Genomic DNA, 72,089 nt, shown 5'->3' with positions numbered 1-72,089 from the left:
CCTAGAACATCCAACACCTCCGGAAGTTCTACCCATGAAGAAAGGCCCAGCGCCTGTGGAGAAGGCCCAGTGCTTGTGAAGGTCTCCGCTCGTGACACTCTCACATAATAATGAGTGGGGCTATACATGCCACGGAGTCTCAGGAGTGCCGCCCTCGGGCCTCGGGGGCTCCCTCCCATGTCTTAGTGGCAGCACTTAGCTCCGCGCTGGTGAGAAGACTTGAAGACTAGACTAGGTGCCGGACGTGGCTTTTCATTTGCTTTCCGCGGTTGGCTCGCCCCTCTTTAATTGGAGTTTGCTTCTGGTGTTCTCGGCTAATTTGGTTCCGTTGCCTTCTGCCTCTGTTTCCGTTTTCGGCTTGGCCTGTACTCTGTCTCGCATTCCTCGCGAGGGGGCTGGACAGGTGCCCTCTTGAGCGCTTTCCTTCCCTCGTGAGCGTTTTTTCTTGTTCTGCCTTTTGTCTGCTTTTCGCGAGGCACCCTCGTTCGAGCCCACAAGCTGGTGCACCTCTTCTAATCCGTGCCCCACGGGTATCGCGATACAAAGCGCAGGGTCAAGGCTAGCGGCGCCTGCGACCAAGGCTCGGGAAAACGTTAAGCCTCTTAACGAGTTTTTTCTGCAGTTTCTAAGCACCTACCGGGCCAAGGGGGCCTCGACGCGCACCAGGAAGCGAGCACCTCGTGGAGAGGAGACTGCTCCAAACACGTCAAGCTAAGTTATCCTTACATAAAACAACGATGTTGCGACACAGCACATGGACGATGAACATAGCATAATAACTGGGAAATCATAGTTCGTTGCACGCCCCTCCGGGGCCCCATACTGGTTTCTTTCTTAATACAGGAAGGAAAGGAAGAACAAGATAAAAGAGGCGCGTGCCCCTGTGGTGGACCACGAAGGCGGGCTCTTGGCACTGACCCGAGCTCAGCCAGACACCTCGCGCTTCACAGGGGCGCGACGACAAGACGACCCGCTGCCACCTTCGAAGAGGGCGCGGCGGCGCGGCGGCTGGTCGTAACCACCGCTGCTGGAGCTGTTGCCAGGGGAAGAGTCGCCATAACTGGACGAGACATGGTCGACGCCAAGGGCGTGTTCACCCTCGTCCTCGTCACGGCCATCGCCAAGGCCGAGCACCTCGTCGCCGTCGTTGACCTCGGGGCAGCATCCGGCGCGGCGACCATCTTCCCCAAACACCCTCACGTAGAGGGTCGCATCACCGTCGTACTTGAAGGGGAGGGTGCACCGCCTGCCCAGGCGGCGCACGCGGGCAAACGTCTGCTAGCCACGAGCCAGGGCTATGTTGCCCGCGATGGAGACCTCAACCGCAACCCAGGAAGCTCTGCTGCAGCAGTCGTCCGCCAGCAGCCAGAGCCCGCCTGGACCAGAGGCCGACAGATCATCGACGAAGAAGCGCGGGAGCTGAAGCCAGTTGCCGGACGGGTCCTCCGACCAGACGATGAACTCCTTCAGCACCTCCGCCGAGTGGAAGCGTGGCCGGGGAGGCCGTGCGACCACGGCGCGTCTCCCTTCATCAACAGGGATGTCGCGACTGGAGCGACCCCTGCCACGCGAAGGGGGTCGCGGTGTGCTTGCGGGGACGGCCACGCCCACGCTTGCGCATCGGAGAGTCGGGCCCTTCGCGAGGGGCCTTCCCCTTCTCCACGGCGGAGAAACTCTTCGACGGCGCCATTGGTGTCGCTGCTGGCAATGGAGCAAAGGGAGAGAAGCGAGCGGAATGTGAATAGATGGGCGACGGGGGCTCTGCCCCCCTCCCCATTTATAGCAGGAGAAGGCCAACCAGCGCCCCCCATGATCACAGGTAATGATGGTTTTTCCTTGCATGTCGCAGGGACTTGTCAAGTCGGGCAGTTGCCGAGACAGCGTGGGGAAGCGGAGACGCCCACGTCCAATCAACCGCCACGCGTCGACCAAGGCCGCAAGCTATTGGGGCCCGCGGTGCTCCGCACTTGCCCATTGGCTTTGCCTCGAAGCCAAGCCCGAGCGTGCCTTGGGCCCCGGGGCTACTGTCGGCGTTCTGGGAACGGGGGTCCCCAGACTTGCCTGCCTGCGGCCCACGGTGTGGCTCTACGAGCGGGCCCGTACGGCCCGTCTTCACCAATAAGCTTTCAAGACCCTCGTGAGGCAGACGACACAAGACCTCCTCGGGAGCGGCCTCACCAGGCTGGCTCGCGAGCGGCGGAGAGATCAAGGCAAGGCAAACCTCGTGAGGTTCTCGTGACGTGAGCCATGACGATCGAGACCAGGCGGGCGCCAGGCGGGCGGCAGCACGCGCAGTGTCCTTGTTTCCTCTTTGGTGCTAAGGGGGCAAGCACAGGCGAGGAGTACCAAGGCGTCAAGCAAAGGTTTCCCTATCGATGCAACGAGACAAAGACCGGCAGGATGGCAGGACGGAGGTCACCGTGGGGCCCAAGGCGGTGTCACCACCAGAGCCTTTGGCAGGCGAAGACTACTTTTGTCAGGATAAGCTGTACTGGCTATCCCCTTTCAAATTGTCCGTTGTGGGATCCCTTCCCGCTCAATATTTGGGAAGAGGACCGGGGCCTCTATAAATAGGACTAGCCACCACAGTAGGAGGGGGAGGAAGAGAGCAATCCCCACACACCCTCAAGTTTACCAAGCACAAGGACACCTCTCCTCAGGAGGCTGTTCTTGAAGGAAATATGCCCTAGAGACAATAATAAAGATATTATTTATTTCCTTATTTCATGATAAATGTTTATTATTCATGCTAGAATTGTATTAACCGGAAACATAATACTTGTGTGAGTACATAGACAAACAGAGTGTCACTAGTATGCCTCTACTTGACTAGCTCGTTGATCAAAGATGGTTATGTTTCCTAGCCATAGACATGAGTTGTCATTTGATTAACGGGATCACATCATTAGGAGAATGATGTGATTGACTTGACCCATTCCGTTAGCATAGCACTTGATCGTTTAGTATTCTGCTATTGCTTTCTTCATGACTTATACATGTTCCTATGACTATGAGATTATGCAACTCCCGTTTATCGGAGGAACACTTTGTGTGCTACCAAACGTCACAACGTAACTGGGTGATTATAAAGGTGCTCTACAGGTGTCTCCGAAGGTACTTGTTGGGTTGGCGTATTTCGAGATTAGGATTTGTCACTCCGATTGTCCGAGAGGTATCTCTGGGCCCACTCAGTAATGCACATCACTATAAGCCTTGCAAGCATTGTAACTAATGAGTTTGTTGCGGGATGATGTATTACGGAACGAGTAAAGAGACTTGCCGGTAACGAGATTGAACTAGGTATTGAGATACCGACGATCGAATCTCGGGCAAGTAACATACCGATGACAAAGGGAACAACGTATGTTGTTATGCGGTTTGACCGATAAAGATCTTCGTAGAATATGTGGGAGCCAATATGAGCATCCAGGTTCCGCTATTGGTTATTGACCGGAGACGTGTCTCGGTCATGTCTACATTGTTCTCGAACCCGTAGGGTCCGCACGCTTAAAGTTCGATGACGGTTATATTATGAGTTTATGTGTTTTGATGTACCGAAGGTAGTTCGGAGTCCCGGATGAGATCGGGGACATGACGAGGAGTTTCGAAATGGTCGAGGCGTAAAGATCGATATATTGGACGACTATATTCGGACATCGGAAAGGTTCCGAGTGATTCAGGTATTTTTCGGAGTACCGGAGAGTTACGGGAATTCGCCGGGGAGTATATGGGCCTTATTGGGCTTTAGGGGAAGAGAGAGGAGAGGCTGGGCCCCCCCCCAAGGCCTAGTCCGAATTGGACTAGGGGGAGGGGCTGCGCCCCCTCCTTCCTTCTCTTCTCTCTCCCCTTTCCTTGACTCCTACTCCTACTACTTGGAAGGGGGGTAATCCTACTCCCGGTGGGAGTAGGACTCCTCCTAGGGCGCGCCATAGAGAGGGCCGGCCCTCCTCCTCCTCCACTCCTTTATATACGGGGAGGGGGGCACCCCTTGGAGACACAACAATTGATCATTGATCTTTTAGCCGTGTGCGGTGCCCCCCTCCACCATAGTCCACCTCGATAATATCGTAGCGGTGCTTAGGCGAAGCCCTGCGTCGGTAGAACATCATCATCGTCACCACGCCGGCGTGCTGACGAAACTCTCCCTCAACACTCGGCTGGATCGGAGTTCGAGGGACGTCATCGAGCTGAACGTGTGCTGAACTCGGAGGTGCCGTGTGTTCGGTACTTGATCAGTCGGATCGTGAAGACGTACGACTACATCAACCGCGTTGTGCTAACGCTTCAGCTTTCGGTCTACGAGGGTACGTGGACATACTCTCCCCTCTCGTTGCTATGCATCACCATGATCTTGCATGTGCGTAGGAATTTTTTTGAAATTACTACGTTCCCCAACAATGGCATCAGAGCCTGGTTTTATGCGTAGATGTTATATGCATGAGTAGAACACAAGTGAGTTGTGGGCGATATAAGTCATACTGCTTACCAGCATGTCATACTTTGGTTCGGCGGTATTGTTGGATGAAGCGGCCTGGACCGACATTACGTGTACACTTACGCGAGACTGGTTTTACCGCCGTGCAATGCACACAGGTGGCTAGCGGGTGTCAGTTTCTCCAACTTTAGTTGAACTGAGTGTGGCTACGCCCGGTCCTTGCGAAGGTTAAAACAGCACTAACTTGACGAACTATCGTTGTGGTTTTGATGTGTAGGTAAGAACGGTTCTTGCTCAGCCCATAGCAGCCATGTAAAACTTGCAACAACAAAGTAGATGACGTCTAACTTGTTTTTGCAGGGCATGTTGTGATGTGATATGGTCAAGACGTGATGAGATATAAGTTGTTGTATGAGATGATCATGTTTGTTGAAGTTATCGGCAACTGGCAAAAGCTTTATGGTTGTCTCTTTATTGCATAAGATGCAAGCGCCAAATAATTGCTTTACTTTATCGCTATGCGATAGCAATAGTTGGCGAGACGACCATGTGACGACACATTGATATAGATCAACATGATGGAGATCATGGTGTCATGCCGGTGACGATGGAGATCGTGACCATGCTTTGGATATGGAGATCAAAGGCACAAGATGATGATGGCCATATCATGTCACATATTATGATTGCATGTGATGTTTATCTTTTATACATCTTATTTTGCTTAGTTCGGCGGTAGCTTTATAAGATGATCTCTCACTAAATTTCAAGGTATAAGTGTTCTCCCTGAGTATGCATCGTTGCGAAAGTTCTTCGTGCTGAGACACCACGTGATGATCGGGTGTGATAGGCTCTACGTTCAAATACAACGGGTGCAAAACAGTTGCACACACGGAATACTCAGGTTAAACTTGACAAGCCTAGCATATAACAGATATGGCCTCAGAACACTAAGACCGAAAGGTCGAGCGTGAATCATATAGTAGATATGATCAACATTGTGATGTTCACCATTGAAACTACTCCATCTCATGTGATGATCGGACATGGTTTAGTTGATTTGGATCACGTGATCACTTAGAGGATTAGAGGGATGTCTATTTAAGTGGGAGTTCTTAAGTAATATGATTAATTGAACTTAAATTTATCATGAACTTAGTCCTGGTAGTATTATCATATCTATGTTGTAGATCAATAGCTCGCGTTTTGCTCCCCTGTTTTATTTGATATGTTCCTAGAGAAAACTAAGTTGAAAGATGTTAGTAGCAATGATGCGGACTTGGTCCGTCATCTGAGGATTAACCTCATTGCTGCACAGAAGTATTATGTCCTTGATGCACCGCTAGGTGACAGACCTATTGCAGGAGCAGATGCAGACGTTATGAACGTTTGACAAAAGCTCGGTATGATGACTACTTGATAGTTTAGTGCACCATGCTTTATGGCTTAGAACCGGGACTTCAAAAATGTTTAGAACGCCACAGAGCATATAAGATGTTCTAAGAGTTGAAATTGGTATTTCATACTCATGCCCGTGTCGAGAGGTATGAGACCTCTGACAGTACTTTGCCTACAAGATGGAGGAGAATTGCTCAGCTAGTGAGCATGTGCTCAGATTGTCTGAGTACTACAATTGCTTGAATCAAGTGGGAGTTAATATTCCAGATAAAATAGTGATTGACAGAGTTCTCTTGTCACTATCACCAAGTTACTAGAACTTCGTGATGAACTATAATATGCAAGGGATAACGGAAACGATTCCCGAGCTCTTCGCGATGCTGAAATCGACGAAGGTAGAAATCAAGAAAGAGCATCAAGTGTTGATGGTTAACAAGACCACTAGTTTCAAGTAAAGGGACAAAGGGAAGAAAAGGGAACTTCAAGAAGAACGGCAAGCAAAGTTGTTGCTCAAGTGAAAAAGCCCAAGTCTGGACCTAAGCCTGAAACTGAGTGCTTCTACTGCAAAGGGACTGGTCACTGTAAGCGGAACTGCCCCAACTATTTGGTGGATAAGAAGGATGGCAAAGTGAACAAAGCTATATTTGATATACATGTTATTGATGTGTACTTTACTAGTGTTTATAGCAACCCCTCGGTATTTGATACTGGTTCAGTTGCTAAGAGTAGTAACTCGAAACGGGAGTTGCAGAATGAACAGAAACTAGTTAAGGGCGAGGTGACGATGTGTGTTGGAAGTAGTTCCAAGATTGATATGATCATCATCGCACACTCCCTATACTTTCGGGATTAGTGTTGAACCTAAATAAGTGTTATTTGGTGTTTGCGTTGAGCATGAATATGATTTGATCATGTTTATTGCAATAGGGTTATTCATTTAAGTTAGAGAATAATTGTTGTTCTGTTTACATGAATAAAACCTTATATGGTCATACACCCAACGAAAATGGTTTGTTGGATCTCGATCGTAGTGATACACATATTCAAAATATTGAAGCCAAAAGATGCAAAGTTAATAATGATAGTGCAACTTATTTGTGGCACTTCCGTTTAGGTCATATTGGTGTAAAGCGCATGAAGAAACTCCATGCTGATGGAATTTTGGAATCACTTGATTATGAATCACTTGATGCTTGCGAACCATGCCTTATGGGCAAGATGACTAAGACTCCGTTCTCCGGAACAATGGAGCGAGCAACTGACTTATTGGAAATAATACATACTGATGTATGCGATCCGATGAGTGTTGAGGCTCGCGGTGGGTATCGTTATTTCCTGACCTTCACAGATGATTTGAGCAAGATATGGGTATATCTACTTAATGAAATTGAAACAGTTGAAAAGTTCAAAGAATTTCAGAGTGAAGTGGAGAATCATTGTAACAAGAAAATAAAGGTTTTTCTGCGATTTGATCGCGGAGACGAATATTTGAGTTACAAGTTCGGCCTTCAATTAAAACAATGTGAAATAGTTTCACAAACTCATGCCACCTGGAACACCACAGCATAATGGTGTGTCCGAACGTCATAACCGTACTTTATTGGATATAGTGCAAACTATGATGTCTCTTACCGATTTACCACTATCGTTCTGGGGTTATGCATTAGAGACAGCTGCATTCACATTAAATAGGGCACCGTCTAATCCGTTGAGACGACACCGTATGAGCTATGGTTTAGCAAGAAACCAAAGTTGTCATTTCTTAAAGTTTGGGGTTGCGATGCTTATGTGAAAAAGTTTCAACATGATAAGCTTGAACCCAAATCGGAGAAATGCGTCTTCATAGGATACCCAAAGGAAATTGTTGGGTACACCTTCTATCACAGATCTGAAGGCAATACTTTTGTTGCTAAATTTGGATCCTTTCTAGAGAAGGAGTTTCTCTCGAAAGAAGTGAGTGGGAGGAAAGTAGAAACTTGATGAGGTAACTATACCTGCTCCCTTATTGGAAAGTAATTCATCACAGAAACCGGTTCCTGTGACACCTACACCAATTAGTGAGGAAGTTAATGATGATGATCATGAAACTTCAAATCAAGTTGTTACTGAACCTCGTAGGTCAACCAGAGTAAGATCCGCACCAGAGTGGTATGGTAATCCTGTTCTGGAGGTTATGTTACCAGACCATGACGAACCTACAAACTATGAAGAAGCGATGGTGAGCCCAGATTCCGTAAAATGGCTTGAGGCCATGAAATCTGAGATGGGATCCATGTATGAGAACAAAGTATGGACTTTGATTAACTTGCCCAATGATCGGCGAGCCATTGAGATTAAATGGATCTTTAAGAGGAAGACAGACGCTGATAGTAGTGTTACTATCTACAAAACTAGAATTGTCGCAAATGGTTTTCGACAAGTTCAAGGTGTTGACTACGATGAGAGTTTCTCACTCGTATCTATGCTTAAGTCTGTCCGAATCATGTTAGCAATTGCCGCATTTTATGAAATCTGGCAAATGGATAAGCAAAACTGCATTCCTTAATGGATTTATTAAAGAAGAGTTGTATATGATGCAACCAGAAGGTTTTGTCAATCCTAAAGGTGCTAACAAAATATGCAAGCTCTAACGATTCATCTATGGACTGGTGCAAGCATCTCGGAGTTGGAATGTACGCTTTCATAGTGTGATCAAAGCATATAGTTTTATACAGACTTGCGGTGAAGCCTGTATTTACAAGAAAGTGAGTGGGAGCACTACAGCATTTCTGATAAGTATATGTGAATGACATATTGTTGATCGGAAATAATGTAGAATTATTCTGCAAAGCATAAAGGAGTGTTTGAAAGGAGTTTTTCAAAGAAAGACCTCGGTGAAGCTGCTTACATATTGAGCATCAAGATCTATAGAGATAGATCAAGACGCTTGATAAGTTTTTTCAATGAGTACATACCTTGACAAGATTTTGAAGTAGTTCAAAATGGAACAGTCAAAGAAAGAATTCTTGCCTGTGTTACAAGGTGTGAAATTCAGTAAGACTCAAAGCCCGACCACGGCAAAAGATAGAAAGAGAATGAAAGTCATTCCCTATGCCTCAGCCATAGGTTCTATAAAGTATGCCATGCTGTGTACCAGATCTATTGTATACCCTACACTGAGTTTTGCAAGGGAGTACAATAGTGATCTAGGAGTAGATAATTGGACAGCGGTCAAAATTATCTTTAGTGGAATAAGGATATGTTTCTCGATTATGGAGGTGACAAAAGGTTCATCGTAAAGGGTTACGTCGATGCAAGTTTTGACACTAATCCAGATGACTCTAAGTCTCAATCTGGATACATATTGAAAGTGGGAGCAATTAGCTAAAGTAGCTCCGTGCAGAGCATTGTAGACATAGAAATTTGCAAAATACATACGGATCTGAATATGGCAGACCCGTTGACTAAACTTCTCTCACAAGCAAAACATGATCACACCTTAGTACTCTTTGGGTGTTAATCACATAGCGATGTGAACTAGATTATTGACTCTAGTAAACCCTTTGGGTGTTGGTCACATGACGATGTAAACTATGGGTGTTAATCACATGGTGATGTGAACTATTGATGTTAAATCACATGGCGATGTGATCTAGATTATTGACTCTAGTGCAAGTGGGAGACTGAAGGAAATATGCCCTAGAGGCAATAATAAAGTTATTATTTATTTCCTTATTTCATGATAAATGTTTATTATTCATGCTAGAATTGTATTAACCGGAAACATAATACTTGTGTGAATACATAGACAAACAGAGTGTCACTAGTATGCCTCTACTTGACTAGCTCGTTGATCAAAGATGGTTATGTTTCCTAGCCATAGACATGAGTTGTCATTTGATTAACGGGATCACATCATTAGGAGAATGATGTGATTGACTTGACCCATTCCGTTAGCTTAGCACTTGATCGTTTAGTATTCTGCTATTGCTTTCTTCATGACTTATACATGTTCCTATGACTATGAGATTATGCAACTCCCGTTTACCGGAGGAACACTTTGTGTGCTACCAAACGTCACAACGTAACTGGGTGATTATAAAGGTGCTCTACAGGTGTCTCCGAAGGTACTTGTTGGGTTGGCGTATTTCGAGATTAGGATTTGTCACTCCGATTGTCGGAGAGGTATCTCTGGGCCCACTCAGTAATGCACATCACTATAAGCCTTGCAAGCATTGTAACTAATGAGTTAGTTGCGGGATGATGTATTACGGAACGAGTAAAGAGACTTGCCGGTAACGAGATTGAACTAGGTATTGAGATACCGACGATCGAATCTCGGGCAAGTAACATACCGATGACAAAGGGAACAACGTATGTTGTTATGCGGTTTGACCGATAAAGATCTTCGTAGAATATGTGGGAGGCAATATGAGCATCCAGGTTCCGCTATTGGTTATTGACTGGAGACGTGTCTCGGTCATGTCTACATTGTTCTCGAACCCGTGGGGTCCGCACGCTTAAAGTTCGATGACGGTTATATTATGAGTTTATGTGTTTTGATGTACCGAAGGTAGTTCGGAGTCCCGGATGAGATCGGGGACATGACGAGGAGTCTTGAAATGGTCGAGACGTAAAGATCGATATATTGGACGACTATATTCGGACATCGGAAAGGTTCCGAGTGATTCAGGTATTTTTCGGAGTACCGGAGAGTTACGGGAATTCGCCGGGGAGTATATGGGCCTTATTGGGCTTTAGGGGAAGAGAGAGGAGAGGCTGGGCGCCCCCCCCCCTCCCCAAGGCCTAGTATGAATTGGACTAGGGGGAGGGGCTGCGCCCCCTCCTTCCTTCTCTTCTCTCTCCCCTTTCCTTGACTCCTACTCCTACTACTTGGAAGGGGGGAATCCTACTCCCGGTGGGAGTAGGACTCCTCCTAGGGCGCGCCATAGAGAGGGCTGGCCCTCCCCCTCCTCCACTCCTTTATATACGGGGAGGGGGCACCCCTTGGAGACACAACAATTGATCATTGATCTTTTAGCCGTGTGCGGTGCCCCCCCCTCCACCATAGTCCACCTCGATAATATCGTAGCGGTGCTTAGGCGAAGCCCTGCGTCGGTAGAACATCATCATCGTCACCACGCCGTCGTGCTGACGAAACTCTCCCTCAACACTCGGCTGGATCGGAGTTCGAGGGACGTCATCGAGCTGAACGTGTGCTGAACTCGAAGGTGTCGTGCGTTCGGTACTTGATCGGTCGGATCGTGAAGACGTACGACTACATCAACCGCGTTGTGCTAACGCTTCCGCTTTCGGTCTACGAGGGTACGTGGACATAATCTTCTCTCTCGTTGCTATGCATCACCATGATGTTGCGTGTGCGTAGGATATTTTTTGAAATGACGACGTTCCCCAACAGTTCTTCCCATTGTATTGTTCATCCTTAGCCCAAGAGGCAATCCACCACCACCACACTAGAGTAGGTTATTACACCACAACGGTGGCCCGAACCAGTATAAATCTTGTGTCCCTTGTGTTGCAAGTTCGTCGAGCTAGCCTAGAGATCGTGAAGCGTGTAAGGGCGTAACTTGTGAGGGAGAGATCTTCGCGCGCACCCCAGAGTTCGAACCTTAAGGGTTTTGCCGGAACCCGAGATCCGACAGTATCATATTTCTTCTTGACAGTAGGAAGAGGAAATTCAAAACCTCCAATAATAATCGTTGAAGTTTTTCCAATAGAATTGATACTGTGGACTTGAGGTTGTTTCCTCGAAAAGTGTACCGTGTGCTCATTACCATTAACATGAAAAGTGACACTGCCTTTGTTGCAATCGATAACAGCCCCTGCAGTATTCAAAAAGGGTCTACCAAGGATAATCGACATACTATCATCCTCGGGAATATCAAGAATAACAAAGTCCATTAAAATAGTAACGTTTGCAACCACAACAGGCACATCCTCACAAATAACGACAGGTATAGCAGTTGATTTATCGGCCATTTGCAAAGATATTTCAGTAGGTGTCGACTTATTCAAATCAAGTCTACGATATAAAGACAGAGGCATAACACTAACACCGGCTCCAAGATCACATAAAGCAATTTTAACATAGTTTCTTTTAATGGAGCATGGTATAGTTGGTACTCCTGGATCTCCTAGTTTCTTAGGTATTCCACCTTTAAAAGTATACTTGGCAAGCATGGTGGAAATTTTAGCTTCCGGTATCTTTCTTTTATTTGTAACAATATCTTTCATGTACTTAGCATAAGGATTCATTTTAAGCATATCAGTCAAACGCATACGCAAAAAGATAGGTCTAATCATTTCAGCAAAGCAATCAAAATCCTCATCGTCCTTTTTCTTGGATGGTTTAGGAGGAAAAGGCATGGGTTTCTGAACCCATGGTTCTCTTTCTTTACCGTGCTTCCTAGCAACGAAGTCTCTCTTATCATAACGTTGATTCTTTGATTGTGGGTTATCAAGATCAACAGTAGGTTCAATCTCTACATCGTTGTTATTGCTAGGTTGAGCATCAACATGAACATCATCATTAACATTATCACTAGCTTCATGTTCATCACCAGATTGTGTTTCAGCATCAGAAATAGAAATATCATTGGGGTTCTCAGGTGTGTCAAGAACAGGTTCACTAGAAGCATGTAAAGTCCTATCATTTTTCTTTTTCTTCCTCTTAGAAGGACTAGGTGTATCAACATTAGTTCTCTAAGAATCTTGCTCAACTCTCTTAGGGTGGCCCTCAGGATACAAAGGTTCCTGAGTCATTTTATCCCGTCTAGTCATAACTCTAACAGCATTATCATTTTTCTTATTATTTAATTCATTGAGAAAATCATTTTGTGCTTTAAGCACTTGTTCTACTTGAGTGGTAACCATAGAAGCATGTTTACTAATAAGTTTAAGTTCACTTTTAACTCTAGACATATAATCACTCAAGTGTTCAATCATATAAGCATTACGTTTCAGTTGTCTACCAACATAAGCATTGAAGTTTTCTTGTTTAACAATAAAATTGTCAAACTCATCTAAGCATTGGCTAGCAGACTTATTACGAGGAATATCACCTTCATAAAATCTATAGAGAGAATTTACCTTTACTACTTGTGTCGGATTATTAAGACCATGTATTTCTTTAATAGGTGGTAAATTCTTAACATCTTCAGCTTTAATACCCTTTTCTTTCATAGATTTCTTTGACTCTTGCATATTTTCAGGACTGAGAAATAGAATAGCCCTTTTCTTCGGAGTTGGCTTAGGAGTTGGTTCAGGAAGTGTCCAATCATTATCATTACTCAATATATTATTCAATAGCAATTCAGCTTGCTCAACAGTTCTTTCCCTGAAAACACAACCAGCACAACTATCCAGGTGGTCTCTCGAATCATCGGTTAGTCCATTCTAAAAGATATCAAGTATTTCATTTTTCTTCAGAGGATGATCAGGCAAAGCATTAAGTAATCGAAGAAGCCTCCCCCAAGCTTGTGGGAGACTCTCTTCTTCAATTTGCACAAAATTATATATTTCCCTTAAAGCAGCTTGTTTCTTATGAGCGGGGAAATATTTAGCAGAGAAGTAATAAATCATATCCTGGGGACTACGCACACAACCAGGAGTAAGAGAATTAAACCATGTTTTAGCATCACCCTTTAATGAGAACGGAAATAATTTAAGGATATAGTAGTAACTAATTTTTTCCTCATGAGTGAATAGGGTGGCTATACCATTCAATTTAGTAAGATGTGCCACAACAGTTTCAGATTCATAGCCATAAAAAGGATCAGATTCAACCAAAGTAATTAACTCAGGATCGACAGAGCAATCATAATCCTTATCAGAAATACAGATAGGTGAAGTAGCAAAAGCAGGGTCATATTTCATTCTAGCATTCAAAGATTTTTTTCTTTCAGCTTAGCTAATAGTTTCTTAAGATCATATCTATCTTTGCAAGCAAAAAGATCTCTAGCAGTTTCTTCATCCATAACATAACCCTCCGGCACATCAGGCAATTCATATCTAGGGGGAGAATCTTCATCATCACTTTCATCAATATTATCAGTTTCAATAATTTCATTCTCTCTAACCCTAGCAAGTTGTTCATCAAGAAATTCACCTAATGGCACGGTATTATCAAGCATAGAAGTAGTTTCATCATAAGTATCATGCAAAGCAGAAGTGGCATCATCAATAACATGCGACATATCAGAATCAATAGCAGGAGTAGGTGTCGCAAGTTTACTCATAACAGAAGGTGAATCAAGTGCAGAGCTAGATGGCAGATTTTTACCTCCCCTCGTAGTTGAGGGATAAATCTTGGTTTTTTCGTCTTTCAAGTTCCTCATAGTGATCAACAAATATAAATCCCAAGTGACTCAAAGAATAGAGCTATGCTCCCCGGCAACGGCGCTAGAAAATAGTCTTGGTAACCCACAAGTATAGGGGATCGCAACAGTTTTCGAGGGTAGAGTATTCAACCCAAATTTATTGATTCGACACAAGGGGAGCCAAAGAATATTCTCAAGTATTAGCAGCTGAGTTGTCAATTCAACCACACCTGAAAGACTTAATATCTGCAGCAAAGTATTTAGTAGCAAAGTAGTATGGAAGTAAAGGTAACGGTGGCAAAAGTAACCATAGCAGTTTTTGTAGTAATTGTAACAATGGCAACGGAAAAGTAACTAAGCAAAGATCAATATGTGAAAAGCTCGTAGGCAATGGATCAGTGATGGATAATTATGTCGGATGCTATTCCTCATGCAACAGTTATAACATAGGGTGGCACAGAACTAGCTCTAGTTCATCAATGTAATGTAGGCATGTATTCCGAATATAGTCATACGTGCTTATGGAAAAGAACTTGCATGACATCTTTTGTCCTACCCTCCCGTGGCAGCGAGGTCCTATTGGAAACTAAGGGATATTAAGGCCTCCTTTTAATAGAGTATCGGACCAAAGCATTAACACTTAGTGAATACATGAACTCCTCAAACTACGGTCATCACCGGGAGTGGTCCCGATTATTGTCACTTCGGGGTTGCCGGATCATAACACATAGTAGGTGACTATTGACTTGCAAGATAGGATCAAGAACTCACATATATTCATGAAAACATAATAGGTTCAGATCTGAATTCATGGCACTCGGGCCCCATTGACAAGCATTAAGCATAGCAAAGTCATAGCGACATCAATCTCAGAACATAATGAATACTAGGGATCCAACCCATCACCGTCCAGCAAGCCTACGATGTAATTACTCACGCACGGTGGTGAGCATCATGAAATTGGTGATGGAGGAAGGTTGATGATGACAATGGCAACGAATTCCCCTCTCCGGAGCCTAGAACGGACTCCAGATCAGCCCTCCCGAGAGAGATTAGGGCTTGGCGGTGGCTCCGTATCGTAAAACGTGATGAATCCTTCTCTCTGATTTTTTTCTCCCCGAACGTGAATATATGGAGTTGGAGTTGAGGTCGATGGAGTCTCAGGGGGCCACGAGGCAGGGGGCGCGCCCCAGGGGGGTGGGCGCGCCCTGCACCCTCGTGGACAGGGTGTGGGCCCCCTGATGCTGATTCTTTCACCAGTATTTTTTATTATTTCTAAAACGTGTCTCCGTGGATTTTCAGGTCATTCTGAGAACTTTTATTTCTGCACAAAAATAACACCATGGCAATTCTGCTGAAAACAGCGTCAGTCCGGGTTAGTTCCATTCAAATCATGCAAGTTAGAGTCCAAAACAAGGGCAAAAGTGTTTGGAAAAGTAGATACGTTGGAGACGTATCATAGTACTAAAAAGAAAACTCAAAAAGATTTCCTTGTTCTTCTTTTACTTGTTGGGAGCTTTCCCGTGTAAATAGTTTTTCTCGTTTTTTTCCTTTTATTTGCTTGTTCAAGACAAACTAAAAACTCCAAGAATATTTCAGTGTGTTTCTCTAAATTTCTTTTCTTTTTATTGAGTCATACCGAGGAGAAGACCACGCTGAAAATGTTGAGTGGCTCTCATATGCATTATTGTTGATCTAACAGAGAGCCCATATTACCTTGTCTTCTCCTTTTTGAATAAATTGTTTGTAGATTCCAGCTTAGTCCACGACACTCTTGCACCATTATTATTTTCATATCATTCGGTCGTGCAAGTGAAAGGCAATAATGACGATATTTGATGAACTGGTTGTGGCAGGGAGAAACGTGTATAAACTCAACTTGTTCTATTTTTGTAAATATGTTTAACCTAGTATCCATGATTCAGCCTATTATGATTAAACATGTTTGCAATGACCCTTAGAGATTATAGTTTCTCATGCCATGCTTAAGTAGCTAGGAGTGGATAATGATTTATCTTGGATGACATCATTGAGTTAAAATGATTGTGATGTAGTATGATGATATGGTATCCTCCTCTGGATGTTCGAGTGGCTTGACTTGGCACATGTTCATGCATGTAGTTGAATCAAAACCAAGATAGCCTCTATGATATTTATGTTCATGGTGTTCATATCCTACTCATGCTAGTATCCAATGTTACTTATGCATAATGCATGTTCATGACCGTTTTCGCTCTCTAGCTGGCCGTTTCTCAACCTATTTGCTAGCCTTCGCCTGTACTAAGTGGGAATTCTGCTTGTACATCAAAAACCTGAAACCAAGTTATTCCAGATGAGTCCATCATACCTACCTATATGCGGTATTACCATGTCGTCCTAAGTAAATTTGCATGTGCCACCTCTAAAAACTTCAAATAAATATCCTTTTGTGTGCCTGGATTGTTCATGGAGAGACAGGAGGTAGTCAGTATCTTCCATGCTAAGCGGATTATTCTCATGATGAGTGTTTATTCACTCGTCCTTGCACGAGAGGGGCGGTTATAGGGATTCCCAGTCCCGAACTCAAATTGCAAATAATTAAACAAAACTCCCCTGGGACTGTTGTTGGTATGGACGGCACCCGTTGTTTCAGACAAGCCGTGGAGTGTGATTGTTGTTGGAAGGGGAGTAACCTTTACTTTTATCGCTTGGGAACCGCCACTAATGTGTTTAGCATGGAAGATACTGATAACTGATGGTCGCGAAGTAAACAAGAAGGGTGCATTTCTCAAAATTTCATTTACCTCTGTTTTAAAAACTTGAGCTCTGGCACCGCTGCAAATCACTGCTTCCCTCTGCGAACGGACTATCTATATACTTTTATGTTGTGTCACCACCTTCTCAAATAAGCGCCAGAACCTGAGAGCACTATTGTCATCCTCATACATTGTGCGTAGCTAATATTGGGTGCATCATGACTGGATCTTTTCTACCATGAATTACAATGTTTAGTCACTGCTTGAACTTTGGAGGTGCTCTGCATTTATGTTTTGCGGTCTCAGAAAGGGCTAGCGAGATACCACTATTGTCATGTTATATCATGGTTGCTTTGATAAAGTGTTGTCACTTGAGATGTCTTATTATTGCTCGCTAGCTGACTATGTCATTGATATGAGTTAATATAATTTTTAAGAGTTATTGTCGACATGTTTAGTTATAAACTTGACTGAAAACCTGGGTGTTGTTTAAGCTTATTTATGTAAACAAGAGCAAAAGAGTTTGTAAAAGTTTTTCTTTTTCACTTTCGGTTTATCAACTAAATTGCTTGAGGACAAGCAAAGGTTTAAGCTTCGGGGAGTTGATACGTCTCCGTCGTATCTACTTTTCCTAACGCTTTTCATCTTGTTTTGGACTCTAATTTGCATGATTTCAATGAAACTAACCCAGACTGACGCTGTTTTCAGCAGAACTACCATGGTGTTATTTTTGTGCAGAAATAAAAGTTCTCGGATTGGAACGAAACTTTGCGAGGATTTTTATTCAATAAAAAAGACTTTTTGGAGCCAAGAACAACCGGAGGGGGGCACCTGGGTGGGCACAACCCACCAGGGCGCCCTCCCTCCAGGCGCGCCCAGGTGGGTTGTCCCCACCTGGTGGCCCCGCAGACCCTAATCTTGATACTATAAAATCACATATTTGGAGAAAAATCGGGGAGAAAGAATTATCGTGTATCACGAGACGGAGCCGCCGCCACCTCCTGTTCTTCATGGGGAGGCCAGATCTGGAGTCCGTTTGGGGCTACGGAGAGGGATCTTCGATCTTCATCATCACCAACCCTTCTCCATCGCCAATTCCATGATGCTCCCCACCGGGAGTGAGTAATTCCTTCGTAGGCTCGTTGGTCGGTGAGGAGTTGGATGAGATTCATCATGTAATCGAGTTAGTTTTGTTAGGGCTTGATCCCTAGTATCCATTATGTTCTGAGACTGATGTTGCTATGACTTTGCCATGCTTAATGCTTGTCACTTTGGGCCCGGGTGCCATGATTTCAGATCTGAACCGTTTATGTTATCACCATTATATCCATGTTCTAGATCCGATCTTGCAAGTTATAGTCACCTACTACGTGTTATGATCCGGCAACCCCGGAGTGACAATAGTCGGGACACTTGCCAGTGATGACCATAGTTTGAGGAGTTCATTTATTCACTGTGTGTTAATGCTTTGTTCCGGTTCTTTATTAAAACGAGGCCTTAATATCCCTTAGTTTCCAATAGGACCCCGCTGCCACGGGAGGGTAGGACAAAAGATGGCATGCAAGTTCATTCCATAAGCATGTATGACTATTTAAGGAATACATGCCTACATTATATTTATGAACTGGAGCTAGTGCCGTATCGCCCTAGGTTATGACTGTTATATGATGAATATCATCCAACGAATTCACCGATCCAATGCCTATGAATTTCTCTCGTATTGTTCTTGCTAAGTTACTACTGCTATTGTTACTATTGTTATTGCTACTACTATCAAAACTATCATACTACTTTGCTACTGATCACTTTGCTGCAAATAATTAATCTCCAGGTGTGGTTGAATTGACAACTCAGCTGCTAATACTTGCAAATATTCTTTGGCTCCCCTTGCATCGAATCAATAAATTTGGGTTGAATACTCTACCGTCGAAAACTATTGCGATCCCCTATACTTGTGGGTTATCAACGACAAATCTTCGACAGATGTAGTCTTTATCACACCCCATTGTGTGGCCTCCAGAGTCCATCTTGACAAGAACCAAGGCCCACCGGTCCAATCCGAGGAGCATGGGCCAACCAGGTTAGTACCCCCTAGTCCAGGACATTGTCAACAGTCATGGCGGCATCACCTCTTCAAGATCCGTGGTGGACCCATCCATCTACGCCAGGCCAAGCATTAGGCTAGCAGGCGTCCGGCCTGCCGGACGAATCGAGCTAAGGCAATCCGGGCTCCAAGAAGACAGGAAGATATGGGAGCCCACCGGAGGTCTCGTAACCCTCACTACAACCTCCGCCATGCTCGGGGGCTACTGACGGGGTCCTGTACTGGGGGTGGCTAACGCCCAAGAGCCCGGCCTCATCAACCACAAGGGGGGCCGACATGCCTAGGACACGATGCAAACCCTAGGAGGCAACACGACCTTCTTGATGTCCAAGACTAGAGGGCGCTGGCACCCCAGATCGCATCTAACATGTAAACCCTAGAGATCTCCTCTCTATATAAAGGGAGGTCTAGGTTACCCATTGAGGACCTATCCTCAGATATGAGAACTCTCGGTAGCAATCTCATACACCATTGTAACCCCTCGCATGAGGTATCCCTCCACTATGAATCATCAAAACCAGCAGGATGTAGGGTATTACTCTCCGGAGGCCCGAACCTAGATAAACCCCTCGTGTGACCTCCGATCCATGACTTCCAGCTGCGCTTGGACCCCTACCGAGGGATCTGATGGGAATTTGCTCCGTCAATCGTAGGGCCACAATTTTTGTTTTCTACTAAGTTTCCCAACAATGGCATCATGAGCGGTTCTATGAGTAGATGCAGGTTTCGATCTAGATCACATGTGGGTTCCAAAGCATCATTATTAATTCCAACTAAAATATCTCCAGATCTACCTCTAGGAGGGGACCAATGCCAACTAAAATTTCTACCCCCTCCCAAAGAGTGAAGCTCATTTTTTGTGAAATTAGATTTAATAATTTCCTACAAACTAATAAGGACCAACTTTTTGTCACAAATCAACTCTCTGATATATCACCTTTTATGGCCATGTCCCATCCTTCTCACATTCCAGAAAACTCCTTTCATTTTATCACAATTAAGATTTTATCTGGCTTTTCTTAAGTCTCGCAGTATTAAAGAATGCCTCACACAGCCAAGTGTCGGTGAGCAATGTTTATATTTTTTTCACATTGGAAAAGACTTATTTTAGTTGGTCAAAGTAATCTTCCTCTATATCTGCATCTGAGTGATCATTGTTAGAGCAGAGCTCATCATGATCAACATCACCCTTATCAATAGGACCTCGTGAGCTCATATCATTCTCATTTTTCTATTCACAAGATCATGCTGAAAGAAATCTTTCCTAGCATATTCCATTTTTTATAATGATACCCATATTATGACCTACCATATCAATTAACAATCCTAAATCGATTCCAATCAAAAAGTCATATGTAGAAGAGACAAATTGGAGGAGGAAGGGTCCAGTGGATTACCATAGTTATCTTTAGCAGCAGCCCTTTCCTTAGGAAGATCTTATACCAGCTCATGTCTTCCTTTCTGAGTCTATGGGTACCTTCTGGGAACACCCTCTTGTCATTATCTCCCTCTTACATTACATCTTTCTCTTGGATCCTTCTCATCTCAGTCCCAAAAGTTTCAATTGATTCTTTGCTATCATTGTAGTCCATAGGTTCTAGACCATTCTCATGTCCATCGTCAGCGATCTGCACTCCCCTTCATCATCCGCACCACCATGTGCATTATGAAGCAAAGCATGTTCCTCCACACCTCTTGATCAATGTGAAATAGTAGTTGCTTTTCGTTCTCTCCTCAAGGGACAAATTACAAGCTAACATCAATTTCTTACATCTAGACAAAGCAAGATATGAGCAAGCAAGCATACAAAGACGAAGAACAAGAAATTAAGCAAGGAACCGGGGCGACAAGGTTACTTGTCAAATAGGAAGAAAATTAAATAGAGCAACACCTAAAGCCTCACATGCATAGTATTGAACAGGTTGTGGACAATCTGAACAACAATTGTTGGACTAGTTTTTGCAAGGAAATAATACAACATCAGGCAGACATAGAGATAGATGCATAGCATGGGATAAAGATCAAGGAAAAAATTGAATTCTCGTCACCTAGGAGATGCTTTACAAGATAAGATGATAAAAAATGACCCTCCATGTCTTACAACAAAGAGAGAGAGAGGGAGAGAGGGAGAGAGAGGATGGGGGAAGATAGTATATAACTCCTTGTGGCTAGCTTGCCGATCTCATATTCCTCATGACTGACTCTGACCACACTTCTGCTGCCCTCTCATCTTCCCTTTTCTCACTCGCTCCCCTCCTCAACAATGTGAGGTGTCGCTTTCTGTTTCCCCTTCCTCTTCTCTTGTTTCTCATGCACGAAGTTCCCTACTTCCTTTAACTCTTGATGGATAGATGCACCACCAGGTTGTACGCCAAAAAAATGAAGATTAATCTTGAGTGCAGGAAAACATATGCATTCCGCGCACAAGAGGCTCGGAGGAAAGACGTCGACAGGATATTTGAAGTGCTGCTAGCAAGGTTTTCAATCGTTCAGAGCCTGCTCGTTTCTGGAACAACTTGCAAATATCTTGACATGTTGTGTGATCCTACACAACATCAAGCCCCATTGACTATGAAGATATTGACACAATCGTCAAGCCTCGCAAGCACACATGCCGCATTCAAGCATTTCATGAGGCGTGCCGAAAGATTGAAAATTGAGCCTCCCATCATCAGCTCAAGGAGGATCTCATTGGGCATATTGGCAGCTAGTTGGGATAAAAAAATCATTTATTTTTACCTGAACAATTTATTTAATCAGATTATTTCTTGCATTTGGATTATTAGTTAATTTGGATTTTTTTTAAAGGTTCAAATTTGGATTATTTGATGTATTCGGAGTAATGGTTTGTAATAATATTTATAGAATTATTGAATTGTTTAATTTAGATTATTGTAAATATGATAAAATAAGATATCATAATAAACATAAAAGCCACATTATGGGGCTCTGGGTTTGCATACAACCTCCGCAGTCTTCAAAACGTTATACAGCGTGCTCCATGTATGTTACTATGAAAGCTACCGATACAGCAACCGCTAGAGTTGCTCTACGTATGGGAAACCGTTCGACGTGCTGAACTTTAGCTTCAAAAACACAGCGCACACGAACTTTAGCTTCAAACTCCACAACATGGCTCGTTGTTGACTTCTGATAGGACAGGAGAAGCGATGAACTGTGTGCCTATGAGCCGTTTCATCTCATAGCCATCAAACATTTTACATGGCAAGGGGCCCACATCATGGAGTCGCATTTTATAAGAACAGTGTTCCCTTTATGCTGCCGCCCAACATTTTTGTATCACGACAATATCTTTGCTGGGTCATACTAACCTCCCAAGGCTCTAATCATGAGCAGGGGTTGTTCCATACCTCTTTGCAGGGATGGCCTTTGTCTCTACGGCCTCCCCAAAATCTGCAAATGGAACACGCTTACGAGACGGGCATTACCCACTGATAAGAGCGGCCAATCGGATCACTTTCATAGCATAATATACCCAACTATATTAAAGAAGCATCCATGACACATGTTGTCGTACGTTAACCTGCAGCACTCCCTAGTTTTGGACATCATGTGGCTCCTGCAGCACTCCTAGTTTGGGACATCATGTGGCTAAGTACAGAAGTTTTAGTGGAACTAATCGGCGGTGCATATATTAGGATGTGTGTTTTAGGTGAGACTAATCAGTGCAGGCATAGGACGGCCTCATTGGAGATATAAATAGATAAATATTGGTAGACTTTGTCCACTGGACGTTTGGTTGTGAGCATAACGAACTCTCCATGTTTAGCATCAGAGAATCAAGTAGGCTAGCTCTTGCCATCGGTCGGTTCGCCAGTCCTGTAGTGGACGTCTTAATTAACCCTCGCATTGTTTATAAATAGCAGGCCTGCACATCATCATGTCTTTTTTTTTTGAGCGAAACACATCATCATGTCTTCAGATAGCACGGTCATACGAGAACCAAAGGTATTTTCGTACGCAGTTTCTGGCAACCGGCTGCTGATTTAGACCCTACTAATTAACAACAGCCCACAATCTAAAGCCGGGCTAAAGCGTATTATGTGGGTGCTTAATATTCATATGCGAGGCGAGGTCGAGCAATTCTGGAAGCGATGCATTCTCACTAGTCGCAACGCTTGTATAAGTAGAAAGCAACCTACACGCTGTTGCGCTCGTTGAGCAGTCTGCGCTTTTGTGTAAGACCAAGTCACCCAGACGAACGCTCAAAAAGGGCACCAAGACCAAATAGGAACTTCCCACAATTGCACATACGAATGGCAGCTTTTTTCTCTCTGTCCACACGATCCAACTTCATGTTGACTTTAGGTTTTCTACATCATCATTGCCAAAACGTGATAGACATTGTTCTTTATCCGGGCGAACGAAGGGTAACGTACCAAATAAAGCCTGCAACCAAGGCGACTACAGGTTCCACAGTGGCATTGCGTTGTGCTTTAAGCGCGGCTACAGGTAAAATAAGTACATGCGTTCAGGTTATCAGTTTACTTCCATGTTGAAATGCAGGGCGGCAAGAGCTGTCTGCACAAATGCAGACGTGAAAGCACCCCGTTCTACAGTTGAATATATAGACCGCGGCCCTTCACAAGATTCGGAAATGGCACCTGCGAGAACAAAGACACCAGGTTTTAGGGTCAAGATACTATCAACAAAGAAATAATCGTCATCAACAAAATCATTAACACGCATGATAAGCTTGTCAGCTAGAGGTGACATGGTTCTCATGTGATCAACAAAGAAACAATCGTCATCCACAAATCATTAAATGGAAGTACTAACAGAACTAACAAAGAATCATCTTCGCTCTGTTCCCATGGTTCCGTGTGATGGAGAATCCTAATTTGTGGGTAAGATCCTCATCAGCACTTCATGCTGCTTCTGGATACACACAATCGATTCCTAATAGCAGGTAGGGTTGCAGTTGAGGCAAGGGGTGCCACATCGGCATCGGGGTTGAGGGCAAATTGCTGACTAGGAGTTGTGTTTGTTGCAAAACTTTCAACAACCTGAGGTTTTATGTTACTTAGGAAGAGGACATGTGGTTCTCTGCAATTCACTGTAAAAGCCTGTTTTCAACAGAAAGTAGACTAGAAACAAGAACACAAAATCGCCATCATGTGTTTGTTCAATAAGTGTCCATGTCCCTCTCCAACAAAGGTATCCATGTCACAATTTAGGTAGTGTTGTGTCACATTTAATTCACGTCAACTTGACATTTAAGAACAAAGGTATACACTTTTGTATTTGTTAGTAATATTTGTAACAAGGGGAATAACTGCAAGGATACTGCTTCACAGTTGAAAAGGCAACCTACATGTTTACATCAACAAAATATTGAAAAAAGGAAGATCTGATGCTTCTTGATAGGCTAAAAACGAAACAGAACAAATGACACAAAGGTTTTAGTAAAACATACCCCATAAGTCCTCTTCCATGCCACTTTCTTGGTGTAATTGTCAAGTTCATTGGTGATCCCTGACGAATGATGAGCAGAGACACTTGATTATCCTCACTGGTAAGGGCTTCAGAAACAAGCCTTTCTTGCAATCTGCCGCCAGCCTCTACACTCCCAAACTTCACTATCTCATCCCCAAGCAGCAAGCCATCCAAAGCAGCAGGAGAACCATCTGCGATGTCATCAATCATCGCAAAAGGAAGTCTGGTCACCAGATCTTCTTCCATAGGATCATTTTGAGACAATCCGCCATGCAGTGGAGCTGATATACCTGCATGCAATCAAATATGATGGAGATAAGCAACTCTAGTTTCCTTACCATATAACTTGACTTATGCTCAAGAACGGCCCATGTTTCAAGGTAAAAACTGGAGGTTTAACACGCCAATGTGCAAATAATGCTATGGCATCAATTGCTTCTCAGTTTGTGTTCATGCCATAAAAAACCATTCCCAAAATGCTAAACCGTTTTTGTAACTGAGGGTACTTCCAAGTGTCGGTTTTAGTGGACAAGTGTAAATTACTAAGTGTCGGTCAGGTTATAAAGATCATTCCTAGATGATGTCATAAAAGAAAGCCCTGGCACAGCACAGTAGAGCAGGAACTCGAGAGACCAAGACGAACTTTGAATATGTCCAATCTCACAGATTTACTCCCTCCATCTCCAAACATAGGTCAACTTCGGATGCATGTAGTCAAGCCTTTGAAACTTTGACCAATATTGAGCTAGTATATTAAGAAGTATACAGGTTTGCTAAACAAAATAATTTCATTCAATTTGTCTTGTAGAGCACTTCCATGATACACGAGTACTATTATTTAGGTAGTATATTATGATACAAATTAGTTACAATCGTGCATTGGAGTTCTAAAAGTTTAAAAAATGGCTTATATTTGTGGACAGCAGGAGTACAATATTTATGGAAAATAAGATATAAGATACAACTGGCCAAGATCTATAACTTTGGATGCACATTTCCCATCATGACAAGTTAATGTGAGCACAAAGTGTACAGTACTTACCAGAACTTCTCGGGATTGATTGCTCATTTCTTGTTAATCTTGTAGAGTGTAAAACTTCCAGATTCTTCTCAATTTTGTTTGTAACATCCTTGTGGTCATTCCTCAGCTCTGCAATGTACATTATGCAGTGTAAGTACCAATTATACTTAACAGCACGCTGAGAAGATTTAGAATATACACGCTATGATGATGTGGAATGGTTTTTTTTTTTTTGCAGTCAGCCTAAGCCCACAGGCCAAATCTGTAAATATCCTCAGCAATGAAGAACAAGAGATGATCCTGAACTTCTACAAAAATGTCAGATATCACTACACTTTAAGCTCATCAGTTCAGCAAACCCTGTTCAGGTCCACCCATGTAGCACAACATATATCAGTATACTTCACCCCTAATCTCCTATACATGTTCAAAATCATAGTACTATCAGTTCACTACTGATGCCAAAAGGGCATGCCCTGATATCCAATTTGATATCACCCCTAATCTCCTATGAATGTCCAATATTACTACCAGTTCACTACTGATGCGAAAAGGGCATGCCCTGATATCCATTTTGCTGAACACTCGCCAGGCATAACTCATATCAGGGCTACATCCCAACATCCAGAACTCACCACCCTCGCAGGAGAAGCAATTCAACTACAACTCTTGCATCCGCATTACTGGCCACAAATGTCACCATACTTGCAAAAATCAATTCATAATCCCGGACCATGAATGGAGCACCATAAGGTGCAGGGCATATACACCAAAACAAACGAAGCGCGTCAGCAGTACATGTAGCCATACATTACAGTGGAAACAAGCGCATCGATATGATGAGTAGGCCGAGAATTCGAGCGAGAAGCATACCACCGAGCTTGCGGCGCTGGGCGAGGACGGCGGGGATGTCGATGTCCGCCCTGGGGAAACCCTAAGCCGAGCCAAAAACAGCCGCGATTAGCAAACTATAAACCGTCCAAGGAAGAGGAAGGGGCGGAGGACAACGCCTCGGGTTTAGGCCGCTAGGGTTTTGGGGCGCGGGGGAAACGAGGGTGCGACGGTACCTCGGCGTCGACGAGGGAGCCCGTGATGCCCGCCCCGCCCGGCGCGGAGAGGGCCGCGATGATGCCGTCCATCTCCGCCTCCAGCGCCGACCGCCGGTCCATCAGCCTCATCGTCTCCGCCTTCACGTTCGGCGCCACCATGGTCCCTCTCCCTCTCTCTCTTCTCTCCGCTGCGGTGCTGTTCTCTCTCTGCGGCGGCCGAGGGAAGAGGGGGACTGATCTGCGTGCGGTGCGGGTCGGAAGCCTCTACTCGCGTCCAGTCGAAGCGTTACGCACCGTCCGATCTAAAACCGACGGTCGCGATCGGAAGGGGCCAAGTCATTGTGGTTCGGTTCAGACGGAGCAAGCGGTCTTGTTCCTCTAGAACCCTCTGCCGTGCGGCGCGGTTCCTCTTCCGTTCAGAAGGCAAGTGCGATTTTGGATCCGCGACCTCCAGCTCCCGCTGCCCTCTCCCGCCGAGTCCCGGAGCTCCGTTCGTCGGTAAGCCCCGCCGAGCCTTTCCCGTGCCCATTCTGAGACGTGCTAGTCTGTACCTCGATCCATGCTGAGACGTGGTGCTCTTTGTTAAAAGAATTCAAGATGTGATCTTAGCCTTGCTCGCCTTTTGATACTGGTGGGCGATTTGAGCAGCCGGGGGCTAGGAGGATTCTGTCGGCTCCGTATCCGCGATTCTGCCATGCGTTTTACTGCTTCCTGCTGTTTAGGTGGTATAGTGTTAGTTTAGCCTGAATTGCCGTTGATTTCTTGGGGAAATGAATAGGATGATTTTTGTGCGGAGTGGGGTGAGAAATGAAATTTCTAGTATAATAGGTTGGGTCTAGGAATTTTCGGCGCAGTCCCCTTGCCGGATTTCTAAATAACCGAGAGCGTGTGTATCTGGATTTACCATGGGCGATTCGCACGACGTATACGGAAGTTCGTGATGGTAGAGTACTGAGGCTTCTTGACATTATCAAGTACTCCCTCCGTTTCTAAATATAACGCATTTTAGGGATTTCAATACGGGCTACATTGGAATCTCTAAAAAGCCTTATATTTAGGAACGGAGGGAGTAGTCAAATTCAGAGCCACATGCTGAATTTGTAACCCTGTCAGAAGATGCGCATTGCCAGCTTTCGCCTCTCCATTTCGAGGGTGATGCACAATACCACAAGCAAAGCTGTGCAGTAACTTACTGCCGGAGCTAGGCTGCCTAGATATTTGCTGTAGAATTTGAGATCCTTAAACATTTGAAGATGTTTAAAGTTATACGGCTGTAATATAGCAGGCCACCCTCTTTTACAAAAGGGTTGTCTATGCAAATCATGGAACACAAGGATCTGTTGTTTCCCTTGATTTTACTTGCCCTTTGGGTTGATCATAACTATTTTGTTACCTCAACATCTCGAATGGTGCTGACAACACTATTTCGCCATTGGCCCTTCTTTATTTTTATTTTTTTTAGAACCATTGGCCGTTTTTTCTCCTGCAACTATTCTAGCTAGGTTGTTCTTCTGAACTCCTGTTGTTGCCACAAGGAGCTACTCCCTCCGTTCCAAAATAGATGACTCAACATTATACTAAAGTTAGTATAAAATTGAGTCATCTATTTTGGAACGGAGGGAGTAGTATGCTGCTATTCTGTTCAATTGTCTGAATACTGTATACGCTGCAAGTGATCATACAAAATTGTACTGGCATACACTACTTAACTTTTGAATTGGCCGAATTCTCAACTTATTGAAATTGGTAGTCCAACTAAGCACTATAACTCTGATACTGATACTATATTGTCTTCTAGAAGCCGGTAATGAAAATTGTGTTGTCTTCTAAAAATTACACTACCAGGTTCAGTGTTCGAAAGCATCCATGGTTCAGATCTCGTGATGCTGTTGACTTCCATTATCTGAATTCTGTGCACACTAAACATGATCATACAAAAGTTCACTGGTAGGTGGTAGTAAGTTCTGAACATGTTGAAACAAGTGATCCCAGCACGTAAATGAATTATGTGTAGGCTTTTCAAAATCCAGGTAATTAAAACCGTGTATCCCCGAAAATACTAGCAGGTTCGTTGTTCTAAAGCCTTTGTGATTCATCCCTGAACAATCAAGCTGTCTGTCTTCCTGCCCCGTTTTGTTTTGACACTGATTTTGTACCTTTATGATATTATTCCAGATATGGGGAACAGTACATCTGCTACAACCGTCACCCCAGTTGCAGAAGAAAAAACAGGACAAACTCCAACGGCTGACACGAAGCCAAAGAAGAAGATATGCTGCGCCTGCCCTGACACAAAGAGGCTGAGGGACGAGTGCATCGTGGAGCATGGCGAGGACGCGTGCGGGAAATGGATCGAAGCCCATCGCCTATGCTTGAGAGCCGAAGGGTTCAACGTCTGATACGTTCATAGCGGGCTCTAAACTTGCTCCCGTCTTGGTTCTAAACGACGAACAATGTCGGTTAACAGTTTGATCGCTGGGCATTCCAGTTTGCGGGGAGGGATGTTCTCCCCCCTAATAGGCATTCAGCGCCACAGATGATATATGGTGTTATAATGGTACTGTGTTGGGCTTTCTCCAAACGGTGTCATTGTTTGGAGACATTCTTGTTTCTTCCTGTCCACTGGTTGCACTGGCCACTGAATTATGGTGATAGCATAGTAATGCTTACGGTCCCCCATTCGTAATTCTGTTGCCGGCGCCTGTTGCCTTGCCTCCTTTGGCTGAACGGAGCAGCACCACACGGTTTGCTGGGCACGGTGTCGTGGAATATGTGCTCGTATCGTGTGGATGGACGCAGTTGGGTTGTGCACGCCGTCAGCTTTTTATTTCTGGCGGCGGGGGCTGCGTGGTATGTAAGCAGATCGCCGATGCTGAACTTTGAGTCACACGCGAACTGATTCGTTTGTGCGCCCCAGGGTTTTGTGTACACGGGTATGCTCGTAGTAACTTCTTTTCCTGGAAGAGTTTTCTTTTTCTACGGAACTTCGCCCCGGAAGAGTTTTTTTTTTCTAGTATGAAACTTTGCCCCCAAACGTTTTTTATGGCAAGTTTAGTAAGCGAGGTCGGATGGCAAGTTTCAGTTTTTTTTATTTTCGGATGGCAACTTTAGTTGTAAAAAAAACGTCAGGGCGGAGTGCTTCGTGCCACATGTGTGACATTTATTATTTGGGAAAAATAATTGCGAACCAACTTGGGGTCTCTTTGATTCGCAGAAATCTAAAAACACAAAAGTAAAAGTTCTAAGTTTTTTTCCCGGAGAAATTTTCGATATGTTCATAATCAATCATGGCGATATAAAGAACACCAGAGTTCTGGTAACATGAAAATACAACTAAATATGTGGACCATGTAACGATGACTATAAGTATTTGAGCACGCCGCCATCATTGTCTCTCCCTCACTGGAGTGGAGCAGACCTTGTGGTAGTAAACAATCGAAAAGTCGTCGTGATAAGACCATAAGACCAGCGCCGCAAAACAACAACCATCGCCGACGAAGACCAGCACCGGCCGGATGTCGTGAAATCACATAGACACACCTCCACATGCCCTGTGACAGTGATACCTCTCCAACGTATCTATAATTTTTGATTGTTCCATGCTATATTATATTCTGTTTTGAATGTTTATTGGGCTTTATTATACACTTTTATATTATTTTTGGGACTAACCTATTAACCGGAGGCCCAGCCCAAATTGCTGTTGTTTGCCTATTTCGGTGTTTCGAAGGAAAAGGATGTCAAACGGAGTCCAAACGGAATGAAACCTTCGGGAACGTGATTTTCGGAACAAATGTGATCCAGAGGACTTGGAGTCTACGTAAAGCAATCAACAGGAGGGCACGAGGTAGGGGGCGCGCCCACCTCCCCCAGGCGCGCCCTCCATCCTCGTGGGCCCCTCGTGGCTCCACCGACCTACTTCTTCCTTCTATATATACCTACGTACCCCCAAACCATCAGGGGCATCCACGAAAACCTAATTCCACCGCCGCAACCTTCTATACCCGTGTGAAAGAACATGCGGTGCCCCCATGTTTGGTTTTGGTAATTGATGACAATCTTTATGGACTAATGGTTGCCTTCAGTTATATTTGAAGGGTTTGTCCATAGGCTTTTCTTGGAGTCCATTTGTTGGTTTCAAGGAGAGTTTGTGATGACCAAGGTGCTATAAAGGAATTATCCAAAGATTGGTCTTGTGAGTGTTGAGCTTATGGCAAGCATGTCTTGAAGAAGAAGTGTGTGTGATCATTCATGTTTACCTTCAAGACATCATCCAAATGAAGAGAGTTGGAAAGATTCAAGCTTGATCAAGACTAAGTCAAAGAGTGAATCAAGTTGATCAACACACAAAGCGTAGAAGATGTACCGAGAGGGATCACGTGATCGCATGGTAAGGTAAGTATTGTCCTTTATGCTTTGTGTACTAACCCATGGTCTACGTGAGAGTTCTATGTGGGGTTAGGTATGTTTCCATGGGCTAGCGTCAAGAGGAAGATATTATACAACCCATGGAGGACGACATCAAGCGGTGGTCGTCATCAAGTTTGCGGTGTGCAAGTTCAAGTAAAGCATCACGAAGAGATCAAATGTTTGAAGCCATTGTGGTGACAATGGACTTGTGAAGATGTGCGGAAGGGTGGCTCACCCATAGTGGAGTATGGGGGAGCAATCAACTAGTCTTCATCGAGCCAACGCAATCAAGAAAGGTGGTCCATCTTGAGGGAGTCAAGATCGTCATCATCTAGCTCAAGTGGACCATGTGCAAGGCAAAGGTTTGCTCTTGATAGGTTTTCTATTTTACCGGTCTCATGATGGTAGTTGGGAGACCGGGTTATAGGATCGATTGCCGTACTATCAAGGGGGGCTCTCGATGAGTAGCTTGATCGTATTGTTCATAGAGAGCTCAAACCATTGCGTCCTTGCATCATCTTTATTGGTTCTTGTTTGGTTCTTCTCTTTGTGAGTTTTGGAGCTTATGGTCATCTTGATGACAAGCTCGAGTTCATCGAAAACGGAGTTCACTCGCATCTTCTATGATGTTTTCGATGTTGGAGGTTATGCCGGTTCTTCTCGGTTGGAGGTTTCACTCCTCTATTTGTTGGCATACCTCCCCTGCCTCTTCTTACTATAACCAGTCGCTGTTTTGATGCTACTCGTCTTCCTCAATCCAACAAGCTTGAGTTTGCTCAATTCGGAGCTCATATGCAGAAGTTATGGCAGTTTTGGTTTCCTAGCGGTAGTACCGCGGGCCGGAGCGGTGGTACCGCTTGAGTGCTACAAGCGGTAGTACCGCTGGTAGCCCCCAGCCGTAGTACCGCTGCGGTCTCGTGCTAGTACCGCCTCGATTCGAGGGGTCTTCCTCTATCCAACAAGGTTGAGTTTGCTCAATTCGGAGCTCATTTGCAGAAGTTATGGCAGTTCTGGTCTTCCTTGGAGTGTACTTGTTTTTGTGGACTTGGCATAAGGTTGGCGCCAGCGGTAGTACCGCTGGACCAGAGCGGCAGTACCGCGTATCGCCACAACCGGTAGTACCGCCGTCCCACCATAAGCGGTAGTACGGCTCCGGTTCCACGCTGGTACCGCCTCGACTCGAGACGTGGTTTTCTCGTGTCGGGTTCAGCGGCAGTAGTAGCAGCAGTAGGAGCGGTAGTACCACGGCTACCACCGCCCCTAGTACCGCTGGGCCAAGCGGCAGTACCGCTGGCTCCGGCGGTAGTGCCGCTCATACGGCTCTGCCTCGCCCTCTGTTTTGCTCCGCTCTCTATGTTCTACCGCCCGGGCGGTAGTACCACTCCCCTGAGCGGTAGTACCGCTTGTGCGCATAACGGTTGGATTCGGGAGCTCCTATAAAAGGGGGTCTTCTTCCCCATTCAACCTTATCCTTCGAGCTCGTGTTCTTCCCCCATTGTTGACCTTCTTCGAGCTTGCTAACTCTCAATCCCTCCATGGATTCTTACTAGTTTTTGAGAGAAAAGAGAGAGGAGATCTAGATCCACATTTCCACCAATCACTTTCTCCTCTATGTGAGGGGAACCCATTGGATCTAGATCTTGGAGTTCTTGGTGTTCTCCTTCTTATTCTTCCTCTCATTTTCCTCCCTAGCATTAGTTGCTTCGGTGGGATTTGAGAGAGAAGGACTCGGGCACTCCGTGTGCCCTTGCCATTGCATTTGGTGCATCGGTTTGAGTTCTCCACGGTGATACGTGGAAGTTACAAGTTGAGAAGCTTATTACTCTTGGGTGCTTGGTGCCCTTGAGCTTGTTCCTCTTGGGTGCTTGGGCTCCCTAGACGGTTGGTGGTGTTCGGAGCTCAATCATTGTGGTGTAAAGCTCCGGGCAAGCGTCGGGGTCTCCAATTAGGTTGTGGAGATCGCCCCGAGCAATTTGACGGGTACCGGTGACCGCCCCCAAGGGTTGCCATTTGTACGGGTTCGGTGACCGCCCTCAAGGGTCCCTTAGTGGAATCACGACATCTTGCATTGTGCGAGGGCGTGAGGAGATTACGGTGGCCCTAGTGGCTTCTTGGGGAGCATTGTGCCTCCACACCGCTCCAAACGGAGATTAGCATCCGCAAGGGTGTGAACTTCGGGATACATCGTCGTTATTAGCTAGATGGCTTCTTCTCTCTCTTTGGATCTCAATACAAAGTTCTCCTCGATTTTCTTGGAGATCTATTCGATGTAATCTTCTTTTGCGGTGTGTTTGTCGAGACCGATGAATTGTGGGTTTATGATCAAGATTATCTATGAACAATATTTGAATATTCTCTGAATTCTTTTATGTATGATTGGTTATCTTTGCAAGTCTCTTCGAATTATCAGTTTGGTTTGGCCTACTAGATTGATCTTTCTTGCAATGGGAGAAGTGCTTAGCTTTGGGTTCAATCTTGCGGTGTCCTTTCCCAGTGACAGCAGGGGCAGCAAGGCACGTATTGTATTGTTGCCGTCGAGGATAAAAAGATGGGGTTTATATCATATTGCATGAGTTTATCCCTCTACATCATGTCATCTTACTTAAAGCGTTACTCTGTTCTTATGAACTTAATACTCTAGATGCATGCTGGATAGTGGTCGATGTGTGGAGTAATAGTAGTAGATGCAGAATCGTTTCGGTCTACTTGTCGCGGACGTGATGCCTATATACATGATCATACCTAGATATTCTCATAACTATGCTCAATTCTATCAATTGCTCGACAGTAATTTGTTCACCCACCGTAATACTTATGCTATCTTGAGAGAAGCCACTAGTGAAACCTATGGCCCCCGGGTCTATTTTCCATCATATTAATCTTCCAACACTTAGCTATTTCTATTGCCGTTTATTTTACTTTGCATCTTTATTTCTCTTTATCATAAAAATACCAAAAAAATTATCTTATCATATCTATCAGATCTTACTCTCGTAAGTGACCGTGAAGGGATTGACAACCCCTTTATCGCGTTGGTTGCGAGGTTCTTATTTGTTTGTGTAGGTGCGTGGGACTCGAGCGTGGTCTTCTACTGGATTGATACCTTGGTTCTCAAAAACTGAGGGAAATACTTACACTACTTTACTGCATCACCCTTTCCTCTTCAAGGGAAAACCAACGCAGTGCTCAAAAGGTAGCAGAAAGCACTAGACGTACCATTGGGATGAGGATCGAACCCGTCAGACATTATTCTACCGAGGGACATCACCGCAGCCACACAACCTCAACCAGGACGCTAAACCTAACAAGACGAAGAGCGGGGACCCTTCGTCGTTGCGGGCCTGAGGTCCTCTACACCTCCGCTGCCCAAAGGTTATCGAAGGTGGAACGAACCGAGAGAGATGCCAACGGGAGGAGAGGAAACCTAATCTTCCGTGAGTCCATTTTTGGGGAGCAAAATTAGGGTGACATGTCGGCTTGAAACCTATAGGATTAGCAAACTAGGAATTTAGACTAGGGAGTGTTTAATAACACAAAGAAAAGAAATAATTATGAAAAATGGTTTGAGCGCATGAAAATTTTCCCCTAAGATAGAGTGCAAAGTAATCGTTTGAATTTTTTCCTACGGATTCTAATCCTATGAATCAAACATTATATATAGAGAAAATTCTAAGGATACACATCCTACAAATTCATTTTTCAATGAAAACTTTCAATCTATTCATCAACTGTCAAGGTAGTAGAAAGAACACTAGAAGTAAAAAATACATCCAGGTCCGTAGACCACCTAGAGACGACTACAAGCACTGGAGCGAGCCGAAGGTGTGCCGCCGTCATCGTCCCTCCCTCGTCGGAGCCGAGCAAACCTTGTTGTAGTAGACATTCGAGAAGTCGTCGCGCTAAGGCCCCGTAGGACCAACGCATCAGAACATCAACCGCCGCCGATAAAGAGAAGCGTAGATCGGAAGGATTCAACCTGTAGACACACGAAGAAAGGCGAACGAAGACCAGATCCACATGGATCCACCAAAGACAAACGCCGACCGAATCCAACGAGATCTGCTCGAGAAAAACCTCCACACGCCCTCCGACGATGTTAGAAACACCACCGGAATGGCGGCTAGGCGGTGAGGGCCTTATTCCATCTACAGAGAGCCGCCACCGCCTTGCATCTCTGAGCAGGACACAAACCATATTTTTTTAGAAAAACATAAAAAACGGAGCCCTCCCGCCGGCGAGGACCGGGATCCATTGCGCTTCCATGGTCCTAAGACCATAGGAGACGAGGTAGACCACCGCCGGCGCCGGCGGAAGGCAGAAGAAATAAAGTGCTAGGGTGCCACAACCGCCGTTGTGCGTGTTGGGCATGTGTAGTTGTTGCGTTTGCAGATCCAATGCCGAGCTCTTTTTTTACATCCTACAAAAAATCTTTTTTTTGTGAAAGATCCTACAAAAATTATACTCCCTTTGTTTCATGATGTAGGACATATTTTGTTTTCTAAAAGTCAAATATCTTTTTTGCGGATAGTCTACATTTGACAAAGTTTATAGGATGAAGTATCGACATCTCAAAATAAATAAAAAGTACTCCTTCTGTAAAGAAATATAAGAGCGTTTGGATCATTACTTGGAAGTACACTTCATGATAAATCTAATAATAATGTTTTTTATTATGAATTTTTTTTACTTGATCAAACAAACTTTCAAAAAACAAAATGTACTACTACCTCCATCCTTATTTAATAGTCCTCTTTGTATTCTATGCCGAATTTTGACCTTAAATTTAACTAACAAAATATTAGTGCATGTCATAAAAAAATAATATAATTGAAAACTATGTTTAAATACGAATCCAACTATATAACTTTTTATTACATGCATTAATATTTTATTAGTTAAACCTTTAGTCAAAATTTGACACAAAATGCAAAGGGGACTTATAAACCAGTACATTATATTGTGGAACGGAGCGAGTATAAAAAAAAATTAATCAAAAAGGAGGTCGGCGTCGGGTCGGGCCCGACTGGAACAGGAACACCCACCGGCCCGCGGATTCCCAACGCAAACGCCGCCACCCCTCCCCAAATAAATCCGCCCGGACCCGAGCCGCAGAGCACCCACCCGAGGAGAAAAGAAAGGATTTTCGTTTCGTTTTCGTCCGCTTCCGCCTCTGCTCCGTCGTCCTCACGCGACCTGCAGCTTGACTCCCTCCCGCACCGCACGCACGAGCAGCAGGGGCGCGAGAAGATGCAGATCTTCGTCAAGACCCTCACGGGGAAGACCATCACCCTCGAGGTCGAGAGCAGCGACACCATCGACAACGTCAAGGCCAAAATCCAGGTGCGCCGCCGCCGCCGCCCCCCTCCCCCCTCCCCGATCCTTTCTAGGTCTACGCGCTGATTGGCTTAGTTTAATTTTGTTGGGCTGACGCGTGCAGTAGATCGTTGATGCGCCGCTCCTATACCGTCCGGGGGCCATCCGCGCTGCTAGTCCCGCCCTAGCTTTTTAGATGGCGTGCTGTTTCTGCGCATGTTTGTTAGGATTTCAGCATCCAAGGGTTAACCCCTTTTTCTGTCAAATTATACAAATCCGTTCTGGTGTGCAAAATTAGAACAGTTCAGGTAGTACCTCTTTTTGAAGTCGAGACTCGAGTAGTAGACGAGTTGTATACAAATTCTATCATTGTGTTGTATAGTGGGTATCTGATGCAGTAACAAATGACGAAAAGGAATATAGTCCATGCTTTGTTGTGACACATGGATATCTCACTTGATATCTTGTGCTGGTGCTGCTCCCTGTGATAGAGTAGAATATATCCAAGAATGCCTTTATTTTGTTCCCCAAGAAAATGATGAGACACTGCCTTTTATGCGTATCATTCTTGTAGTGAAGTTACCAATTTTCTGTTTCAAATCACTCATCTATTCTTCGGTTCTGAAATAGATCGATGGCACACCATACCGTCTGTTACCATTGTGATCCGAATCCAGAAAACTGTCTATGTAGTTCTGTATTGCCATTGCATTGGTTAAGTGGCAGGCTAGCCTACTTCAAGCAGTGGAAACTGAACTTACACGCTAGTTTGTGCACTGTCACAGGACAAGGAAGGGATTCCTCCGGATCAGCAGCGTTTGATATTCGCTGGCAAGCAGTTGGAAGATGGACGCACGCTTGCTGACTACAACATTCAGAAGGAGTCGACTCTTCACTTGGTCCTCAGGCTCAGGGGCGGTACTATGATCAAGGTTAAGACTCTCACTGGGAAGGAGATCGAAATCGACATTGAGCCCACCGACACGATTGATAGGATCAAGGAGCGTGTTGAGGAGAAAGAAGGCATTCCTCCTGTGCAGCAAAGGTATACAGAGCCTGAATTTCTTTTGATCTTTCTATGTGCATTATATGTAATGTTTTGCTCGAATGAACTCCTCTCTCTGTTCCTCGTATCCGTAACAATGGCGGGGGATACCTTGTAAGCATTTGGATGGCCCAGACTAACCATGTAATTATTTTCTGCTTGCAGGCTGATTTATGCTGGTAAGCAGCTTGCAGATGACAAGACTGCCAAGGACTACAACATCGAAGGTGGCTCGGTCCTCCATCTTGTCCTTGCTCTGAGGGGTGGTTACTAGTTAAGCTGTAATGGAAACGCTTGCGTCCTGAGAGAAGTGACCATTGGTGGCATGGAACCTGTGTTGCAAAGAGATAATAACAAACTAGCTTTGCTTAGTGGGAGGGGCTGTCTTCCATGTTATCTGCCTATATGATTTGACAAAACTACTCGCAAGTTTATCTGCCTCTGTTATTAGCTCTGCCATATATCATCTGAATTTTGGGTTGTGTCTCTGTCACTCTTTCCTGAATTCAAGATTGCAAGTTCCATTTTAGGGCTAAATGCAGAAAGATTGATTGGAAAATAACAATATTCATGTGACGCTGGTTCGCCGAATCCTGAAAACATTCTGATTTGAGATGGCAGAATCAGTAATGGTTTAGATAGAAGCCACTTTGGGTCACATCGACCTCAAATGAAAAATATAGTACTGCAATCATTGTAATCCATGTTCTTTGTGTCCTGCAATCTGATGCTAGTATTCGAGAGTGTTTGACACAAACCCTTTTATCTTGTTCTTCATAAACATTTCAGAGAAGAACAAACCCTAGTAGATCTTTCCTCACCGGTAAGCTACAGGCCTATGCCTTAGATAACCACCATACAGAGAGCAGCATATTGAGCTGCTTACAGTCCTCCCTCACATATTTTCTCTTCATTGACAAGGGCAAGGAGCAAACAAAAATGATGAGCATCAGCTGATAACTTCTCTTTCCTGTACAAACCTAACCCAAAGCTAAACTAAAACAAGATGGGGAAGCAGTAAGAAGAGCCCCTACGAAACAGAATACCTTCTGTTCCTAAGAGGGGGGAGAGGAGAGGGCTTCACTTCCGTGGGCTTTGCCGTCGATGGCGGGCTCTGTGAGCTGCCGGACGTCTCTGAACCCTTGCCGTTCTCTCCATGCCCCTTGCTGCTCCATAGCTTGTCGAATATCCTCCTCGACCGCGACTGCAGCAGGAGGCCTCCCAGTTGGTCCTTGAAGCTGTTTCTGCCAACAACCTGGTCCTTGAAGCTGTTTCTGCCAACAACTTGATCCTTGAAGCTGTTTCTGCCTCCCCTGAGCTCGACGTGCCGGTCCTCGCCCTCTCCTCTCGCGCTTAGGCTTGTCACTTGCTTATCCAGCTTGTTCGGGTGCCTGGGTATCCGCCTTTCGCAGTGCTCGCTTTGTTCCTGCACAGGCTTTGCACAAGCATGCTCTCCGCCGTCAGTTGGAGCTGGTACACTGCTTGAACCCGCCCTCAGCTGCTGGAAGAAGAGGACCTGCACCACCACCCGGAGAGGCAGGCGGTCGTTTTGTGTGGCGTGCACGCATGCATCTGTGGAAAGCTTCTTGACATCTATCAGGCCGCAAATCTTCTTTTTGTCTGCTTTGTTTATGTCTGGATGTTCCTGGTTAGAAAGAAGCAAATGATCAGGTGCGGTTATGGTCTTCTAAAGGTGAGATAGCATACAGGTGATTTATCAAGTCTGCTTCCATGCTTACCAAAGACTAGTATAACTATGTTTCCGATTTGTAAGTTTATTAGCATCAAGTGTTCATTCATCGTATAGCAAAAAGTACTGACAGCAACCATTGAGCAAATTTAGGTTCATCAAGTGCATTGAACATACCTTGATATACGCATCAACCGCGTAGTATAGGCCGTCATGAACAGGTCTAGCTGCTTCTGGCACCGCCGTAGCTAGTTCTACAAAGTTGGAGAATTCAAGGTCTGGATCTGCAGCTACTTCGGATAGGTACCCATCAACCAACTCCCCTAGAGCCAAAGTGGATTCTTGCTCAAAGTTGAGCTCAATCATTTTCTCATCAGATTTCTCGACAAAATCGCCATTGTGAGATAGTGCTGTTCTTGCGACAAATCTCTGGACAAGATTATGGACCAACCGAACATCATGCATTCCCTCACTGGGGGAAGCAGCAGGCAACAAGAGATCCTTAACCGAAGCTTTGTGCAGCTGGAAACTAATCCTTCTCATGAGCTCTTCCTTCACATGATCCCCAGACCCAACTAATATAGCAACTTTCAACAGCTTCAGGAGAAACCTGCAAGAGCAACCTGAGCTCTTGTCTGACGGCAGCAACCATATTATGGTCTCCACCAAGCATTGGTTCCTTCTCATGTAATCATCAGCGACCAGAGCGTCGTAAGAGTCTGGCAGCCACCTAACTGCATAGGCTTTGAGGGCTTCTCCTATCAAGTCAGGTGACATCCTCCCCTTGGATTTGATAGCAACCATCACTCTCTTGTAGAGATCAACATCCAATTCACACAAGTCCTCGACCCACCAGTCTTTGGGAGCTACCGATGTTTTTCCTGCCGACTCAATTATTTCAGTGCATGCTACTCCTTTCTTATTATAACTGTATGACCAGGATACATTTGCAGGATCCACAGATGTCTTTGAAGCAATGGCATCTATACATCTACCGACAACCTTCAGCTCCTCAGACCAAGGTAATAGTGCCTTCGTGCTCAGGAGAACAATGATCGAATCTTTCCAGCTCCGGAGGATGCTGGAGTTTATGAAGACCTCGATTTTGAATATCAAGTTCCCTTTGTCCATATCTTCAGTCATTCCAAGGTACTCTGCTGCACATCTTGCTGCAACAACATTGTGGGGACTGAGGGTGACAACCATCCCATAGCAGAATTTTGCACATATTTCAAACCCTTTCGCTCCCCCCGGTAAATCATCTATGTGGACGTCATCTGTCCCTTTCTCAGTAGCCTTAAGGACTAGCTTCTGAAGCTTGCTGCTCTTGGACAGAAGGGGAAACTGCATACGACAATCAACACAAACATAAATTTTCAGTCATGAATGATAATCAGATATTGTTCTGCATATGAGTTATCACCAGCTAGAAAATAAGTCATTTACATAATGCAGCACTGGTGATTACAACACTCGGTGACAAAATGCCAAACAATTCATGAAAATGATTAAGCTTGTATCTATGCAAATTCTATTAGGGTATTCTTTCCTTCAGCAGTGTTTTCAGTTGAATTATTGTCATGGGAGTCTGAAACAACCCTAAAATTTAGGCAAGTTTTAAATAGCTAACTGATGCCCTGGTAAAATTAAAGTTTACCAGCACCAATATTAAGTACCGAAGTGCTCCATGCAGGTAGGTTTTACTTGATTCAACACACTTTGATAGCACAATCCACTTTCTTTACTTTAAGCTATAAGCAGACCTAGTTAAGAAATAAACGGCATAGGGTTGCTATAAGGTGTTGTTAGGTTGAAGAATGGTAACATAAATGTAATGGATGATTCTTTGATTTGTTTGGTTAGATTGCCTATGCCATCAGAAATATTTTAAGGTGGTGTTGATAATCAGCTTGGCAGTAAAAATAATTTGTGTGTGAAACAGGATCCAGTAGATTGGAAAGAGACAGCCCAACAGCAATCAGACGTGAAGCATAAATGTTGATGATGTTACTACTCTTGATGGCATGACAAAGAGACCCCGACAGTTGAACATTCTATGTCTGAAGAACTACGTGCTCCAGGATGTAACACATATCTACTTCCACCACCCTTGGCCGTTATTTGTAGAAGCAAATATAAATGCTTAGTGTTGACTTCAGCAAAAATTGCTGAAAATACTAGCACACTGACCTTGTGTAAGTAGAATCTGACTTCACCGATATGCACAATGACATCTGTTGCAAGGTCAGAGACCACCAATCTGCACGCATCAACAAACTTGTGAGCATATCATATTACGAAACAGAATACAGAAACACTCTTTGGTAGCCATGGTAACATTACAGAGATTTAGTTTTTATACAAGTAGTTCTCCTACCCGCCTAACGCTCCTACAAGGCTCCTATAAGGCTTTCACCGCGAAATCGCACATACCAATTTTGTTTACGCAACATGTATCGATTGTGGAGAACCTCAGGAAAATGTCAAAACTATCTGAATCAAAAAAACCATCTGAGATTACGTTAACACAGTCGATTACACATGCCCGACCTCGTATCGACCGTCACCCATAAACCATTGACTAGTCGCTCTCTCAAAACACATGACAACAGCGTAGACATGAAGCTTATCCTAAGCTGTAAAGACCTCCACTACATCAACAACACATCAATAATGGAGGAAAAACATGCAGTGGCAGTTAAACTAGACTGCGCGGCTCGCTTTCCAGTTATCCAGTTCAGCAAAGGGAAGAAGCAGAACACTAGGGGTCTGGAGTTGGTGAACAGGACACGTATGCATGCGATCAGCTGGCCACTAATAATCATTAGTGCACTAATAATCATTAGTACTCCCTCCATTCTAAAATAGATGACCCAACTTTGTACTAATTTTGTATTAAAGTTAGTACAAAGTTGAGTCATCTATTTTGGAACGGAGGGAGTAATTAACAAGGTCCAGAAATCCCACAGGCTCTCAACTTGAGCTTGACACCATCCCTTTCCAATGTTTCTTCATCTAGTTAACTGGCTACAAAAGCACCTTGCCAAGAAGATACATATGTCAGGCTCAAGCTCTGCTTTAAACCCATTTCTTTTTTACCACTAGCACTTGGCATTCAGAGAAAAGAATGCTGGATTCTTTAGATTAACCGAAGGGAAAGTGAGGTCTGATCAATGATTAGTGAGACGGGGAGATGACAATTGTTTTCTCCCTTCCTTGACAATAACTTAACCCTGGCCAACTTTAACCAAGTTGCCTGAGACGAACAGCAGGACGTAGTGGCATCTACCTTATATTAATACTGGCGCTCAGCGCATTGCCCCTAGCACTCAGATCTATTCCGCACTAGCAAAGAGGAGAGAAAACAAGTGCTGCATCTTCGGATTTAAAAGACAAAAGGAAGTCAATCATTCTTTTGGGCGAGCAAATGATGCCTTGCAATCTGTATGAGGGTGAAAGGCAGCCACAGCACTGGCGGACACCGGGAAAAAGATACAAGAACATTTCAAATGAATGCTGGATGCAGCTCAAATGAGACCCAAGGATGAATAAATGAACCACAGTACATTACAACAAGAGTATTTTTTAAATCAGAGGACTGCCCGTCACTGTAAACCGAACCGTATAACAGGCTAGCGTGCAGGATGAAGACAATGGGATGGACACGAACAACTAATCCCGAGAGAAACAAGGAATGCCAGCTCGAGGGATCAGTTGGAGAAACTCCGTTCTGCTACTAGTGGTATCATAGTGCTAGATCCAGTTGAGAGAAGCGTAGAGAGCCACACATGTAGGAAGCATAAACAAAAGAAGGCAGGCAGAGGGGACAGGACAAGGCAGAAACTGGTAGAGATAGATAGAAACGGCGCACACAGCCTAGCACTCTGCACTTCCCAAGAACCCATAGTCAACTCACGCCGTGACTCGAAATGAAACAGTTATTATATGGTGCATTAGCAATCGAACAAGGGACTAACCAAGATCCAAGTGCAATGCCAGGCCCAAAACTCGACATAAACTGGTAGAGGAAGAGGCGCGAGGAGACGGAGAGATTGGTTACTGGGCAAGCATGACAGTCGGAGTAAGAAGGTGGTGATGCAAGAAGAGCGGTTCCCGAACGGCCGCCATTCTAGAAGCTCTGGTCTTCCAAAGGGACGCACACGGCACGAATAAGCTTGCAAGAATCTCATTCTCACCGGAAGCACCAGCCAGCAGAAGAAAGAGGATGACGGCGTCTGTGGCAAGAATCTAGCGGGGAAACGCGCCTAGCTACGTGTAGAACAAGAGGCGAAGGAGATGGACGAGAAGAGGTTCTGCTCCGCCGCCATGAACCGGAGAAGCGGCGGTGCGACCAAGGAAAAACGTAAGACACCAAACAGTTTGAGCAGGAAGGAAGCAACGCTAGATAGCGGTAAGGAAAAAAGAAAAGAAGGGAAGAGGGTGACTGACCTGACGTCGGCGCCGCCGGACTGGAAGGCGTCCGGCTTGGAGCCCAGCTTCATGAACTTCATCTTCTACCTCCCTCCCTCCCTCCCTCTCCGTTGGGCAGCCTCTAGCTCCCTCACGCCCTCGCAGAAGACCTCACTGTCTGTCTGACGCTCGCTCAGGCTGGGTGTTTTCTTCTTCTTCCCATGCACTTCCTTGGCACCCCGGGACGGCGCGAGAGAGAAGCAGCGGGAAGCAGAGCACGGACGAAAAAACCCACCAGCAGTACGCAGCGGCAGCAGGGGAAGAGAGAGGCGCGGTTGGGTTGGTGTGGGGGAGGCTTAAACGCAGCAGCAGCAATTAAAGAAGGGGATATGGAGGGAGGGAGGAGGAGGCGGCAATGATGGTGATGCCGTGGCGTGTGAACCATGGAAGGGGTGGTGGTGGTATTATTAACTCCTCCTCGGCCGCTGCTCTGCTCTGCTCTCTGCTCTCTGTGGCTGCCAAAGCCGCCTCCTCCTCCTGCTTGCTCCGTCGCAATGTCAATGACTCAACGTGGGGTGGGCAGGACGTGGTAGTAGCAGTATCTCTCTCTCTCTAGCCTTTTCCTCTGCGTCTGCTCTTCTTTCCCTTCGCTTCAACGCACTAGCAATATGTTAACTCGCCCCCAGCTGCTGCTGCATGAAAACCACACGGCGATGATACTTTTCGGGTTAGGAAAAGGCATAATATTTCCACTGTTTCATGTTAATTTAGTCCCAGGATTATCTAGCCGGGCTAATTATCCGTTTAGTCTTTTGATGTGTGCGGGTGCGGCAGAACTTTACAGGGAAACGGGTGGGGTGGCGCGCTCCTGCCCCTGCCCCTGCCTGTCGTGTGCGAGTGCGAGTGCGAGAGGAGCGCCTGTGTGCCTCTGTCCCTGTGGTGGGGAGTAGAAAAGAAAAGAAAAGAAAAGAAAAGAGAGAAAAGGTGCAACAAACAATCTATCTGCGCGCAGCGTTACCAGCGGCAGCAGCAGCGCGGCACAGGTCGCTTTCCGTGTGCGGCGCGCTCCAGTTTCACAGACGGAACATGCCCAGTAATAACGATGCACAGCAGTGCTCTGTTCCCTGTGAGTTGTATTGTAGGAGTATATACTACTGCCTCCGCCCGAAATCAAAACCGATGTATGTAGACGTTTGAGCGTCAACTAATTTCGGATGAAGAAAGTACTCAGTCAAACGCAACGCAGTCGTTCCATGTTCACCTTTTGAACGGCGGTGAAGCTGGACTTTTCCTTGAGCAAGAAGCACCGGGCCAGGTCAGTTGCGTCACCCGCGAGCAAATAAAAACTTTTGAAAAACGCAGCGCAGGATCATCTGCCCGTATCAGAACAACAATTAGTTAATGAACCAGCAAAAGGTGGCAGCACCATCCATCCGTAGCCCTCGGTTTGTCACGCATTCCCACCGGCGCACCACGCCCGCCCGCCACCTTTCCACGCCCCGCCCGCCGTCGGCCGGCCGGCGCGCACGCCACGTACCAGCGCGCCCCCCGCCGGTACGTGTCCGCGCGTCCTCCGCCCCTGTTCTTTTAGTTAAAAGGGCTCAGAGACGGCGGTCCAATGAGCGAGCGCAGGATGATGCTCTCCGTCGGCCGGCGCCGATGCGGCCATGCGTAGCGTACGGAGCAACCGTTTATGTATTGGGGGGTGCGCATGGGCATGGCACCGGGCGCGCGCGGGCTGATGGTGTCAGGTCGATCGCGCGGGGACTTTTGTTAAACGGGGGGCAGAGAATCTCGGTCAAACGACGGGGGCGGTTTAACTTTGTGGCTAAACAAATCACCACCCTACCGGCTTTGCGAAAGTCACCACGATCAGATGCTCGGTACTTTGTGGACTGATGGAAACAGAGGACCTGCGTGGAAAGGCCTACATCTTTCTTGAGTTCAAGGCTGGGGTGAGGTACATGCTCACTTTAGGGTTAGCAAAATATGGGTTTCCCAGAGACGAGCTAACATGGTTAGTTTTTTTTGGATGGAACCGGTCCATCATGGTTTAATCATAGACTTGACACTGCTGCTTCCATTTTTCTGGATTTATTTTAAGGTTCCTGAGGATATTCGTTCTGTGGGAGGAGACATTTTCGTCGACTACGGAGGCGTCAGTGGCGGCTTCGTCAATCTCAAAATAATGTGTTGGTTCAGTCTCTCAGAGGTGCTCATAGGGATAGAGCATGCGTGCGTACATTCATTCAAGTGAGTCTATATGCATATGTATGAGCTTGTGTGTCTTGAAACATTTTTGTTGTTTCCCTGTTTAGTTTTGCATGATATGCATATACAAATAGAATTTATAGTTGTATCCTACTGAATGGAACACATGTGGTACATGTGTTTTCTTTCATCTTGAGAAAGAAATAAAGGATCCTAGGTATTTTGGGTTTCCCTGCCTCCTGCCAGCGTCGTCGCTAATCTGGCTCGTCTCCTGTGTCATTAGGGTCATGGAGGCACGGTGGATTCTGTCCTTTGTTGGCGGGAGGGCTCATGCTTCATTTTAAGTATTGCTAAGGAAGGCAAGGCAGCGGCGCTTCTTTAACGATGGAATAAGGTTCTACCCGCCTAGGATTTGTCCCCGCAGTGCGTCTCACGTCCCAACGGATCTTGCGGGATTTTGTTGTCTTTGGTAGATTTATGTGGATTTGATCTTCGTCCGTCTGTGTTACGTCTACAAGTCTATGCTTCTCGTCATCGGCGACGAATGTTGTTCTGGGGTGCTAGTCCTTTTGGGCCTTAGCATAACGGCTTCTTGACTGTTCACTAGAACATAGTTTGTCCGACTCCGGTGAGGGAGGAGCGATGACAACGACGCACCTTCGCCTCACTCTAGTGTTTGTAGTTGTCGCTCGAGGTCTACATACATGGATGCAATTTTTTGTAACTTCTCGTGTTTTTTGTACTGTCGTGATGTTTGATGAATAGATCGAAAATTTTACCCCAAAAACATTATAAACTTTGCTCCATTTTGGGGCCGTTTGGTTTGTACTAACTTTGCCAAAGATTGCCACATCTAAGGTTTGGCAAGTTTGACCAATTTAGGCAAGTGTTTGGTTCCAGACACACCTTAGGCAAGCTACACTTGGGTCTCACATGGCATACACACAAAAAGTGTGGTAAAATTCCCTTAGGCTTGCCAACTTCTCTTTGCTGACGTCTCGGTGCCCCTGCTCCCCCCGCCACGCCCATCTGACATCTAAGATTAGGCAAGTTTGACCAATTTAGGCAAGTGTTTGGTTCCAGACAAACCTTAGGCAAGCCACACTTGGTCTCACATGGCATACACAAAAAAAGTGTGGCAAAATTCCCTTAGGCTTGCCAACTTCTCTTTGCTGACGTCTCGGTGCCCCTGCTCCCCCCGCCACGCCCATCTGCACCCAAGAAGACGAGGATTGCTTCAGCTCTGGTACGACAGAGTGCCCGGCAGGCTAGCAACCACACAGAGGTGCCGGTGGCACACCGCGCAACGTTGCGCATCATCCGGGACCTCGGGCTGCTCGGGCCGAACGACAAGATGACCCCAAAGGCGGCCAAGGCCCTGATCAAGAAGTTTGATGAGTCACTCACTGAAGATGACATCATCGGCTTGGCGAAGCTCACGCGCCAGGACCCTGCTGCTCTTCGCATTGCCGCCGGCCTCGCTAGCCCTGATGGAGCTCCCCTTGGGGATGAAGCTCAGATTATGTTGCTGCAACTTAGGTGTAGTCTTCAGAGGCGATCAGACCTCGACTGGCTTAAGTTAGGACCCATGATTAGTGCTTGGATAGAGGGAAAGTTCCCATGTCGACTGGGGTTGGGGCCTATTGGTGTCGGTCGACATGCCACGGTTGTAGTTGATGTGTACTTCTACCTTCTTAGTAATTTTATTCTCTGGAGAATCCTCAAGTGTCCCCATGAGTAACATCAACTGTGCGATCATGTCCTGGAATATCCAGGGACTGAACTTCGTGGCAAAGCGGGAAACAGTTAGAGAAGTAGGGGTTGCGCAGCGACTTGCTGTCCTCTATATCCAGGAAACTAAGATAGATACATGGACTTAAGCCATGGTTAGCGACATCGGAGGTAGTTGGATGAAAGACTGCGTAGTTCTTCTGGCGATAGGATCTAGGGGAGGCGTCGTGATCTTCTGGAACAGGGACCTTGTGTCTGTCTGCTCCCAGGCCGTCGGTCAATTCTCGATCACGGCCACTGTAACTCTAGCTAGCACGGCTACTAGTTTTGTGCTCACCACGGTCTACGGCCCCTCCGATGGCACGAACAAGGAGGCTTTCTTGGCCGAATTAGCTAGCACGCCCCCCCTTTAGGCACTCCATGGCTCATTAATGGGGATTTCAACGTCATCTACGAAGCGAGGGACAAAAATAACCTCAATATTAATAGAAGAATGATGAGTAGATTTAGAACGGCATTAGACTCGGCGGCACTAAAAGAAATCAAGTGCAAGAATAGGAGGTTTACTTGGAGCAATGAGAGGGAATCGCCCACGTTAGTTAGCATCGACAAGTTCTTCGTCAGCCTAGAATGGGAGGCCCTTTTCCCCTCCTTCATGCTCGTCGCTGCGTCCACGTCATGCTCGGATCACTGCCGTCTGATCCTGGCCAGTGCTACCGCTCCTCCAAGGCAGGCAAGATTTTGTTCCGAAAGTTTCTGGATCAAGTTTCCACACTTCAGGGAAACAGTGCAGCGGGCATGGCAACGCCCTGCCACCCAAACATGCGCCTTCAGCAAAATCAAAAGGAGACTTGAAAGGGTGGCCAAAGATCTCAAGATTTGGAGCTGCAGCATGTTCAGCGACACCAGATTGCAGTTTCACATTGCATCAGAGATAATCCTGAGGTTTGATATGGCGATGGAAAAGTGTCAGTTAACCCCGGTTGAATTCAACCTCGGAAAGCTCCGGAAGCAAAGAATAATCGGCCTTGCTGCAGTTGAAAGAGGTCGGCGGCGCCAGGCCTCTCGGATAACCTGGCTAAAGGCTGGTGACGCTAATACTGCCTTCTTCAACGCCAAAATTTGCTCCAGGAAGAGGAAAAATTTCATACACTCCCTGCGGACCGATGACCATGTGGCGATCGAGCATGATGAGAAGGCCAACATCATCTGTGAGCACTTCAACAAGATCATGGGAGCTGCCGAGCCCAAAGGATGCACCATTAACTGGGTTGGGATTCAACTGCCAACTATTCAAGCCGATGGTCTAGACGCCCCTTTCACAGAAGCCGAGATTTGGAACGCAATTCTGGCCTCGCCGGCGGAGAAGGCGCCGGGGCCAGACGACTTCAACGGGCAGTTTTTCAGGACCTGCTGGGATATCATAAAAGATGAGGTGATGGCTGTTTTCAACCAATTCCATAGCTTTTCAGGAGCCAACTTTGCGAAGATTAATTCTACTTTTGTGGCCTTGCTGCCCAAGAAAGATGGAGTTGAGTCAGTGGGGGATTTTAGGCCCATTAATCTAATCAATTCCATAGCAAAGCTCATTACCAAGGTGCTGTCACTAAGATTGGCCGAGAAGATCTCCTCCATCATTTTGCCAGCCCAGAGTGCGTTCCTCAAATCAAGATGCTTACAGGACAACTACCTGTATGTCAGAAACTCAGTTCGATCACTACACCACACAAAGAAGCCAGCTTTACTGATTAAACTGGACATTGCTCGAGCGTTTGACTCGGTATCCTGGGAACTCATTCTTGAGCTGCTCCAGCAACTGGGTTTTAGCAGTCGTTGGAGGGACTGGATCGCCCTGCTGCTCCGGTCGTCATCATCCTCCTTCCTGCTGAATGATGACCAAGGAGCATCTCTGATCCACCGACGGGGGCTGCGGCAAGGAGACCCCCTGTCCCCGCTGCTGTTCATCCTAGCCATTGACGTCCTCCATCGCCTCATAACAAAAGCTGCCGAGGATGGCATTCTTGCACCACTGCTAGGAAGAGAGCTGAAACTGCGCACCAGCATGTATCCTGACGACGTCGTGATCTACACAAACCCCGACCAGGAAGAGATTGACAAGCTGTTGGACATCATATCTCGCTTCGGTGATGCATCAGGCCTGCACCTCAACATCAACAAATGCACTGTCACACCCATAAGATGTGATCACATCAATCTCCAGGACGTTCTGCAAAATTTTGGCGGGCGGATAGCCGAATTCCCGATCAAGTACCTGGGCTTGCCAATAAGCCTCGGGAGAGCAAGGCTTGTTCATTTTCAGTTCATTCTGGATCGTACCCGAGCTCGCCTTACGAGTTGGAAGGGCCGGCTGATGTCCATCGCAGGGAGAAGAGTGCTTGTCCGAAGCGTCCTGTCTGCAATCCCAACTTTTGCACTCTCTGTTCTACGGCCGCCCAAACATCTGTTCATAGAAATTGAAAAAGTTCGCCAGAAGTTTCTATGGGCACAGGAGGAGGAGCTCAGCGGAGGAAAATGCAAGGTTGCCTGGAAGAGCATATGTGCACCGACTGAGAATGGAGGACTTGGTATACACGACCTGCAGAAGTTCTCAAGTGCCTTGCGCCTGAGATGGTTGTGGCTTACTTGGCAAAACGAAGACAGACCATGGAAGGGGTCTGAACTCCCATGTGACAAAACAGACAGAGCCCTATTTGATAGTGCAACCACAGTCACCCTTGGCGATGGCAAGCTAGCTTCCTTCTGGCAGTCACCATGGATCACCTCTGCAAACCTTGCCACTCTGTTCCTGGACCTGTTCAAGCGCTCGAGGGGAAAGAACAGGTGCGTGGCCGAGGCGCTCACAAACGACACTTGGGTTCGAGATACCAGGTAGCACCCAAATGAAGATCTTGTCCACAATTTCCTCATCCTCTGGAGGGCTTTGCGGGCAGCAAGTGTGTCGTGGACTCAACACGGCAGATGCCTTAGCGAAAGGACTTAGGTGTGGAGCCATCGCAACTAGGTTATCTTGAAGGGGTTAATCGAAACAAAGGACACAGAGAGTTTATACTGCTTCGGCCCCTCGCAACGAGGTAAAGACTTACTCCAGTTTGGGGTTGTATTGTTTGGGTTTCGATTACCAGGGAGCGAATACGCTTGACCTAGTTCTCGATCTCTTGTCTCTTGCCCTAACCCGCCGCCGGGTCACCCCTTTATATACATAGGTTGATGCCCGGCGGCTTACAAAGTCCCAGCCGGCTCATACACAACGTGTCCGGCTCGGTGACTAACTGAGCTTGCCTTACATTACAAGTTACACATATGGCGGTTCATCCTCTTGGGCCTCAAGTCGCCTCTGGGTCTTGGGCCGTCAATAGGCTTGCTTCATGACCCACCATCTTCATTTATAAGTCGCCAGTGGTATGACCCGGCCCCTTCTGGGCGGGTCATACCCAGTAGTTATGTCCCCAACATTAGGCCCCAAGTTGATTTGAACTGGTTCACATCAATCTTCAATGCTTGACTTAGCAGAATCTTGCATCGTCAATTTTCATGAACTTGCTATAACCCGCCATGACGTCAGCTTACAGAATCTTGTTAATCCGCCATGACATCATCTTGCATTAACTTCGCACGAAGCCCAGAACATCTCAACAGATCTTCATCTTTAATTGACTTTCCGAAATTCGAGGCGCCTGTGCAGCCACATAATCATTTTTCGGCCTCCTCGATTCACATGCATGCTTGTTATCCATCTCCTTATAAATAGGGACAGGGGTCCTTTTCATTTCCCCCCATGCCTCCTTGTCTTCATCCTCTTCTTCGCAACGCCACGCACGCGCTCGAGCTCTGCCGCCGTCGACCTCGTCAACTTCCTCAACTCCGGCCGCTGCATCGACCTGAACGAACCAGAGCATCGCGGCGTACCTCCGCTATCCAGCAGCATCCGTAAGCACTTCTTCTTCCTCGTAGCAGATCTTCATTAGGGTTAGTCCTAGTTCATCGGAGTTCCCCTCTGTTCTTCTTTACTCTTCTCCAGATTGCACGGTTGAATCTGAAAATGTTATCGAAAACGTGCGGTAGCAGCGTAGCATCCCTTTGTCCAACTGCAATAGGTACTTTTTCTGTATTAGATCCATCTGAACGCATGCATTCTTCTACTGCCTTCACTTTAGGTATAAAATTTATTTTATTTTCCAAACTATTGTAGATCCAAAATCGTAGTGTCGATCTGTGGAATATGTTTTTCCGCTACTTAGCAAATCCTCACTTGTAGATCTGAAACATAGCAACTGTTTGGGCGGCTTAACCAATAAAACATAACCCGCCAGGTACCATTAGTCCCCTTTTAAGCTGCCAATATGAATATCCACGTACTCCAGTGTTCATCTTCCGGCTTAACGCATTGGCCGTTTATTGCACTTTTCTTTTGAATCAATGGTCCGGCTTAGCAGCTTAATCTTAAACGGGCAATATTTCTTTCATTTAGGCCTTCACCCTCAAAATGCCTAAGACTGTCACTGCATGCAACTGGGTCGTTTCCCGGGTCACCGAGGAAGAATTAACTGAATATGTTCAAACAGGCGCCCTGGCCAAAAAAGATGTCATCCATTGGAGGGTCCCAGGCACAGAAACCCCTCCTGAGCCCAAGGACGGTCAAGTAATTGTCTTCACTGATCATATGCTCCAAGGTTTCAGCCCTCCCGGCTCAAAATCTTCTGCGATGTGCTGCATTTTCTCAAGCTCCATCCGATATCGGACCAAATTCCGTTTCAAACATCTGCAACTTTCAAGTGCTCTGCGAGGTGTACCTTCAACAGGAGCCCACCGTAGAACTATTCATGGAATTTTATTATTTAAACCGGCAGACCGAGTTCACAGACGGGCCCAGCCTAGAGTTAGGTCGCATTTCAATTCAGAGACGGAAAGAAGCCACTCACTAGTATAGCAAGGTGTTATACAAATGGGTTTTAACCCCTTTCCGCGACGGCATTTGGAACCGTCGCCTAGTGAGTGTGGGCGATAGGGGGGTCCTTCCCACACGACCCAGAAACCGTCGGGATATGCCCTCCTGGCACACACGCTCGGCAAAATGAGGTCGTGTGCGACCGGCGAGCGCTCAAATACGGAAATACGTATAGTAGAGCTAAAAATATACAATTATACAGGCGAAATCATTTCCGGTCGCAAGTACATCCCACACAGTCAGTCACCGTTAAACGTTTCCGTTCGTATATACATCCCACACAGTCGCTCCGAGGAAAACATTTCTGTTCGCAAGTACATCACACACAATTTTCCCCGTTAAATCGTTTGTGATAGCGTTTCCATTCCACACGGTATTAACAATTTTATCGTTTGCGTTATTGAATGCATCACACATGGTGCGTAGAAGAAACTGTGTGTCAAGGGCTGTCCATCACACACAATTTTTATGTGGTAAACGTTTGCGCGAGGTGGCCTAACGCAAACAGTTTTGAAGAGGATGTCGTGTGTGATTGTTCATTAGTCTAACACGGTTTATTCCTAGAAACTGTGTGCGTTATTGAATGCATCGCACATGGTGTTTTCTCAATAACCGTTGCAATAGAAAAACCCAATTAGTAGGCTAATTATCCGATTATTAATAATCCATTTATTAATCTAATTGACATTTCATATTAAGCACACAATATATTTCATTTTCATAATTGAAATACATCAGAGTACAACATCATATAGCTTCAGCAGTCAACTACCCCATTACACAACTACACCAGCACCAAGTTTCACATGCAACATCTATAACTTTTCGAAATTAGCATCATAGACGGTACATAGAGAGATGTATCTCATCTGGAAAACTGCTGAAGCAGAAGGAGAATATTGAGCCTTCATTGATGTTGAAGGTCTTTGTAACTTTAGGCCAGTGCCTGTGGATGATTGACCGTCCATCCTTCTATTGGGGAACGTAGTAATTTCAAAAAAAATCCTACGCACACGCAAGATCATGGTGATGCATAGCAACGAGAGGGGAGAGTGTCGTCTACCCTCGTAGACCGTAAGCGGAAGCGTTATGACAACACGATTGATGTAGTCATATGTCTTCATGATCCGACCGATCCAAGTACCGAACACACGGCACCTCCGATTTCAGCACACGTTCAGCTCGGTGACGTCCCACGAACTCACGATCCAATAGAGCTTCGAGGGAGAGTTCCGTCAGCACGACGGCGTGATGACAGTGTTGATGATGCTACCAACGCAGGGCTTCGCCTAAGCACCGCTACGATATGACCGAGGTGGATTATGGTGGAGGGGGGCACCGCACACGGCTAAAAGATCAACTGATCAACTTGTGTGTCTATGGGGTGCCCCTTGGCCACATATATAAAGGAGTGGAGGAGGGGGAAGGGCCGGCCCTCCTATGGCGCACCCTGGAGGAGTCCTACTCCCATCGGGAGTAGGATTCCCCCCTTCCCTAGTTGGACTAGGAGAGAAGGAAGGGGGAGAGAGGGAGGAAGGAAAGGGGGGCGTCGCCCCCCTCCTAGTCCAATTCGGACTGGAGGGAGAGGGGGGGCGCGGCCTGCCCTGGTCTCCTCTCTCTCTCCACTATGGCCCAATAAGGCCCATACACTTACCGGGGGGTTCCGGTAACCTCCCGGTACTCTGGTAAAATCCCGATTTCACTCGGAACTATTCCGATGTCCAAATATAGGCTTCCAATATATCGATCTTTATGTCTCGACCATTTAGAGACTCCTCGTCATGTCCGTGATCATATCCGGGACTCCGAACTACCTTCGGTTCATCAAAACACATAAACTCATATTACCGATCGTCACCGAATGTTAAGCGTGCGGACCCTACGGGTTCGAGAACTATGTAGACATGACCGAGACACGTTTCCGGTCAATAACCAATAGCAGAACCTGGATGCTCATATTGGATCCTACATATTCTACGAAGATCTTTATCGGTCAAACCGCATAACATCATATGTTGTTCCCTTTGTCATCGGTATGTTACTTGCCCGAGATTCGATCGTTGGTATCTCAATACCTAGTTCAATCTCGTTACCGGCAAGTCTCTTTACTCGTTCCGTAATACATAATCCCGCAACTAACTCATTAGTTGCATTGCTTGCAAGGCTTATAGTGATGTGCATTACCGAGAGGGCCCAGAGATACCTCTCCGACAATCGGAGTGACAAATCCTAATCTTGATCTATGCCAACTCAACAAGTACCATCGGAGACACCTGTAGAGCACCTTTATAATCATCCAGTTACGTTGTGACATTTGGTAGCACACAAAGTGTTCCTCCGGTATCCGGGAGTTGCATAATCTCATAGTCATAGGAACATGTATAAGTCATGAAGAAAGCAATATCAATATACTAAACGATCAAATGCTAAGCTAACGGAATGGGTGTAACGCCAACGATGCGGCTATATCTCCCACGTGTCGAGGCACGACTTAGAGGCATAACCGCATAGTGGTTTTGTCGCAAGAAGGGCATCTTCACACAATCCCATGTAATGAACAAGAATGGGATAAAGAGTTGGCTTACAATCGCCACTTCACACAATACATAAATATCATCATACATCATCCAAAATACAATCATATAGACCGACTACGGTCAAAATCCAGATGAAAATAAGACAACCCCAAATGCTAGATCCCCGATCGTTCCAACTGGGCTCCACTACTGATCATCAGGAAAAGACACATAGTAACGACCACGTTCCTCGTCGAACTCCCACTTGAGATCGACGCCATCATCTGCACCGGCATCGTCGGCACCTGCAACTGTTTTGGAAATATCTGTGAGTCACGGGGACTCAGCAATCTCACGCCCGCGAGATCAAGACTATTTAAGCTTATAGGACAAGGAGGTGCAAAGAGGTGGAGCTGCAGCGGCAAAAGCATATATGGTGGCTAACTTGCACAAATGAGGGCGAGAAGAGAAGCAATGGAACGGACGTCATCTAGCAATGACCAAGAAGAGGTCCTGAATACCTACTTACGTCATACATAACACAGACCGTGTTCACTTCCCGGACTCCGCCGAGAAGAGACCATCACGGCTACTCACGCAGTTGATGTATTTTAATTGGGTCAAGTGACAAGTTATCTACAACCGGACATTAACAAATTCCCATCTGCCTCATAACCGCGGGCACGGCTTTCGAAAGATAATACCCTGCAGGGGTGTCCCAACTTAGCCCATCATAAGCTCTCACGGTCAACGAAGGATAAACCTTCTCCCGGAAAGACCCGATCAGTCTCGGAATCCCGGTTTACAAGACATCTCGACAATGGTAAAACAAGACCAGCAAAGCCACCCGAATGTGCCGACAAATCCCGATAGGAGCTGCACATATCTCGTTCTCAGGGCACACCGGATGAGACATCCTACGAGTAAAACCAGACCTCGAGTTTCCAGGAGGGGGCCCCGCAGTCTGCTCAGTTCGGACCAACACTCGAAGGAGCACTGGCCCGGGGGGGTTAAAATAAGATGACCCTCGGGCTCGCGAAAACCCGGGGGAAAAGGCTTAGGTAGCAAATGGTAAAACCAAGGTTGGGCCTTGCTGGAGGAGTTTTATTCAAGGCGAACTGTCAAGGGGGTCCCATAAATCACCCGACCGTGTAAGGAACGCAAACTCAAGAAACATAATCCCGGTATAACAGTAACTAGGGCGGCAAGAGTGGAACAAAACACCAGGCATAAGGCCGAGCCTTCCACCCTTTACCAAAATATATAGATGCATTAATTAAATAAGAGATATTGTGATATCCCAACATATCCATGTTCCGACATGGAACAAACTTCAACTTCACCTGCAACTAGCAACACTATAAGAGGGGCTGAGCAAAAGCGGTAACTTAGCCAAAAAACGGTTTGCTAGGAAAGGATGGTTAGGGGCTGACATGGCTAAAATGGGAGACATGATATAGCAAGTGATAGGTAGCGGAGCATGGCAATAGAGCGAACAACTAGCATAGCAAAGATAGAAGTGATTTCGAGGGGTGGTCATCTTGCCTGCAAGATTCTCAGAGTTGTCGAAAGCTTGATCCTCGTAAGCGTACTCGACAGGTTCCTCGTTCATGAACTCGTCTCCCGGCTCTACCCAAGACAAGAACACAACAAACGGAACCACAATCAACAACGAGAAATGCGCAAGCAACATGATGCAAAACATGTATGATATGCAAGATATGATATGCGATGCATATGCGTGCTCCGGAAGGAAAATGATGAACATGGCAGTAACTTGGCAAATCAAGCATGCCACTGGAAAGATGAGATGATTTCAGTCGAAATCGATATAAAGATCACCGGAATCGGATGCACGGTTTGCAAATGGCAAGCAAAACAAGAATGACACCAATCTGCGATAAACAGCAAGATAGCACTTAAAATACAACAAGTAACAATGCTACAGCACCCCAACATAGCAACAAAGCATATGGCAGTAATCTACAGGAGATTCTTGACAAAAGATGAACACTGAGCTACGGCTAGTTCACAACATATCAAGCTCAAACAAGCATGGAAAAAGTGCAAAAGATTACAGGTTCACAGACTTAGTGAAAAACTGGACATGGCAGAAATCAGCAACAGGTAGCAATGTTCAGACCACGAAATCAACATGCTACAGGAACTTAACATAGCAAAACAAGGCATGGTAGTGTTCTACTAAATGCATATGACAAAAGTCCCTTACTGACCATAAGCCAAAAAGGACCAGAAGATATGATGGTAAGCATGTAAACATAGCAAGTTTCGTTATCAGGTTTCAGACTTAGCAGAAAACAGAGCATGGCAGAAATATTAATATGTAGGCCTCTTTGTGAGCTTTATGCACTCACTACATAGCAAAGCATGACAAACCAAGCACACCTACAGAAATATGGCATGTTTATGAAGCTATCCATGGCAAGAACAATTGCATAGCATGTATGGATCAACTACAATAAGCTAGGCAATAATGCATGTCATGTTAAGAATCTGCCAGAAATATTTTATAGCAAAAGTAGAGCAAGATTGAGTCATGCTATGGCACTCTATAATTGCAAGCAATTGCAGGAATGGATCAATTACAACTATAGCTACAAAAGATCCTTACTGAACATCTCCAAAATATGCATGGATCTCTCTGTAGCATCAAGTTTGCATGACAACAAAATTACAGCAGACAAGGACTTAGAGAAATCAATGTCCCTGAAATCAGAAATATTACGGGGCCTACTTTGCATGCTTGTGCTAGTCACCACAGAGATCACAAAAATACATGGACTACAACACTGTAAAGATGGCATGGCATACTTGAAAACACATGTAGAGCTCATGCTCAAAAGATGCACAAAATAAATGATACAAAAATGACAAATCTCCAAGTTCTGATAAGAACCAGAGAATAACAGCAACTAGCCCTCTTCCAACGAAGATTTGGGCATCAAGATGACCTCTAATGAACTTGGTGAAATTTAACAAAATGAAGAGCATCACGAGACGAACAATTTGACATATTACACGCGCGAATCAGAGCTACATGCAAGAAGTTACGGCATCGGGAACAAATGCATATGCTGATAAGATTTAGGGGCTTGGAAGAAATTAGGGCACGGGGAAAAAGTCAACTCACGCAACCGTACCAGATCCCGATCGGATCGGGGCCGGAGCTCGCCGCTCGGGCTGCCGGCGCTTGCCGGAGGGAAGGAGGAGGCGAGGCCCGAAGGGAGGAGAAGGCCGGCGGCGTGCACGGGCGGCGGAGGAGGGGCGCCGGCGGCGGAGATGGCGGCGGGGCGGCGCCTCGGGCGACGAGGGACGCGGTCGCCGGCGCGGGACCACGGCGGCGGCGCGGCGAGGGACAGGCGGCGGGGCAACGGGCGCGGAGGCGGCGGCCGGCTCGGGCCCGGGAGGGCCGGCGATGGGCCTGCGGGCCGGCGGCGCGGGGACGCGGTCGGGGCCACGTGGCGCTAGCGGATTGGACGGGGCACGGCGGCGGGCGCTGTCCGGCGGGGTACGGACGCGTCCGGCGGCGCGGAGGGATTTTTTAGGGTTTGGACTGCGGTTGTAATTCGGGATGCCCACCTATTTATAGGTAGAGGGAGCTAGGAGGCTTCAAATGAGGTGCGGTTTTCGCCCACACGATCGTGATCGAACGACCTAGAGCATGGAAGAGAGTTTGGTGGGTTTTGGGCTGGTTTTAGAGGAGGTTTTTGCTGGACACTCAAATGGACTTTGCGGATGCCCGGTTAACCGTTGGAGTACCAAACGACCTCCGAATGGAACGAAACTTGACCGGTAGTCTCCGGGTGGTATATTAAGACCACTTGACAAGCCTCGGTCCATTCCGAGAAAGTTTGACACACGCACACGAAAGAAAACAAGAGGGGTGCACCGGAGGAGATAGGAGCGCCGGATTGGAAAACGGACAACGGGGAAAATGCTCGGATGCATGAGACGAACACGTATGCGAATGCAATGCACATGATGACATGATATGAAAATGCATGACAAGACAAAATACAAAACGAAAAACAAAACCCGACAACGGAGGGAAAAACATAACACATAGCCGGAAATGGCAAGAGTCGGAGTTACAAAAATGGCAAGTTACATGCGGGGTGTTACAATGGGTCAAGTCAATCACATCATTCTCTATTGATGTGATCCCGTTAACCAAATGACAACTCATGTCTATGGCTAGGAAACTTAACCATCTTTGATTCAATGAGCTAGTCAAGTAGAGGCATACTAGTGACATTTTGTTTGTCTATGTATTCACACATGTACTAAGTTTCCGGTTAATACAATTCTAGCATGAATAATAAACATTTTTCATGATATAAGGAAATATAAATAACAACTTTATTATTGCCTCTAGGGCATATTTCCTTCAGTCTCCCACTTGCACTAGAGTCAATAATCTAGATTACACAGTAATGATTCTAACACCCATGGAGTCTTGGTGCTGATCATGTTTTTCTCGTGAGAGAGGCTTAATCAATGGGTCTGCAACATTCAGATCCGTATGCATCTTGCAAATCTCTATGTCTCCCTCGTTGACTTGGTCGCGGATGGAATTGAAGCGTCTCTTGATGTGCTTGGTTCTCTTGTGAAATCTGGATTCCTTTGCCAAGGCAATTGCACCAGTATTGTCACAAAAGATTTTCATTGGACCCGATGCACTAGGTATGACACCTAGATCGGATATGAACTCCTTCATCCAGACTCCTTCATTTGCTGCTTCCGAAGCAGCTATGTACTCCGCTTCACACGTAGATCCCGCCACGACGCTTTGCTTAGAACTGCACCAACTGACAGCTCCACCGTTCAATATAAATATGTATCCGGTTTGCGACTTAGAGTCATCCGAATCAGTGTCAAAGCTTGCATCGACGTAACCATTTACGACAAGCTCTTTGTCACCTCCATAAATGAGAAACATATCCTTAGTCCTTTTCAGGTATTTCAGGATGTTCTTGACCGCTGTCCAGTGATCCACTCCTGGATTACTTTGGTACCTCCCTGCTAAGCTAATAGCAAGGCACACATCACGTCTGGTACACAGCATTGCATACATGATAGAGCCTATGGCTGAAGCATAGGGAACACCTTTCATTTTCTCTCTATCTTCTGCACTGGTCGGGTATTGAGTCTGACTCAACTTCACACCTTGTAACACAGGCAAGAACCCTTTCTTTGCTTGATCCATTTTGAACTTTTTCAAAACTTTATCAAGGTATGTGCTTTGTGAAAGTTCAATTAAGCGTCTTGATCTATCTCTATAGATCTTGATGCCCAATATATAAGCAGCTTCACCGAGGTCTTTCATTGGAAAACTCTTATTCAAGTATCCTTTTATGCTATCCAGAAATTCTATATCATTTCCAATCAACAATGTGTCATCCACATATAATATTAGAAATGCTACAGAGCTCCCACTCACTTTCTTGTAAATACAGGCTTCTCCAAAAGTCTGTATAAAACCATATGCTTTGATCACACTATCAAAACGTTTATTCCAACTCTGAGATGCTTGCACCAGTCCATAGATGGATCGCTGGAGCTTACACACTTTGTTAGCATCCTTTGGATCGATAAAACCTTCAGGTTGCATCATATACAACTCTTCTTCCAGAAATCCATTCAGGAATGCAGTCTTTACATCCATTTGCCAAATTTCATAATCATAAAATGCGGCAATTGCTAACATGATTCGGACGAACTTAAGCATCGCTACGGGCGAGAAAGTCTCATCGTAGTCAACTCCTTGAACTTGTCAAAAACCTTTCGCAACAAGTCGAGCTTTGTAGACAGTAACATTACCATCAGCGTCAGTCTTCTTCTTGAAGATCCATTTATTCTCGATGGCTTGCCGATCAATGTGCAAGTCAACCAAAGTCCACACTTTGTTCTCATACATGGATCCCATCTCAGATTTCATGGCCTCAAGCCATTTTGCAGAATCTGGGCTCATCATCGCTTCCTCATAGTTCGTAGGTTTGTCATGGTCAAGTAACATGACCTCCAGAACTGGATTACGGTACCACTCTGGTGCGGATCTTGCTCTGGTTGACCTACGAGGTTCGGTAGTAACTTGATCTGAAGTTACATGATCATCATCATTAGCTTCCTCACTAATTGGTGTAGTAATCACAGGAACAGATTCCCGTGATGAACTACTTTCCAATAAGGGAGTAGGTACAGTTACCTCATCAAGTTCTACTTTCCTCCCACTCACTTCTTTCGAGAGAAACTCCTTCTCTAGAAAGGATCCATTCTTAGCAACAAATATCTTGCCTTCGGATCTGTGATAGAAGGTCTACCCAACAGTCTCCTTTGGGTATCCTATGAAGACACATTTCTCCGATTTGGGTTCGAGCTTATCAGGTTGAAGCCTTTTCACATAAGCATCGCAGCCCCAAACTTTAAGAAACGACAACTGTGGTTTCTTGCCAAACAATAGTTCATAAGGCGTCATCTCAACGGATTTAGATGGTGCCCTATTTAACGTGAATGCAGCCGTCTCTAAAGCATAACCCCAAAATGATAGCGGTAAATCAGTAAGAGACATCATAGATCGCACCATATCTAGTAAAGTACGATTACGACGTTCAGGCACACCATTACGCTGTGGTGTTTCGAGTGGCGTGAGTTGTGAAACTATTCTGCATTGTTTCAAATGAAGACCAAACTCGTAACTCAAATATTCTCCTCCACGATCAGATCGTAGAAACTTTATTTTCTTGTTACGATGATTTTCCACTTCACTCTGAAATTGAACTTTTCAAATGTTTCAGACTTATGTTTCATCAAGTAGATATTCCCATATCTGCTTAAATCATCTGTGAAGGTGAGAAAATAACGATACCCGCCGCGAGCCTCAATGTTCATTGGACCACATACATCAGTATGTAAGATTTCCAATAAATCTGTTGCTCGCTCCATTGTTCCGGAGAACGGCGTTTTAGTCATCTTGCCCATGAGGCATGGTTCGCAAGTACCAAGTGATTTATAATCAAGTGATTCCAAAAGTCCATCAGAATGGCGTTTCTTCATGCACTTTACACCTATGACCTAAACGGCAGTGCCACAAATAAGTTGCACTATCATTATCAACTCTGCATCTTTTGGCTTCAATATTGTGAATATGTGTATCACTACTATCGAGATTCAAAAAGAATAGACCACTCTTCAAGGGTGCATGACCATAAAAGATATTACTCATATAATAGAACAACCATTATTCTCCGATTTAAATGAATAACCGTCTCGCATCAAACAAGATCCAGATATAATGTTCATGCTCAACGCTGGCACCAAATAACAATTATTCAGGTCTAAAACTAATCCCGAAGGTAGATGTAGAGGTAGCGTGCCGACCGCGATCACATCTACTTTGGAACCATTTCCCACGCGCATCGTCACCTCGTCCTTAGCCAATCTTCGCTTAATCCGTAGTCCCTGTTTCGAGTTGCAAATATTAGCAACAGAACCAGTATCAAATACCCAGGCACTACTGCGAGCATTAGTAAGGTACACATCAATAACATGTATATCACATATACCTTTGTTCACCTTGCCATCCTTCTTATCCGCCAAATACTTGGGGCAGTTTCGCTTCCAGTGACTAGTCCCTTTGTAGTAGAAGCACTCAGTCTCAGGCTTAGGTCCAGACTTGGGCTTCTTCACTTGAGCAGCAACTTGCTTGCCGTTCTTCTTGAAGTTCCCTTCTTCCCTTTACCCTTTTTCTTGAAACTGGTGGTCTTGTTGACCATCAACACTTGATGCTCCTTCTTGATTTCTACCTCCGCAGCCTTTAGCATCGCGAAGAGCTCGGGAATTGTCTTATCCATCCCTTGCATATTATAGTTCATCATGAAGCTCTTGTAGCTTGGTGGCAGTGATTGAAGAATTCTGTCAATGACACTATCATCCGGAAGATTAACTCCCAGTTGAATCAGGTGATTGTTATACCCAGACATTTTGAGTATATGCTCACTGACAGAACTATTCTCCTCCATCTTGCAGCTGTAGAACTTATTGGAGACTTCATGTCTCTCAATCCGGGCATTTGCTTGAAATATTAACTTCAACTCCTGGAACATCTCATATGCTCCATGACGTTCAAAACGTAGTTGAAGTCCCGGTTCTAAGCCGTAAAGCATGGCACACTGAACTATCGAGTAGTCATCAGCTTTGCTCTGCCAAACGTTCATAACATCTGGTGTTGCTCCTGGAGCGGGTTTGGCACCTAGCGGTGCTTCCAGGACGTAATTCTTCTGTGCAGCAATGAGGATAATCCTCAAGTTATGGACCCAGTCCGTGTAATCGCTACCATCATCTTTCAACTTTGCTTTCTCAAGGAACGCATTAAAATTCAACGGAACAACAGCACGGGCCATCTATCTACAACAACATAGACATGCAAAATACTATCAGGTACTAGTTCATGATAAATTAAAGTTCAATTAATCAAATTACTTAAGAATGCCCACTTACTCAGACATCCCTCTAATCATCTAAGTGATCACGTGATCCATATCAACTAAACCATGTCCGATCATCACGTGAGATGGAGTAGTTTCCAATGGTGAACATCACTATGTTGATCATATCTACTATATGATTCACGCTCGACCTTTCGGTCTCAGTGTTCCGAGGCCATATCTGCATATGCTAGGCTCGTCAAGTTTAACCCGAGTATTCTGTGTGCGCAAAACTGGCTTGCACCCGTTGTATGTGAACGTAGAGCTTATCACACCCGATGATCACATGGTGTCTCGGCACGACAAACTTTCGCAACGGTGCATACTCAGGGAGAACACTTATACCTTGAAATTTAGTGAGAGATCATCTTATAATGCTACCGTCGAACTAAGCAAAATAAGATGCATAAAAGATAAACATCACATGCAATCAATATAAGTGATATGATATGGCCATCATCATCTTGTGCCTTTGATCTCCTTCTCCAAAGCACCGTCATGATCACCATCGTCACTGGCGCGACACCTTGATCTCCATCATAGCATCGTTGTCGTCTCGCCAACTATTGCTTCTACGACTATCGCTACCACTTAGTGATAAAGTAAAGTAATTACATGGCGATTGCATTTCATACAATAAAACGACAACCATATGGCTCCTGCCAGTTGCCGATAACTCTGTTACAAAACATGATCATCTCATACAAGAAAATTTAGCATCATGTCTTGACCATATCACATCACAACATGCCCTGCAAAAACAAGTTAGACGTCCTCTACTTTGTTGTTGCAAGTTTTACGTGGCTGCTACGGGCTGAGCAAGAACCGTTCTTACCTACGCATCAAAACCACAACGATATTTCGTCAAGTATGTGCTGTTTTAACCTTCACAAGGACCGGGCGTAGCCACACTCGATTCAACTAAAGTTGGAGAAACTGACACCCGCCAGCCACCTGTGTGCGAAGCACGTCGGTAGAACTAGTCTCGCGTAAGCGTACACGTAATGTCGGTCCGGGCCGCTTCATCCAACAATACCGCCGAATCAAAGTATGACATGTTGGTAAGCAGTATCACTTGTATCACCCACAACTCACTTGTGTTCTACTCGTGCATATAACATCTACGCATAAACCTGGCTCGGATGCCACTGCTGGGAAACATAGTAATTTCAAAAAATTTCCTACGCACACGCAAGATCATGGTGATGCATAGCAACGAGAGGGGAGAGTGTCGTCCACATACCCTCGTAGATCGCAAGGGGAAGCGTTATGACAACGCGGTTGATGTAGTCGTACATCTTCACGATCCGACCGATCCAAGTACCGAACACACGACACCTCCGAGTTCAGCATACGTTCAGCTCGGTGACATCCCACGAACTCACAATCCAGCAGAGTTTCGAGGAAGAGTTCCGTCAGCACGACGGCGTGATGACAGTGTTGATGCCCCCTTCCCTAGTTGGACTAGGAGAGAAGGAAGGGGGAGAAAGGGAGGAAGGAAAGGGGGGCGCCGCCCCCCTCCTAGTCCAATTCGGACTGGAGGGAGAGGGGGCGCGCGGCCTACCCTGGTCTCCTCTCTCTCTCTCCACTATGGCAAAATAAGGCCCATACACTTACCGGGGGGTTCCGGTAACCTCCCGGTACTCCGGTAAAATCCCGATTTCACCCGGAACTATTCCGATGTCCAAATATAGGCTTCCAATATATCGATCTTTATGTCTCAACCATTTCGAGACTCATCATCATGTCCGCGATCATATCCGGGACTCCGAACTACCTTCGGTTCATCAAAACACATAAACTCATATTACCGATCGTCACCGAACGTTAAGCGTGCGGACCCTACGGGTTCGAGAACTATGTAGACATGACCGAGACACGTTTCCGATCAATAACCAGTAGCGGAACCTGGATTCTCATATTGGCTACTACATATTCTACGAAGATCTTTATCGGTCAAACCGCATAACATCATACGTTGTTCCCTTTGTCATCGGTATGTTACTTGCCCGAGATTCGATCGTCGGTATCTCAATACCAGTTCAATCTCGTTACTGGCAAGTCTCTTTACTCGTTCGGTAATACATCATCCCGCAACTAACTCATTAGTTGCGTTGCTTGCAAGGCTTATAGTGATGTGCATTACCGAGAGGGCCCTGAGATACTCTCCGACAATCGGAGTGACAAATCCTAATCTTGATCTATCCCAACTCAACTAGTACCATCGGAGACACGTGTAGAGCACCTTTATAATCACCCAGTTACGTTGTGACGTTTGGTAGCACACAAAGTGTTCCTCCGGTATTCGGGAGTTGCATAATCTCATAGTCATAGGAACATGTATAAGTCATGAAGAAAGCAATAGCAATATACTAAACGATCAAATGCTAAGCTAACGGAATGGGTCAAGTCAATCAAATCATTCTCTATTGATGTGATCCCGTTAATCAAATGATAACTCATGTCTATGGCTAGGAAACTTAACCATCTTTGATTCAACGAGCTAGTCAAGTAGAGGCATACTAGTGACACTTTGTTTGTCTATGTATTCACACATGTACTAAGTTTCCGGTTAATACAATTCTAGCATGAATAATAAACATTTATCATGATATAAGGAAATATAAATAACAACTTTATTATTGCCTCTAGGGCATATTTCCTTCACCTTCGTACTCTTCAGGAACACTTCAATATTGAACCGTGGGTGTTGTATGAATACCTTCCTCGCCTCCTGACCATACAGGTGGTTTGAGAGGTAATCATCAGTGAACTGCTTTGGAAAGGCCTGAAAACAAGGATGTGCATAAATATCTTCTCTATATTGGAAATGGGGCAAAGGAATAAAAAAGGCAAGGTATAATAGTTAGGACCATCCTGTAGTGAACTGATGTCTTCTTCATTGTGCAGACAGATAACTTGTTGTTTTTTGTCGCTAATTTCTTTAACCTAACAATCTTTCTGATTTTCTTGACTTGACTGATATTCATGGACAACTCACTTCCCCATATGCAAAAAGGGTCGAACAGTGGGCCAAAACCTCTGACGGCAGGACCTACATGTGCAAGACCAAATTGTTAAAAACCTAAATATTAGAATGGTTCCTGCAATTGCACAATAATGTGCTATTAGACAGCGGACCATGCACGTGCTAACCTCGATTATAACCTCAGTGCTTCCCATTGTTTCCCCACAACACATATAAGGTAGTTAGTCATCAGGTTAAGTAAGGGTTCGCATGCTATCAGTAAAATATGTTGATGAAAAATAAGCACATTGCAGATTCATCAGATTAATTCAAGCCACATGGAAAACCCATTTATCCAAACCAAGCATGATTAAGAACTAGGAAATATAGCACATGTATATGTTTCTAATGTATTAAGTGCAGCCAAATTCGATTTATTCCTCACATGCACAACAATACAAAATTCTACACACGACAATTGGACATCGCATTGCAGAATTGAACCAAGCAGTTAACTAAACACCACAACAAATGAACCAAACATTAACTGAGCACCACATTGCGCAATATAACATACTCCTAATAAAAGATCAGATAGTTAACCAAACCAAGCATGCTTAACAACTTGGAAATATAGCAATTGTATTTGTTTCTCATGTATTAGTACAACCAAATTCGATTTATTTCTCACATGGTATACAATAACAGAATGCAACCACAATAATTGGACATCGCATTGCAGAATTGAACCATGCAGTTAAGTAAACACCACAACGAATGAACCAAATATTAACTGAGCACCACATTGCACAATATAACATACTCCTAATAGAAGATCACATAGTTAACCAAACCAAGCATGCTTAACAACTTTGAAATATAGCAATTGTATTTGTTTCTCATGTATTTACTACAGCCAAATTCAATTTATTTCTCACATGGTACACAATAACAGAATGCACCCACAACTATTGAACATCGCGTTGCAGAATTGAACCAAACAGTTAACTAAACACCACAGCACAAATGAACCAAACGTTAACTGAGCACCACATTGCACAATGTATAACCAAACCAAGCATGCTTGACAACTTGGAAATATAGCAATTGTATTCGTTTCTCATGTATTTTGTAAAGATAAATTCGATTTATTTCTCACATGGAAGACAATACAAAATTGCAGCCTAAAGAATTGAACATCACATTTGCAGAATTGAACCAAACAGATAACTGAAGATGACAACTAATTGACAAAACAGTTAATAAGTGAGCACCACACTGCACGACATATAGAACATATACACTAGAGCAACAGATTGCATGGTAAAATTAGATAGCACAATTCACTAGAATTTGTGAAGGAAAGGCAGGAGCAGCACACGCAACGGGTAAACCGAGCATGCTTAACCAGCGTAGCTAGCAAATGGCAAGGTGCTCCTCCAAGATCTCTGGGTCGGCACGAATGGCAGCCATCGCGACCTCATCCACGCGTGCAGCTGATACGTCCATATTTCATCATGTTTTCTTACTGTTATTTATAATGTTTTTATCCATAATAATGCTTTTTGGAGTAATTCTAATGCCTTTTCTCTCATAATTTGAAGGTACACACCAAGAGGGAGAATTCCGGCAGCTGGAAATCTGGACCAGAAAAAGCTATGTCAAGCCACCTATTCTGCACAACTCCAAATGAGTTGAAACTTCACGGAGATTTTTTATGGATTATTTAAGAAATATTGGAGCCAATAACTACCAGAGGGGGGCCACCAGGTGGGCACAACCCACCTGGGCGCGCCAGGCCCCCAGGCGCGCCCTGGTGGGTTGTGGCCTCCTCGGCCCACCTTCGGTGCCCATCTTTTGGTATATAAGTCATTTTTACCTAGAAAAAATACGGAGAAGACTTTCGGGGTAGAGCGCCGCCGTCTTGAGGCGGAACTTGGGCAGGAGCACTTTTGCCCTCCGGCGGAGCGATTATGCCGGGGGAACTTCCCTCCCGGAGGGGGAAATCATCGTCATCATCATCACCAACAACTCTCCCATCTTGGGGAGGGCAATCTCCATCAACATCTTCAACAGCACCATCTCATCTCAAACCCTAGTTCATCTCTTGTATTCAATCTTGTTACCGGAACTATAGATTGGTGCTAAGGGGTGACTAGTAGTGTTGATTACATCTTGTAGTTGATTACTATATGGTTTATTTGGTGGAAGATTATATGTTCAGATCCATGATGCTATTTAATACTCCTATGACATGAGCATGTTTATTGTTTGTGAGTAGTTACCTTTGTTCTTGAGGTCACGGGAGAAATAATGTTGCAAGTAATCATGTGAACTTGATATGTGTTCGATATTTTGATAGTATGTATGTTGTGATTCCCTTAGTGGTGTCATGTGAACGTCGACTACATGACACTCCACCATATTTGGGCCTAAGGGAATGCATTGTGTAGTAGTCAACAGATGGTGAGTTGCGAGAGTGACAGAAACTTAAACCCCAGTTTATGCGTTATCTTGTAAGGGACCGCTTGGATCCTAGAGTTTAATGCTATGGTTAGAATTTATTCTTAATACTTTTTTCGTAGTTGCGGATGCTTGTGGGAGGGTTAATCATAAGTAGGAGGTTTGTTCAATTAAGAATAGCACTTAAGCACGGGTCCACCCACATATCAAATTATCAAAGTAGTGAACACAAATCAAACCAACATGATGAAAATGACTAGATGAAATTCCCGTGTACCCTCAAGAACACTTTGCTTATCATAAGAGACCATTTTGGCCTGCACTTTGACTCAAAAGGATTGGGCTACCTTGCTGCATACTTGTTACAATTATCGTTACTTGCTCGTTACAAATTATCTTGCTATCAAACTACTCTCTACTTACAATTTCAGTACTTGCAGACATTACCTTACTGAAAACTACTTGTCATTTCCTTCTGCTCATCGTTGAGTTCGACACTCTTACTTATCGTAAAGAGCTACAATTGATCCCCTATACTTGTGGGTCATCAAGGCTATTTTCTAGCGTCGTTGCCGGGGAGTGAAGCGCCTTTGGTAAGTGGAATTCGGTAGGGAAACATTTATATAGTGTGCTGAAATTTATTATCACTTGCTACTATGGAAAACAATCCTTTGAGGGGTTTGTTCGGGGTATCTTCACCTCGTCCGGAACCAAAATTAATTGCCCCTCAACCTACTGCACCTACTGAAAATATTGAATATGAAATTCCTTCGGGTATGATAGAACAACTGCTAGCTAATCCTTATGTAGGAGATGGAACCGAACATCCTGATATGCACTTGATATATGTAGAACAAATTTGTGGTTTGTTCAAGTTGCAGGTTTACCCGGAGATGAGGTGATGAAAAAGGTTTTCCCTTTATCTTTGAAGGGAAAAGCATTGGCATGGTATAGGCTATGTGATGATATTGGATCATGGAATTGGAATCTTTTGAAATTGGAGTTCCACCAAAAAATTTATCCTATGCATCTAGTTCATCGTGATCAGAATTATATATATATAATTTTTGGCCTCATGAAGGAGAAAGTATCGCTCTAGCTTGGGGGAGGCTTAAGTCAATGTTATATTCATGCCCCAATCATGAGCTCTCAAGAGAAATTATTATTCAGAACTTTTATGCTCGGCTTTCTCGTAATGATCAAACCATGCTGGATACTTCTTGTGCTGGTTCTTTTATGAAGAAGACTGTTGAATTCCGGTGGGATCTTTTGGAAAGAATTAAACGCAACTCTGACGATTGGGAACTTGACGAAGGTAAAGAGTCAGGTATAAAGCTTAAGTATGATTGTGTTAAATCTTTTATGGATACCGATGCTTTTCAAAAGTTTAGCACTAAATATGGACTTGACTCTAAGATAGTAGCCTCCTTTTGTGAATCATTTGCTACTCATGTTGAACTCCCTAAAAATAAGTGGTTTAAATATCACCCACCTGTTAAAGAAGAAACTAAAGAACCGCTAGCAGTTAAAGAAGAAACTATACTCTATAATGTTGATCCAGTTGTTCCTACTGCTTATATTGAGAAACCCCCTTTTCCTGTTAGGATAAAGGAACATGCTAAAGTTTCAACTGTGGTTAACAAAAGCTATGTTAGAACACCTAAACCAGATGAACAAATTAGAGTGGAACCTAATGTTGCTATGGTTAAAGATCTCTTAGAAGAAGATATAGATGGGCATGTTATTTACTTCTTTGTAGAAGCTGCTAGAATTGCTAAACCCGATAAAAGGGATAAACATAGACCAGTTGTTGGCATGCCTGTCATTTCAGTTAAAATAGGAGATCACTGTGATCATGGTTTATGTGACATGGGTGCTAGTGTGAGTGCTATTCCTCATTCCTTATATCAAGAAATTATGAAAGACATAGCACCTATTGAGATAGAAGACATAGATGTTACTATTAAACTTGCCAATAGAGATACCATATCACCAATTGGTATTGTTAGAGATGTTGAAGTCTTGTGCAGGAAAGTAAAATACCCTACTGATTTTCTTGTTCTTGGTTCCCCACAAGATGAATTTTGTCCCATTATCTTTGGTAGACCTTTCTTGAACACAGTTGATGCTAAGATAGATTGCAAGAAACAAATTGTGGGTGTTAGCTTTGGTGATGAGTCTCATGAGTTTAACTTTTCTAAGTTTAGTAGAAATCATCATGAAAAAGAATTGCCTAGTTAGGATGAATTAATTGGCCTTGCTTCTATCGCTGTGCCACCTACTGATCCTTTAGAACAATACTTGCTAGATCATGAAAATGATTTACATATGCATGAAAGAAATGAAATAGATATTTTGAACAACGTCCTCTACTTAAATACAATTTGCATATTGAAACTCTAGGAGGTCCTCCTCCACCTAAAGGTGATCCTGTGTTTGAATTAAAACAATTGCCAGACACTTTGAAATATGCTTATCTTGATGAAAAGAAGATATATCCTATTATTATCAGTGCTAACATTTCAGATCATGAAGAAGAAAGATTATTGGAAGTTCTAAGGAAGCACCGAGCTGCTATTGGATATAGTCTTGATGATTTAAAGGGCATTAGTCCCACTCTATGTCAGCACAAAATTAATATGGAACCTGATGCTAAACCAGATGTTGATCATCAACGTTGGTTAAATCCGAAAATGAAAGAGGTGGTAAGAACGGAAATATTAAAACTTCTGGAAGCAGGTATAATCTATCCTATAGCTGATAGTAGATGGGTAAGTCCTGTTCATTGTGTCCCTAAGAAAGGAGGTATTACTGTTGTTCCTAATGATAAGAATGAACATATTCCACAAAGAATTGTTAAAGGCTATAGAATGGTAATTGATTTCAGAAAATAAATAAAGCAACTAGAAAAGATCATTACCCTTTGCCTTTTATTGATCAAATGCTTGAAAGATTATCTAAGCACACACACTTTTGCTTCCTTGATGGATATTCTGGCTTTTCACAAATACCTGTTTCTCAACCTGATCAAGAAAAGACTACTTTTACTTGTCCTTTTGGAACCTATGCTTATAGACGTATGCCTTTTGGTTTATGTAATGCACCTGCTACCTTTCAAAGATGCATGATGGCTATATTCTCTGACTTTTTTGAAAAGATTGTTGAGGTTTTCATGGATGACTTTTCTATTTATGGGAAGTCTTTTGATGATTATTTAAGCAACCTTGATTGAGTTTTGCAGAGATGTGAAAAAACAAATCTTGTCTTGAATTGGGAGAAGTGACACTTTATGGTTAATGAAGGCATTGTCTTGGGTCATAAAATTTCTGAAAGAGGTATTGAAGT

At 44.9% G+C, this 72,089-nt stretch overlaps 3 protein-coding genes and 1 long non-coding RNA gene across 4 annotated transcripts; 2 read left to right on the top strand and 2 right to left on the bottom strand.

Annotated features, from left to right (window-relative positions):
• Positions 1 to 23,246: 23,246 nt before the first annotated feature.
• On the bottom strand, positions 23,247 to 26,796 carry LOC123121621 (26S proteasome non-ATPase regulatory subunit 9). Its single transcript, XM_044541638.1, has 5 exons — positions 26,536 to 26,796; positions 26,342 to 26,402; positions 25,490 to 25,597; positions 24,428 to 24,737; positions 23,247 to 23,615 (listed from the first exon to the last, which is right to left on the bottom strand). The coding sequence occupies exons 1-5, from the start codon at positions 26,674 to 26,676 to the stop codon at positions 23,594 to 23,596; spliced, it is 642 nt and encodes a 213-aa protein (XP_044397573.1). The 5' UTR covers positions 26,677 to 26,796; the 3' UTR covers positions 23,247 to 23,593.
• A 9,179-nt stretch (positions 26,797 to 35,975) lies between these two features.
• LOC123121619 (ubiquitin-NEDD8-like protein RUB1) lies at positions 35,976 to 37,725 on the top strand. Its single transcript, XM_044541637.1, has 3 exons — positions 35,976 to 36,267; positions 37,026 to 37,285; positions 37,451 to 37,725. Exons 1-3 carry the CDS (start codon positions 36,175 to 36,177, stop codon positions 37,557 to 37,559), a joined length of 462 nt encoding a protein of 153 aa, XP_044397572.1. The 5' UTR covers positions 35,976 to 36,174; the 3' UTR covers positions 37,560 to 37,725.
• A 455-nt stretch (positions 37,726 to 38,180) lies between these two features.
• Positions 38,181 to 43,877, bottom strand: LOC123121618 (BTB/POZ domain-containing protein NPY1). The gene is made up of 4 exons (XM_044541636.1): positions 43,425 to 43,877; positions 41,166 to 41,235; positions 39,153 to 40,319; positions 38,181 to 38,930 (listed from the first exon to the last, which is right to left on the bottom strand). Exons 1-4 carry the CDS (start codon positions 43,484 to 43,486, stop codon positions 38,316 to 38,318), a joined length of 1,914 nt encoding a protein of 637 aa, XP_044397571.1. The 5' UTR covers positions 43,487 to 43,877; the 3' UTR covers positions 38,181 to 38,315.
• LOC123121620 (uncharacterized) lies at positions 39,899 to 41,306 on the top strand. Its single transcript, XR_006459804.1, has 2 exons — positions 39,899 to 40,124; positions 40,918 to 41,306. It is a non-coding gene; the product is annotated as an uncharacterized lncRNA (long non-coding RNA).
• Positions 43,878 to 72,089: the final 28,212 nt, after the last annotated feature.

This window comes from Triticum aestivum, chromosome 5D (genome assembly GCF_018294505.1).
Source record: "Triticum aestivum cultivar Chinese Spring chromosome 5D, IWGSC CS RefSeq v2.1, whole genome shotgun sequence".
NCBI lineage: Eukaryota > Viridiplantae > Streptophyta > Magnoliopsida > Poales > Poaceae > Triticum > Triticum aestivum.
This window is presented reverse-complemented; position numbering and strand designations above follow the sequence as displayed.

What these genes read in the sequence shown, in the direction of transcription:
- LOC123121619 (XM_044541637.1), top strand. Translation starts at nt 36,175, where the DNA reads ATGCAGATCTTCGTCAAGACCCTCACGGGGAAGACCATCACCCTCGAG. An exon ending in ACGTCAAGGCCAAAATCCAG is followed by an intron (nt 36,268 to 37,025) that starts GTGCGCCGCCGC and finishes GCACTGTCACAG; the next exon opens with GACAAGGAAGGGATTCCTCC. An exon ending in ATTCCTCCTGTGCAGCAAAG is followed by an intron (nt 37,286 to 37,450) that starts GTATACAGAGCC and finishes TTCTGCTTGCAG; the next exon opens with GCTGATTTATGCTGGTAAGC.
- LOC123121618 (XM_044541636.1), bottom strand. Translation starts at nt 43,486, where the DNA reads ATGAAGTTCATGAAGCTGGGCTCCAAGCCGGACGCCTTCCAGTCCGGC. An exon ending in TCCGGCGGCGCCGACGTCAG is followed by an intron (nt 41,236 to 43,424) that starts GTCAGTCACCCT and finishes TGATGCGTGCAG; the next exon opens with ATTGGTGGTCTCTGACCTTG. An exon ending in TCAGATTCTACTTACACAAG is followed by an intron (nt 40,320 to 41,165) that starts GTCAGTGTGCTA and finishes TGTCGTATGCAG; the next exon opens with TTTCCCCTTCTGTCCAAGAG.
- LOC123121621 (XM_044541638.1), bottom strand. Translation starts at nt 26,676, where the DNA reads ATGGTGGCGCCGAACGTGAAGGCGGAGACGATGAGGCTGATGGACCGG. An exon ending in CCAGCGCCGCAAGCTCGGTG is followed by an intron (nt 25,598 to 26,341) that starts GTATGCTTCTCG and finishes TGTACATTGCAG; the next exon opens with AGCTGAGGAATGACCACAAG. An exon ending in CATGGAAGAGGACTTATGGG is followed by an intron (nt 23,616 to 24,427) that starts GTATGTTTTACT and finishes TTGTTCTCGCAG; the next exon opens with GTGCCATTTCCGAATCTTGT.